The 60,948-nt window shown below is 41.5% G+C and overlaps 5 protein-coding genes and 1 pseudogene across 7 annotated transcripts in view; 1 reads left to right on the top strand and 5 right to left on the bottom strand.

Moving 5' to 3' along the window:
- Nucleotides 1-5,971: 5,971 nt before the first annotated feature.
- LOC104443785 (elicitor-responsive protein 3) lies at nucleotides 5,972-8,593 on the bottom strand. Its single transcript, XM_010057310.3, has 5 exons — nucleotides 8,419-8,593; nucleotides 7,500-7,565; nucleotides 7,142-7,268; nucleotides 6,562-6,676; nucleotides 5,972-6,316 (listed from the first exon to the last, which is right to left on the bottom strand). The coding sequence occupies exons 1-5, from the start codon at nucleotides 8,483-8,485 to the stop codon at nucleotides 6,248-6,250; spliced, it is 444 nt and encodes a 147-aa protein (XP_010055612.1). The 5' UTR covers nucleotides 8,486-8,593; the 3' UTR covers nucleotides 5,972-6,247.
- A 4,473-nt stretch (nucleotides 8,594-13,066) lies between these two features.
- LOC104443783 (protein P21) lies at nucleotides 13,067-13,983 on the bottom strand. Its single transcript, XM_010057309.3, has one exon. The coding sequence runs from the start codon at nucleotides 13,932-13,934 to the stop codon at nucleotides 13,227-13,229; it is 708 nt and encodes a 235-aa protein (XP_010055611.2). The 5' UTR covers nucleotides 13,935-13,983; the 3' UTR covers nucleotides 13,067-13,226.
- Nucleotides 13,984-19,869: 5,886 nt separating this feature from the next.
- Nucleotides 19,870-20,557, bottom strand: LOC104443782 (annotated as a pseudogene).
- A 3,124-nt stretch (nucleotides 20,558-23,681) lies between these two features.
- Nucleotides 23,682-24,618, bottom strand: LOC104443781 (protein P21). Its single transcript, XM_010057307.3, has one exon. It carries the CDS (start codon nucleotides 24,530-24,532, stop codon nucleotides 23,852-23,854), a length of 681 nt encoding a protein of 226 aa, XP_010055609.2. The 5' UTR covers nucleotides 24,533-24,618; the 3' UTR covers nucleotides 23,682-23,851.
- A 5,705-nt stretch (nucleotides 24,619-30,323) lies between these two features.
- Nucleotides 30,324-36,479, top strand: LOC104443780 (heat stress transcription factor B-2b). The gene is made up of 3 exons (XM_039313255.1): nucleotides 30,324-30,345; nucleotides 34,650-34,927; nucleotides 35,034-36,479. Exons 1-3 carry the CDS (start codon nucleotides 30,324-30,326, stop codon nucleotides 35,814-35,816), a joined length of 1,083 nt encoding a protein of 360 aa, XP_039169189.1. The 3' UTR covers nucleotides 35,817-36,479.
- A 16,537-nt stretch (nucleotides 36,480-53,016) lies between these two features.
- Nucleotides 53,017-60,948, bottom strand: part of LOC104443778 (protein unc-13 homolog) — a 19,990-nt gene continuing 12,058 nt past the window's right edge. For 2 of the 3 annotated variants that reach the window (XM_010057303.3, XM_010057305.3), the window contains 7 exons: nucleotides 57,908-58,045; nucleotides 57,007-57,113; nucleotides 56,765-56,842; nucleotides 56,584-56,679; nucleotides 54,956-55,051; nucleotides 54,692-54,872; nucleotides 53,017-53,798 (listed from right to left, as the gene is read on the bottom strand). In XM_010057303.3, coding sequence (XP_010055605.2) covers nucleotides 53,629-53,798; nucleotides 54,692-54,872; nucleotides 54,956-55,051; nucleotides 56,584-56,679; nucleotides 56,765-56,842; nucleotides 57,007-57,113; nucleotides 57,908-58,045 — 866 coding nt within the window. In that variant the 3' untranslated portion in view covers nucleotides 53,017-53,628. The remainder of the gene's footprint in view (nucleotides 53,799-54,691; nucleotides 54,873-54,955; nucleotides 55,052-56,583; nucleotides 56,680-56,764; nucleotides 56,843-57,006; nucleotides 57,114-57,907; nucleotides 58,046-60,948) is intronic. The other variant, XM_010057304.3, reaches the window with a different exon arrangement.

Here is a 60,948-nt window from a genome sequence, read left to right as displayed (position 1 = left end):
TTTGGTTTAGGACATCAAGAGTCTCATCAATCTCTTCAAATTAGACAAGTGTCAATAACTTGCTCCACAAATGCCAATGGAAGCACTACTCGCCTACCATTTAAGTGGCCAAACAGTTCTAAATCTTAGTTTGCAAGTCAAAAGTCATGGTTGGTCTCAAGAAACCTTGATTAGTTTGCAAAAGACGGGTCTAAACTTAAATATATTGCCGGTTTTGGGCTTCCTCCTTGCACCCATTGAAACTACGGTGATGGGCTCATCCAATGGACGACCACCGTTTTGTTGTCACCTTTAATCTGAAAATTTCAATAGTGCAAGATAGGTTCTAACCCCTTTGAAACCTTTTTGAAAATCAAAACATAAACGCACTTTCCAAATTATCTCACTTAAAAAAAAAAAAACAAACAAACAAACAAACAAAACAAAACAAACAAACAAACAGGAGAAAAGACAGCGACACGGATCATGTGAAGAGCACTAATGAATGTGTTCTTTCGCTTTCGTTACAGCTTGCCATCGTTCGGACCAAATTTGGGTCGGGGAAGAAGTACAATGGAGGGGGAATGGTCAGCAGCGTAGAAATGCCATGGGCCAAGGGGTCACAATACAGCGGAGGCCAAATCAAGATCTAGAGTGGCCCTGATTTCATTCAAGCTGGGTGGGTGGTAAGCAACTTAAATCAAGTCAGCAGCACACGTCATTTCATCCTTTGATTAATCGTTCAGCGTTAGCCTTTGTCCTACGTTCCTCTTGACCATAGTGATATCCGATGTAATCTTGAGATGCATTCGTACTAATTTCCTATGTGAAACTGTAATACGAGGAGATGTTGCTATGGTTCAGCTTTTTTCAGTTGCTTTTAGGTCAACAGACTAATCTCCCCTTCCGTATCTAACTTTTGGGTCATGAACATTCACTCATTCCACAGGTGAATCCATCCTTGTACTCCCATTACCAGACACATCTCTTCGTTTTCACCAAGGTGAGTCTTCGTATGCTTGCGATGCTCTCTTCATCTTTCAACAAAATGGCAAATGATCTAATCGTTTAGCCTGTGGACGTAGACGGCCCAGTCGTCTTGCTTCAATGCGCAGTGTCCGGGATTTGTTCTTGTGCGCTCGGACCACCCGATGGACGCGGTTCTACATAACATCTCTAAAACTCCAGGACCAGTGTACACGTATAATTACTTCATTTATCGAGTAAGATTTAGACGTATGGAAACCCTATTCCTGTTATGTTTTGCCTTCAATTTCACGTCAGATTCCATATTGTGATGCGTTATTGTAGTCTGCCCCATCATTCTTTAATATGTGTGCATATGTATGTGTACAGGATCCGACTAGTGGACTGTGGTGGCTAGAGCTTGGTGAAGACTACACGGCAGTAGGGTTTTGGCCGCGAGTAATATTCTCCGGCGGCGGCTTGTGCGACCTGGCCACTTACGTTGAATGGGGAGGCCAAGTGTACAGCCCGCCGGACATCCCCAGCCCGCCCATGGGACGCAGCACCATGCCGCTGCCCAACATCCTGTACGACGCCTCTTGTCAGGACATGACCACCATCAACGAGAACCACGACACGGAGGCCGCCGGAGGCACCGGAGTGTATGCCGACCAGGAAAAGTACTATCAGGTCAAGGACATGGGCCATAAGAAGGCCCCGCTCCACCGTGCCATGACGTACGGCGGGCCTGGCGGGGCCACCGGCTGGGCCCAACGGGGCCCAATCACCCAAGACTTCTCTCTCTCTTTTGACCATCAATGGCTCGAAATGTCATGCAACTTCTCCATCGTGCTGGGTCATGTCAAATACTAAATAAACAGTCCTTATTCAAACCATGGCCGTCTTTGCGAATAAAAATTAATAACCCTTTGGACTCCACAGCAGCAAGAACATGCGACGAAGCAACGAGCGGCGCAGGGATCACGTGCTGCGCCACCTGTCGCCGCCGCCTCGCGCGTCTTCGCGCGTCTTCCGATGGAATCCCGAGCCTTCGCCTCCCCTAACTTCATTGCAGAAAAGTACAGACCGATCACGCGCAAGGGGCGTCCAATCCCATCTTTAATGCGAAGTCAACGGACGATAACGCTTGAACAACCGCGTCTCGGCTTTTGAAATAAGCCGGTAGTTTAGCAGCGGAAGGACGACAATGGCCTTTGACTTCTCGAAACGCCTCGGCGCGCGGGGGTGCTTTTCGTCAACGCGCGCGGAACAAGTTGCGGGCTTTTGGCTGCTTCCACACCACTGACTCGCATCTGCCCGATCTCGTTTTAAAGGGCTTGAACTTGGAGATGCTTTGCCCGTTATAGCACTGACCCAGAACTTCCTTCTTTCGGTTCGTTGTCTGTCCACATCCTTTCTTCTGTCTTCTTTCATAGATCAATCACTTCAGAAAAGAAGATCATGAGAACACATAGCAGGAAGCTGCCATTTCTCTTCTTGATGACGCTACTGTTCGTTTCTCGGCTCTCGAGTTGCCGAAACATCCACGGATTCGCAGGTGATCTTCGTCGAGAAGAGCATCTCAAGCAACGCTCCACAAGGCCGGATTTTCGCTCCCAGTTGGAGCACTCGCTGCGGTTGCATCTCTTGGCTAAAGGCACTGTTGGATCGAGTGGGGACCGTGATGCCAACCCAGTCTTCGGCGCCTCCATGAGAACCACGCCCGGCGGGCCAAACCCTCTGCATAATTGATCGGCGAGCGTCTTGATCTTCTGACGCCAAGAGCTGGTCTTTTGTGATGCAAAGTTTTGCAGTTCATAGTGATCTTCTGCTCTTTCTTGTAATTTGGTGAAGGGTGTATAGTAGACACTGTTCTATAGAAGATATGTTTATTGAAATTTGAAGAGAAATCATATTTTACATTTTGAGCTGAATTTCGATATCTTTTCGAACTATTAGCGAGATTTCTCATTGGAATTCCAGCTAAATTTCGACTGTACAGAATTGTCAACGAAGAGGTTTTGTTTACATAAGGTTGAAGAATATACTGGTAGAAATTGTTCGTTCTTGATCCATCCAATTACACAGAAAGGGAAACACCACTACACCCTCCTCCGGTCACCGGTCGGCACTCATGACTCCGGAGAAACTCCGGCGGAGCAGATGGCATAATTGGGAAGATCAACATCCATGGTGATACAAAACAAACCCAAGAGGAAACGTTAGTTGGGAAGTACAAATCCAAGTCCTGGACCAATCAGAAAATTCTGCATCATACAAAAAGAAAGAACAAGGGGTTTGAAAAGTGGATGGGGTCTGGACCAAGCGAAGTGGGAGGTTCCCGACAGAAAATGCAAAAAATCAAACATTAAATTATGTTTTGCCACCGACTAGCACTGTTCAGGCAGACACGTCCAGCAATTTATTTAAGGAAGTCAAAACAAAGAATCTCCATAGTCACCCTATAATTAAACCAACTGATTGCTGCGTCATTATCGAATAAGCCAGAGAGATAGACAAGGGAATTGCATCATCTTGGTTCCTATCGAACCTTACTGCCTAATATTCTGATTGAATGTTGTCTTCTTGCTCTTTGATCTGATCTCTCGAGGGGTCGAATGATGCCATTTGGAAGGACCTGATGTTCCGTGACGACAAGGAGGGAAAATGTGAAAAGGGGTTTTGAAGGATTGCTCAGTGGAGCAATTCCATTTCGCTTTTGTATTTAATTAACCAGGTTTCAGAAATTTATGTAAAGATTATTATATAGATTCAAGGTACTGTGGGCAGGTCAGCCTGACATGTGCTGCATGAGTCATTGATGGCTTTTCTATTGAGAACGGGTGAGATTGTGACTCTGTGTCATTCTACTTCAAGAAGAGACAGAGCACTATCTTGCAAGTAGCATGAGGAAATGAAGAGATTAGCGTGGACTTGAATTCGCCAGAAAATAGCTTGAGGTGAATATGAAGCTGTCGTGATCTATGTAGAGGTGTGAAAAAATCAGGCTCGACCCGAAAACACGATCCGGAACAGCTTTGCGGGGCCATATTTCACGGTTCGGTTCCGGTCAGTTGTCTGCGTTTTATATGAATAGAGCAATTAGACAGAGAGGAATCAGCAGAAAGATTTTTGGTACATTTGCAGATTTTAGATCCATTTTGGAGAGTTTCCAACTATTCGATCACGTGGCGCCTCCCATTGCTTTATCAAACGAAGTTTTCAAGTGGAAAAGGACAATGATACACGAGCACGAGGATTCACTGGCTTGTTTGCTTATACATGTGCACGTCGACACTGTTATTCGTGGCTATAAGAAGCTGACCTGATCGACCATGGTCGAGTAGGTTCGCGAATCTTGGGTTTCTGTCCACAACGATCCTGTTGATGGCACCTTCCATTGCTAATAGGCCATGAGAAATGATCTTTGTTCTTTGGAATCGGTATGGAATCAGGATGGGCAAAAAGAACCATCCGGATTGTACGGTTCTCAGGGACACCAGTCGGTCCTTGGTTCTATAAAATTGGACTTCGTGAATTTCAATCCAGTTTCCAGTTCTATGCGTGGAACCATCCACCCAAACTATCTAAACTGGACCAATTTTTCTTTAATTTTTTTTATTACTTAAAATCTGTATTAAAAAGCCTTAATTTATCTCCCACTTCAAATTTCACACATGCATCCCAAACAAGTATTAGTCGCACAACTCCCATTTCACTCATGCATGTGATTAAGATGATAAGAGCAAATCAAAACACGACAGTAGTTGCTCACTCTAACCAAATTTTACTACAAATTGGAAAAATCTCTGTGAAACTTGCAATATTATACATAACTCATTGATTGTAGAAACACATTGATTATCAAAAACATATTCAATTTTGTCTTGAATATTAATGATTTAAAAAAAAAAACTGAGCATGCCACCGGTTTCGTTGGCGCACTTGGGAAGCTGACCGGGTTGGTTGGGTCCAGTTCAATTACAGAGGCACTAACCTAGTTTGCAATTCCTGAACAAGAACTAGATCCTTAATACAGATGGAGATAAGCCATGTCAATGCATCATTAAGTTCTAGCAGTCTTTATCATTCCTTGATGTGAGGGTTATGGCGATCCACATGATATAGATCAGATTTTCACTCATTCTACTATCTCTCAAATTGGATTTGCACGATCGAGGTCAAGTTCAACGTCGAAATCAATCATCACCATGAGGTTCGCAACTGTCACCATATTAAATTCGCGATATCCAAGTTGATACCATTCTTTTCCTCCAAACATCATCTATTCCGGTACACATTATTTTCTGCTTTATGTTCGCATATTCTCTTTGTTCAGTTATTGCACACTACTGGACATAATCTTCACAGGCCTTGTGGCTGATATTGTTTGTCAATACTACTTGGGGGTATGAAGGGGTCGGGCCAGGCCGAGTTCTCATGATACTTGACCAAACCCAAGACCCTACGGAGGCGCGATTGACCTTGACTCAACATGGGCCAGGTCAGACTTGAATATCATAAAATGATTTCACCAAAGGGGCAAAATCAGAAATTTATTCAAAGCTACTATACATTAGGGTGTCAAAAAAACCCGCACCGATCTAGCCCACCTTTACCATACCCTACCCCAACCCTATTAATACCAACATCTAAAAATGCCTACCCAAAGATGACTATGGCCCAGCCCCCAAATACCCTAAATTTTAGGATAGGTCGGGCCGCCGCGAGCTTTGACTTTTATGACACCCTCAAATACTACAACTCATTATTTCGCGCTTCTATTGTTCATCGCCTTTTTATCTATTTCAAGACTTATAATGCAAATGATCCTAATTTGTCGCAATGTCATTGCATCGCCAACGCAATGTCAGAACAAGCTTTGTGTTCAAGGTTACCTGCCAGCTTCTTGAAAATTTACTACATCGCAAGGGTGAGATTCCTACCATTTTAATCGCCGTTTAGTCACTTGTCTTTCTCATTCTTTCTCTCCCTCAAACCTCATCACCATAAGCAAGACATCAGATACTCAAACACGGGGCGCGAGTACAATGCAGAAAAGGAATGGTGAACCAGAAACACAGATTCGAAAATGCAAGCGCGATAGTTCAAGGCGCTTCAACAGATATCAGACAACAAAAGATCCCAATCCGTAACATCGAAATTCAAAACACATCCGCTCAACCTCCGTTATGATCCACAAAATGCAAAGAATATAGATGAGAACTACACCTCTTCTTTGCCTTTCAGGATGCATCAAATGGAAGTAATTTCAAAGCAACTGGAAGGGCCCGGTCGTTGCTCATTCAAATGAAGACTGTTTCCATCCGCCGTAGCTTTCCTCTGGCTGAAAGTCTCGCTCATTGCGTTCCTGTGATGAAGGGCCAAGAATCAATAGATGTAAAATCAGCTAACCAAATTCAATCTTCTTTCCCATGAATCGAGAGGTTAGCACCATCTCAATCGTCAAGTAGGATCAAAGACAGGACTCCGATCAGCATCAAAGTCCACCAAAGTTTTGATAGGCACTCCTCGTCGTTATAGCCATCTCTTGAACCATTCTCGGGCTTCCTTCAAAATAATAATGGACAGAGCAGACGAATGCAAGAGAATTACCTCAGGAGTAAAGGTGAGACTGACTCTAATCTCTCCACGGTATTCTTCATCCTTGACCACATTGTATGCCGCAGGAGGGAGACTACCTTCCGTGAAGACTGGCTCCAAAGGAATCCTGCAAGAACCCAAAAATCCAAATATGAAAGTCACTTCATCATTCTTGCATTGTGGAAAAAAAGATTGTTGCATCACTTTGAATGCGTTGGGGCTTCAAGTTCTATTATCAAACTTGCTATTTCTCCTCCTAAGATCTTGATTCTTATGTCTCTTGGATGGTTAGTCATCCGCTGATTCTGACCTATTGGAAAAGCCAATTGACATCTGAATGAGTGTGATGCTTGTGTAAGTAACAGCGGAAATTCTGCTAGAAACTTGCGGAAACATCAGTAACAGTTCCACATAACTGCTTTTTGCAGTCAATTGGCAATGTCTTATTTCTTTGGTTAGCTATAGGCAGAACTTCTACACATTCAGCTGAAGCAAAGAGATGTAGCAGATGAAAATCAACATCGCTGGGACTGATCAGGGAAAGAAACAAGAAATCGGGACAAATATGTGCTGGATGATTCAAAATACTCACGTTGCTTCGCCTACAAAATCATCTGAAGAAAAGTTGTCACTGTCCATTAATTTCAATCTGAGCTCTGAAACTCCATCAGACACCGTGAACAGGAAAGTCTCGTTCCACTCTGGCTCGGCCCCTTGTCCTGCATCATTTATTTCAAAGATGCTTTTAAAATATATGTTTTAGGATGCATATCTATCGGGCACCAACCAGGACGTTGCCCATTGAAATGTCCAATGCAATTGCATATTAGGCCCTAAAGCTCGACAAGGTATTAGTTGCCAACGCATTTGCAGATCATATGCCATTTAGTTCATCTACAATCAGTAATCAAACTCAAGCGAACACAATGATGAATCTAAATGGTGCCAACCTTGTGCAACACTGCTTTTCTTCTCCTGAGTGCGGCATATAAGGATGACATAGGGGTCCATGTTACCTACACATTTAAGTATCAAAAGAAATTAAAACCCAAAATACATTTCGTTAGAACAGCAAAATCTGTGCAGGACATAAAGTAAATTTGCAATATTTTTCCTAAAAAATGAAAACATTGACTAAACGAAGCACCCTTGAACAGGGCATTCAATAGCCAGTCATCAAAGCTCAAGCAAAATGAAAGAAAACGGAGCTAATTTTCTCGGTCTGTAAATTGATGCACTACACCTCAGTTTCTCAAACTTCCTCAAAGTTTTGGATTCACGCATTTTATCAGTACATGCAGATAGATCTTGCGGGTAACTGCATTTTCACAATTCAAGCCAAATACAATGCAGCATGTATCTTCCTCTCACAATAAATTCAAATTGATATAGAGGAATCGAGAGGTATCCCAATGGAATTTCGCGGCCTTAATAGCATGATGCGATGATGGTAATGACGACAACCAGTCACGGATCACTGGATCAGAGAGCAGATGATAACCAAGACAAACGTCACACGGATCTACCGAACGAAACAGAACGATCACAGCCCAACTCAACGACAAAATGATCAAAAATCATCTCGAAATCACTGCATCCACAACGATCTCACGAAACACTCCTCGTCAGCGGTCCTCGGAATCAAATCCGCGGCCACCTTTTCCATTCCATAGCGGGTAAAACATGCTCCGCGTATACATCGTTCGTTCTAAAGATCCAAAACCCATCCCGATCCAGATTTCGGAAACGACCAAAACCCGACGATCACGACATACCCATCTGACGAAAACGCGCGAAAAAGAAAGAATCTGCTCCGAAGATGCATCCGACAATCATGAAAAGGAAGACGAAAAAGCGCCAGGAACGTACTGAGAAAATCCGAGTTCTCGAGGCCCTTGGCGGCGACGAGGAGAACTTCGAGCTTTCCCTGAGGCATGTCTTCGTTTCCGGACGGGACGGACGGGCGGAGGGGCGGAGCGAATTCGATCGCTTCTCGAGATTCTGGGATCTTTCGGACAACGAGGACGACGAAAGCAGCCAACGTGGGACGCAGGAGTTGACCGGCTGTCGTCTTTATACGGGAGCTGCCACGGGCAGAACCGGTCCGGATACGAACCGGATCGGGACAGGTGGCAAGTGGCAAGTGGCCGGCCGTCCAGCCGGGAAACGAGGAGGAGACCGCGGTTGACTTTTTGTTAGTCGTTAGTCGCTTGCGGCGCCAATGAGAGGTGGGCCACGTGGGAGGGCATGGGCCCGTACTTTTGCCACGCTGGCAAGCACGTTCGTTCGTTCGTTCGTTCAGGGAGCGCCAGAGATAGAATGAGATTGTTGGGTTCACGTGGAACCCCACGAGATCCAACGGTCTAGATGCATCGGATTAATTGTATCCAATGTGGATTGAATTTTTAATAATAATGATAAGACGGTTTTATTGACTATTATTGAATATGATATATTTCTTTAAAAGTTAGATCTATCTCTGTACTTCCTATACTAATTCATGAAATTGATCTTAATATACCTAATATTACTCGTTTTGTTTCAATTTTTGAGCGCATAGGTTTTGACTTCCCATTATAAGCTTTCAAATCGGTGAATGTAAAGGAAATATTTTCAATTTAGCAATTTCATATTACCAAGAAAAAATTAATCACTCTGGAACATTTTAAACAAGCTCGTGTTGTGATTGATGACCTGACTTTGATTTATCACATACTTGGATTTTTTTGGTATAACTTTTACATAGCAGCATTAGTCATGAAAAGGCTACAGATTTTGTAAGGTGCTTTGCATATACTTCACGGCTGCAATAGCGTACTTTACCTTTTAAGAAGTCGACCCACCCAATTTTTGGTATTGTGATTTTAAAACACATATCGCCACAAATACAACTAATGACCCCTCACAACACAATCAATTCACAGTCTAACAACAATTCTGTCATGGTTATACCAAATTGGCTATAAGAATCAAGCTTCACGTCCTCATCCAATATGCGATGACAAGGTGTTTAGAATATCTCGAGAGATTCGCCGATTGAGAGATTATCTTGATTAGATTACAAGAAAATAATGACGGCATAATATAAATTCCGATAACTTTTTAAAATTGTGTTCACTATATACTTGGCAATTCACGTTTCTTCTGTAGGTAGGTCTGACTGACATTTATATCCTTTAATCATCTTTGAGGTAGAATTGGAGGGAGTGAATTGGTATTTCAAGAAATCAAAAAGTAATTTTGAGAACCAACCCCCCAAAAAAAAAACATTGCTTTTATGCGCAAAGTGAACTACTGGCAGAAATTTTCCGACCAAAAAAAAAAAAAAAACCTTGCGGCAGAAATTAAAAAGTTCTAGGAAAAAGAAATTTGAATGGTATTTACAGAGATACAGTTTGGATGGGTCTACTCCTCTCTTTCAAATTTAAAAACCCAAATCCACTAATTATGCTAAGAGTACAAATATGACCTTGTCACACATTTAGAACCTGCTGCTTTGACTACTATAACAATCTTGAGATAGATTGATAGTCGTTTCAATACCTTGTACAAAACAAAAATAGACGCTCTTCCCAAATTTTTGAACACATTTGTAAGTACTCATAAATAGTCACCGCATACTTTTTGTCTTTTATCCTGACAAATGTCTTAATTTTTAATATAATAACTTCTCTTGTGCCTTTATTAATGGGTCTGTGCTTTTTCTTATCTGAAAAGAAAAAACAAAAAATAGAGTCGACAAGCTCACAAAAAAGACGGACTCAAAAACCTCTCAACAATGCTCCAATTATCTTGCTTTTGCCTTTCTCGATTATATCACTTCTGGCCGAATTTTTCTCCAATTAATAAAGCTCCAAATTCGAACAACACTTGTATCATGATGCCATTACGTCCATCTAATTCTCTATAAAAACAATGCCGACAAAAACCCTTGAAAAACATGTGCAGAACCTTCCATCAATCAGGGGTGTCTATCCGGTTTTCTAGTGAGACACGTTATCTTCTATTGATGTCAGATTTTGGCAACATCATCTCGCCAATCTCTTGAGTGAACAGAGATTTCCGGCATAAATAACAGTGGAACATCGTAATTTAATATAGTTGTGTCAACGGTTCGGTTCGATTTGATTTTTTTGAAAAATCGAACCAAATCGAACCGTTAAGAAAAACTTTTGAATTGAACTGAATACAAACTGAATTGAAATTTCGGTTCGATTTTTTGGTTTTTGGTTTTCAATTTTTTGCATTTATTTTTTTTTCGATTTTTTTCTATTGTATATATTTTTCATTTCTAAGAAATAAGCTCTTATCGGTTTGTTGATTCGGTTTGGTTCAGTTAACTGATAAAAACCGAACCGATAACAAAAATTTTGATTTTTATTGAGAATCGAACCGAATGAAAACCAAACCGAAAAAAAAAAACCGAATTTTTCGGTTCGATTTGGTTCGGTTTTTGATACCCCTACTTTAATGTTATGAGCGGGTCTCCAATTTAGAAATTCCAACAGTTGTCAAATCCATTTATGGAAAAATATTCAACGATCAAGTTAGACTGTTTTGCAAAACCAAGTGGTTAGACACCCTTTATTCCGCAGAATTTCCAGACTTGGTGAAACTTAACTCAAAGCGTTGGTGGAATTGGGACTGGGCCTTTGCACGGTTTAAATATGACCACCTGCACACTCGAATAATTTTAGTAGATATCTGGATCAAGTTTTGTTATCATCAAAATTCAAAACCATTTAGGGATATAATCCAACATGGGCTTGGATCGTCCTAGTCGAGAAAGATAAGAACAGTTCAAGCCACCGGGCATAGACAAGTCCGAACCTTGTCTAGGTCTTTCATAATTGAAAATCACTGGATAATTTCGTGAGAGACGATTGAACTTCGGGTGTAACCCAAGAACAGAACAGGTTGCTCAATCTTCCTCATCCTTATGCGCCGGAACAAAAATCTCTGCCGTAAAAAGTGGCTGGAACCGAAACGATCAGGAGGGATCGGTTTAAAATTATTCGGATCGAAAGATGATCCTGATCCGAACGTTGTTGCTTCTGGTCAAGACAGGTCTTCTGAAGAAACTTGATCGGTTCCAACCTGCCGGCACACCTCCACCCAAAGTCAGGTCCTCTAAAGAAACTCTATAGGCTAGTCTCGCATCTCTCTAACTGAGTTTCATAACACTTGCAGATACGAAACCTAGAATATCTCCAATGTTTTCAAGAGTAAAGATGCGCAATCAAGACAGAGTAGAGAGTACAAACTTCAGTGAAGCGGGTTGCTCATTGCTCGCTGAAAGTGTCTATGGTTTTGGTTCTCTTACTGTTCTTCCGCACAACAGCTCACGTGTCTAGACATACGAATGACTTGGGAAAGTTGCTACATTTGTATGAAGATCCTGAACGCCTGAAATTTTCTTTGTTTAGATTAGTTTGGAACTGACTTTGGATGGGCAGAAAGTCATGCACCGTCCAAAACTGAGATTTTCTTTATTTAGATTCGCTTGGAACCGACTTTGGATGTGTAGAAAGTCATGCACTGTCCAAAATTGAAATTTTCTTTATTTAGATTAGCTTGGAACCGACTTTGGATGGGCAGAAAGGCATGCACTGTCCAAAATTATTTTTGAAAGACCGAACGGCGGATTGGGTGGACTAGATAAGAGGCTTTATCCTTTCTAGCATTTGGTGGCAGATCTTGGACCAGATAAATTTGAGAAAATTGTTCAAAAAAATCTAAACCTATTGCATTTTTTCTAATACAAGTCATAAATCTTTCAATTTTGCCAATCAAATACCAAACATTTTTACTTTTTGCTAATTGAGTCTATTTGGCTATATATTGCTAACATGGATGCCGGCCATTCTACATGGCACACTAGCACTTCCTTTTCCTACGTGGCATGATGGTTCAATCATGGCAACTTCTCCCTCTCTCGCTGCATAATTCTTTTTTGTATCAATTTCTTTTCAATTCGAGACATCTCTCGGGCAAACAATTTCAAATCATTTTTTAGATTTGAAACCAAGCGACCACCACGGTGTTCTCCATCCTCAAGCGACTGCCCTGCTACTTTGAGGCGGCACCCCCTTGTCAACCACCATAATATGGTGGTCGCCATGGAGAGGGGAGCACCACGGTGGTAGGTAGCATGGCAATGGTGGTGACCAAAATCCCTAGATGGGTTTCTAGGCAATTTATTTGAACTTTTTTTTATTTTTTATTTTTTTTCCTTTCCTAACTTAAATTTACCAAACATATGACGGGATAGCATGTGACCATATCTCGGCCAAAGGAAGGACGAGGAATTTTGTCTCATAATACCCTATTTTATCCTAATACTTGTTCTGGTGGCCATACAATTGCCTGAGTGACTAAGTGCTTAGTATGAATGCAGTTAATCTCATGTTCCAATCCCGATGCCTTCTACTCAAAAATAACATTAGAGGTTATGCCCGCCACTGTGTTATAATAGAAAGATCTAGCATGAAAGAGAAGTACTTACATGCAATGAGAAAATACATGCATTTTATTTACGTATATATCCCCTGCACATTATCTACCGTGCTCATCAAGAGAAGGCTTCATTATGCATCTATTACAAGGTACATGACTGGTTTTATTTGTCGTGGAGTTTCGCTCATCGTGGAAGGATGAACTGCTCATCAGTCATGTCTTCAAGGACAGAAGACAACCTTATAATTTGTCCCTCCAGGGCAGGTGAAAACACTGGTAGCATCATCCTTGGGGTAACTGTAAGCATCCGGACACCTATCCTTGAAGTACCTGGAATAATCAGTCGGCCCGCAACTACCGGAATTGCAACAATGCTCCTCCGTCTTGAAGATCGGGCAAGGCCCGTTGCACCCACCCGGGACCTTCAGGGCGGCCGGGCACTGCCCTATGATGTCGGCCGTGCACTTGATCACCCGGTTGCACCCACCGGAGGTCGAGCTGAACTCCATCGGGACATTGAAGCCGTCAATCAGCGACATGTCGATGAAGTCCATGTTCATGTACTGGTTCAGGCCGAACTCGGCCAGCGTGTTGGGGGACACACCATAGGCCTGGCACTGGAGGAGCCCACCACAGTCGCCAGTCTCGCATCTCCCCTTCCCGGCCCCGTCGAAGTGGCAGTTGGTGCGGGCCCAGATCCGCGCTCCCTGCGTGCCAGCGGGGACGTCAAGGGGCCACGTCTGGCTGTGGTCGAGCTGCCTCCCGCCGCCCGGGACGGCAGCGGCCCACACGGTGTAGGGGCAGTTGTTGGTGATGTCGAACCTAGCTGCCCGAGCGAGAGTCGAGCAGCTGATCAGCAGGAAGAAGAAAGAGGGGACGGACAGATTCGTGAAGAACCTCATCTTTTGTGATTTTGGGGAATTGAACATGTAGGGCAAGGCCTACTGTGCAAGCTTTGGTGCTTCAGCTCATCGCCAAAGGCCTCCATATAAATAGAGGAATCCAATGGTAAAGCGATGACTGACGTGTTCTGCCGGTCTTTTGAGGACGCGGACTCGTAACAGCGTAGGGGTTGCAGGAGTCTTCGCTCGTCAGTCCTTGGAAAATTGGGGAACGATATGGCCCATTTACCAGTCAAGCAAAACATTAAAACGGCACGAGGATAAATTGCGTCATAAATGTTATTGTGTACACGTCACTGATGAATCATCCGGCCATGTAAAAAGTTCAGATTCTATTGATGATGGTCTCCATCTCGCGTTCGTGACCATCGATTCTTTCTCGTGCGAAAAGCTCGAGGGCTTTGAGCAACAGCGGGTGTCAACCTCCTAACATGGATCGTGATATCCTGCATCATTTGCACACTCGACTCAGTCCAATATGATGTCGAGTCTAACATAACACTAGAATCATTCTTGCCAATGAATGTCAGCATGTAATTTGAGATGTATCGCTTCCTTCATCAGCGGAGAAGCCATAGACTTTTTGAGTGGTCATAACAATTTCCCTAAAAGTCTAATGATTGAATTGGTCAAAGAAGCCGTGCTTGTAAAAGCCAGGGACCTCAAGACGAGCTTGTTTTATTAGTTTAAAGCTGAAATTTTGTGGCATTCGCGTGGACTTGATTTTTCCAAGGTTGCGGTCTGCAGTATTTTTCCTTTCTTTTTTATTTTTATTTTTTATTTTAAAGGAGAATGTTAAAACACTTCTCTTAGGGTGCTAGTCAATTAAGACTCGTGTTTTGAAAATGGATGTTTCCATTTGACATCCATCATGTGTCTTTCGGAAATTTTAAAAATGATAACATTCTTGCTAGAGTGTAGTTCATACTCCCCATTAACAAGAAGGGTTGAGAGTCTTGCTCTGCAGAGGTTTAGAGGGCAACGCCCTCAGCAGCCAACGGGGTTTTATAGTTGAAACCTATGTTTTACTGGTAATTTGGGTGAGAGCCTATGAATAACTTATACTACCTATTATAATCTCTCTCTTGTAATTGAGATTTTAATAGAGAGATGGGATGTGCTAATTTTGGTGGAATTCTCTGTTCGCTGTAACTTTAGTTTAAGAATGAATCAGAATGAATCTTATGTCTTGATTTCTCTTTCTCACCTTTACTCTCTATTTTGTTGCTTTTGTGTGCCCAGTACTAATAATTCTTAGGATCGAATTACATATAATGAAGTTTTTCAACAACTAATACTCGCGCATGCGCAAATCTGTCATGTGTCTACGGGCATTCCACCGACGGGGCGACGTGCCTAAGCCCCTAGTGTTACTCCATGCGGGAGACACTCGGAAGGGTGTCTGCGATTTACAGCATGCCGACAAGAAGGTTGGCCGAAGAAAATCTCCTCCTGCTACAGCGAGAGGGAGGGGGATAAGGTCCTTCCATTGGATATTTGGTTGCATATTCGGATTCCAGACCCGTATTTCACGGGGAGGAGAGAAATTCCATGGCTTGAACGAGTAGTGGTGCTTAGATGCGCGAATCGTTCTCGGTCCCTTCTTCTTTGATGTCGGTCCTACGCCCCAAGCAAAGCACTTCATAACTTGCTCTGGTAGGATCGGCTCATTAACATGTCGGTCCTACGCTTTCTGTCGACATTGTCCATCCTTGTCATATCAAGACATGGAAAAAAAATGTTACTGAATCGAGTCGAAGACTTCACATATCAAGACATGGAATAAAATGTTACTGAATCAAGTCGAAGACTTCATTTACATCAACCTCGGAGAAATCCCGAGATGGTTATGGCTTTGCTTAAGATCCAATTTTAATTTGATTGAATTAGAGCACAGTTCAACTCACCCGTTTAATCTTTATCGAGCTTTACGTCAAGACATATATTCAAATACGGTGTGGATTAGTGAATTGTGTGAATCTTTTAAGTAGTCTTCACACAATGTTAAGAACAACTTAAAGATAGGTTAAAGGCGAGTTGAGTATCATTCAAAGAATTACACTAGCCTTTTGTGTCACCTAGAGAAAGGGTGTTGGATCATACATAAGCAAATTCACGGAGACTTTCCTTGTTTTATCTCATGAATAGAGAGTGATGATGCCCAAATAGCTCCAAACACTTATTCAATTGCTACATTGATGATTATAACTAATAACTACGTCTTCATTGTGTCAGTACACATTATTTTATTTGTTGTACAAACTTAAAAGTAGCAAGGGCAAGACATAATCTCATAATTAGTCTCATATGGGCATATAAACATATTGGTCCAATAATCCTTAGGATAACTATAATCGTCCAGGCACCTATCTTCAAAAACTGTCAAGGAATTAGTAGAACCACAGCTTCGAAGGTTGCAACAATATGGGTCGGCCTTAAACATGGTGCGCGGGTTGTTGAACCCGCTCGGAGCTGGGCTTGGCACTGGCCATCGATGTTGGCGAGAGCAAAAATCACTCACTACCCATATATATTAAAATGATCTATTTCCAAAAGCTAAATTCGTGTACGGGCATAACACTCTACACTCCGACAGGGGCGTAGTTTAGATGTATGTGCTCTGAAATAACCATAACAAATTCAAAAAAGAAGCAATTTGCTTAAGATTTGTGCCCTTCAATTTCTCCTTTCCTTCTTCCGGGACCAGCGAAGATTGCAGCACCTTCTTGACTTTTCCCCTCGTCCGAAGTACTCGACCACATGCGATGCTGGAGCTTCTTCATTCCCAGACGCGTGTGAATCAACTAAGCATGTGAAAAGAGTGGAGAAAAACGATCGTGTCACGATCGAAACCTTTGACTTGGACAAAGTAGGCAGCATCATTCCACGAGAGAGACGATAAACTTTCCACAAAGACTGCTTTCTACAAGTCTATATGGAGACTCCATCCCACAGAAAACAACGATTTCTCTTCAATAATAAAACGAGTCGGCTGCGCCTAACCGTGGCGTCTTGCTTTAGACATCGGTGGATTCTTCCTATGAAAGTCCTAACCCATTGTCGCTTGTCAAATTGCAAAGCTAAAACGACAAAGACCCTAGGATCTGTGTATCTTCATTATAAACTAAGTTATATTAGAAAGTTGTCTTTATCAGCATCGGTTCTTAATTCAAAGGAAACTTCTGACGATAACAAACTTATGAATTTCACTCTGAAATTCTAAATGACATCAATCTCCCGGGTTGAAGTTTCTATCCACTCCAGCCCCTTGAAGAGTTGCAGTCGCTGGTACTTTCCAGCTCTGTTTGTTTTCGATGAAACCATCTTTCCATCATGAAATGTCACATGCCTTTGTTTAAGTCATCGTAAGAATGGTGGCCGTGGCCGGATGGGAAGAAAGTCAAAGCAAAGAAGATGAACAATAACAAGAAGGGATAAAACCGAAAAGCTAAAGAATTGGTGACGGTAGTTTCGGAAGGAAAAAAATATTTTAGTCTTGATTTTAACATTCCGCAAATGCATCTTTGAAAGGTAGGGTGAAGGTAGCTTTGGGCTTTCAACATTCCCAAAGCTATTATTTGGCCAAAAAGCTATTTCAAAATTACTCTAATATTTCTCTAAAGAGACTTAGAGGTTGAAAACCCTTAAGAAAGCTGAACCAAACATTAGGGGTGTGCATGGTCCGGGCGGGCGGTTCCCGACCTAGAACCAGGAACTGCCCGCTAAGGACCGGTTCCGAAAAATTGGAACCGGGATCCACCGGGAAGCTGGACCGTCGATCCGGTCCGGTTCCCGGGTGGATCCATGAAACCGATCTTGACGAGAAACAATTTTGGTTTTCAACATAGAACGACTACGTGACATCAAAGCAAGCCAAAGAAAGAAAAACCACATTTAAGTACGTGGAGATGCGGACGGTGGGAGAAGTAAACGCAGCAAAATGGTGATAGGATTAGGAGCCGAAGACGAAGGGAGTGAGTGAGATCTAGGGTTTCTTTTAGTAATTTTTTTTTTTTAATATTAAAAAGGTTCCGGTCCGGTCCGAGTGGGCAGGCGGGTGGATCCGCCCATGGAACCGAGAACCGGACCGGTACCCACCGGTTCCCATAAGTGGAACCGGGAACTGGACCGGTTCCCTCAAGAACCGCCGGTTTTGGGCGGTTCCGGTCCGGTTCCGGGCGGTTCCGGGTATTTTGCACACCCTACCAAACATACCCTCAGCCTCTGCACAGTTTAAACATCAACCCCTGCAGATTAGAATAATTTTATTAGATATATGGATTAAGTATTATTATCATTTAAATCATTTAGATATATATTCCAACATGGGCATGGATCGTGCTAGTAAAGAAAGAAAAGAAAAGTCCAAGTCTTCAGGCATAGACAAGTCTAAACTAAGCGTCTAGCCTACGAATCCCTGTCGAGGTCTTTCCATGATTGTAAATCACTGGACCATTTCGTGAGACGGTTAAACTTTGGGTGCAACCCAAGAACGGAACAGGTTGCTCCATCTTCCTCGTCCTTATTCGACGAAACGAAATTCGGGGCGGTAAAAAGTATCTAGAACCGAAGCGATTAGAAGGTATCTGTTTATAATTATTCGGATCAAAAGATGATTTGAACGAAATTGCTTCAGATCAAGACAGGTCCTCTAAAGAAACTGTATCGGTTCCGACCCACCAGCACACCTCTACCTAAAGTTACGATCCTAATTCGTTGCGTGGGTTAAGAACTAGAGATCCCGGGCCTGTCCTGGATTCTTCAACCATGGCTAGTCTCGCACCTATCTAACAGAGTTTCATGGCACTCGCTGAGGTGAAACCCAGAATCTCTCCAATGTTTTCAAGAGTAAAGAGGCGCACAATAGGAGACAGAGTAGAGAGTAAAAACTTCAATAAACCGGCGTGCTCATAGCTCGCTGAAAGTTTCTATGGTTATGGTCCCCTTCCTGTTCTTCCGCGCCATAGTTCACGAGTCTAGACATTCGAATGACTTGGGAAAGTTGCTAGATTTGGTTGTATGAAGATCCTAATGGCCAGGGCTTTTCTTTCTTTAGATTAGCTCGGGAAAAACTTTGGATGGGCAGAAAGACATGCGCTGCCCAAATTATTTATGAAGACCGAACGACGGTTCAGTGGCCTAGATAACAGGCGTTATCCAATCTAGCATTTGGTGACAAATCTCAAATCAGATAAATTCAGGAAATTTGGATAAAAAGTCTTAAATTAATTACAATTATGCCAATTCAAATTATAAACATTTCAATTTTGTCGATTAAGTTCTAAATATTTCAATTTTACTGATTGAGTTCATCTAGCTAAATTGGACCAGAAATCACTAATGTGAACTACATGACACGGTCGTGCTTCCTTTTCCTACATGACATAATGGTCCAAATCATGGCGCCTTCTCTTTCTCTCTCCCTTGTTGTATTTTCTTTACCAATTTCTTCTCAATTTTAAACATCTCTCGTGCACACAATTTCAATTCATTTTTTAGATTTGAAACCACGTAACCATGTAATAACATGTGTTGATGTCTCCACCACTGTATTTGATTACTTTCCAAACAAATGATGGCCATAAAGAAGTCCGAGGGATTTTATCTCGTTTTACCCTATCCTATCCCAATACTTGTCTTGGCGGTTAAATATTGCCTGATCGGTTACTTAACAAGAGCTCGGTAGATCCCATGTTCAAATCACGATGCCTTCTTATTCAAAATAAAATTTGCAGTCATGGTCGCCGTTCTGTTAGCACAGAATGGTCAAACACTGAACAGAAGTACTTTTAGACACTGGCATGCGAAATTACCTGCATTTATTTACGCATATGTTCTCCCCTGCACATTATGTACCGCGCTCAAGGAGAGAAGGCTTCATTATGCACCTATAACAAGGCATATAACGGGTTTTATTTATCTTGGAACTTCGCTCATCGTGGAAGGATGAACTGCTTACTAGTCATGTCTTCAAGGACAAAAAGGCAACCTTATAATTTGTCCCTCCGGGACAAGTGAAAAAGCTGGTCGGATCATCCTTCGCGTAACTGTAAGCATTTGGACACCTGTCTTTGAAGTACCTGGAGTAATCAGTGGGCCCGCAACTTCCGGAATTGCAACAAAACTCGTCCCTGTTGAGGACCGGGCACGCCTCGTTGCACCCGCCCGGGACCTTCAGTGCGGCCGGGCACTGCCCTATGATGTTGGCCGTGCACTTGATCACCCGGTTGCACCCGCCATAGGTCGAGCTGAACTTCATCGGGACATTGAAGCCATCGATCAGCGACATGTCGATGAAGTCCAGGTTCATGTACTGGTTCAGGGCGAACTCGGCCAGCGTGTTTGGGGTTTTCCGTAGGCCTGGCACTGGAGGAGCCCGCCAGAGTCACCCGTCTTGCAGCTCACCCTCCCGGCCCATCGAAGCGGCAGTTGGTGCTGGCCCAGATCCACGCAGCCGTCGTGCCGGCGGGGACATTGAGGGGCCACGTCTGGCCGCAGCTGGGTTGCCTCCCGCCGCCTGGGACGGCGGCTGCCCACACGGTGTAGGGACAGTTGTTGGTGATGTCGAACCTAGCTGCCCGAGCGAGAGTCAAGCAGCTAATCAGCAGTAAGAAGAAAGAAGGGATGGACAGATTCGCGAAGGACCTCATCTTTTGTGATACTGGGGACATGAACACGTAGAGCAAGGCCTGCTGTGCAAGCTTGGTGCTTCAGCTCATTACCTAAGGCTTCCATATAACGTTCGTGGGGATCGCAAGGGTCTTCTCGCGTCAGATATTCCCATTGGAAAATTGGGGAACGATATGGCCCATTGAAACGCGGTGCCAGTCAGCAAAACGTCAGTGACGCGAGGATAAATCGCGTCATAAAATTAATTGTTATTGTCTACGTCTCACTCGTGAATTTTCCGGCCACATAAAAGTTCAGCTTCTACGGACGACGATCTCGATATAGCGTCCGTGACCATCGACCATTGCTCGTGGAAAAAAATCGACCACTTCGAGCAAAAGTGATATCCTAATCATTTATGCACTCGACTTGGTCCAATACGATATCGAGTCTGACATAATGCTAGAATCATTATGTCCGATGATATTCATTCATTAGGGCTATTCATGTTGAGATTGGCATGTTTTGGGAAATTTTCAAAACCATGATAGTCTTGTTGGGGTGTGGTTTATGCTTTCTTTCAAAAGAAATACACGAGTCCTGCTATCTAGTGAGGACAAGGGTCTGAAAGCCACCCGGGCGAGGGTTTAGAGGGCAACACCCTCACCTGCCAAAGGGATTTTATAGTTTGAGTATGTATTTTGTTAGTAATTTAGGCTTGGTTCTATAAATAGCTATTACCGCCTCTATATAAATTCTTTGTTGTATAAGTGAGGTTGTAACATGAATCATGATAAATCTTATATCTCAATTTCTCTTTCTCGCATTTACTCTTTATTTTGTTGTGTCTATGCACTTCCAATCGCTTATGTCAGAGCTGGTTCCTCTGTCAGAATCCTAATAATTCTTAGGATCGAATTACATATAATGAAGCTTTTCGACCGACTAACGAATGCACGAAGTTCTGTCATGTGACTACGGACATTCCACCGACGGGGCGATGTGCCAACAAGAAGGGCAGCCGAAGAAAATTCCCTCCTGCTACGGTGAGAGGGAGGAAGATATGGTCCTTCCATGGGATATTAGGTTGGATAGTCTGATTCTAGACCCGTATTTTGCGAGGTGGAGAGAAATTCCATGGCTTGAACGAGGGGTGGTGCTTGGATGCGTGAACTGTTCTCGGTCCCTTCCTCTTTACTGTTGATCCTGCACTAACTAATCAAATAGGACGGATGACTTTATGTCGACAATGTCCATCCATGTCACATCAAGACATGGAAAAAATATGTTAACTGAGTCAAGACGAAGACTTCATTTAGGTCAGCATCGGAGAGAATCTTGAGATGGATGTGGTTTCAATTTAAGATCCATTTTATTTTGATTGAATTAGGATACAGTCCAACTCGCTCCTCTAATCTTTATCGAGCGTTACATTAGAACATATATTAAGTTCAACACAGCTCAAATTAGTGAATTATGTAAATATTTTTAGTCATCTTTACACGGTGTCAAGAGTGAGTTAAACTAAGGTTAAAAATAAATTAAACAGCATTTAAAGAATTACACTAGCTTTTTGTCACATAGAGAAAGGGTGTTGGATCATACATAAGTCAGACTCATGAATATTTTCCATGTTTTATTTCATGAATACAGAGGGACGATGCTTGAATAGCTCCGAACACTTATTTAATTGCTATAGTGGCTAGATGATCATAACTCTACCATAATCATGTCGGTACAAATTATTCTATCTGTGATATGAACTTAAAATGAGCTCTTCAAGGGCAAGACAGGACCCCCATAATTAGTCCCATCTGAGCATATAAATGTGCCAATCCAATCATCCTTAGGATAACCATAAGCATCTGGGCACCTATCGGTGACGTGAAACCTAGAATCTCTCCAATATTTTCAAGAGTAAAGAGGCACACGATAGAGACAGAGTAGAGAGTACGAACTTCGATAAACCAGCGTGGCTCATTGCTTGCCGGAAGTGTCTATGGTTGTGGTCCTCTTACGGTTCCTCCGCATAATAGTTCTCATGTCTAGACATTTGAATGACTTGGGAAAGTTGCTAGATTTGGTTGTACGAAGAACCTAAGTACTAGGAGTTTTCTCTCTTTAGATTAGCTTGGAACCGACTTTGGATAGATTTTGCTAACATAACAATCTTTAAGTTATTATAAAGATAATATCTTGTTGTAAGTCACAAATTCTTGAATAAGTGATTCTCATAACAATTTATGATTATTTTTTCTTTGGTTTTTTTATGATCCAAAACAAACTGTTATTCTCACAATAGATTTAAGACTATCAAACAATCATTTCTCACTTTGGATGGGCACAAAGACAAGCACTCCCCATGCGTTCGATGGCCTAGATAAGAGGCATTATCCTATTCAATTTATCACCTAATAGATTAAAGATTATCACTCAATCATGTCTCAATTTTGATTAAAAATCCTTAACGTGGACGCCAATCATCCTACGTAGCATGGCCAACGCTTCCTTACCCTATGTGGTACGATGGTTAGCTCATGGTGCCTTCTCTTTCTCCTTCGCTACATGATTTTTTCGTATCAATCCCTTTTCATTTGAGATGTCTCTCACACACACAATTTTGAATCATTTCTTAGATTTAAAACCATGCGACACCACGGTGGTCTCCATCCTCAAGCGACCGCCCTACTACTTTAAGGCTGCACCCCCCTTGTCAACCACCATAATGGTGGTCGCCGTGGAGAGGGGAGCACCACGGTGGTAGGTAGCATGGCAATGGTGGTGACTAAAATTCCAAGATGTAGGTTTCTAGGCAATTTATTTTGAGTTTTTTTTTTTTTTTTTGTTCTTTGCTAACTTAGATTTACCAAACATATCACAGAATGGCATGTGACCATAATTCCGTCACTATGTTTGATTGTTTTCCAAACAAATGACGGGCATAAGGAAACCCGAGGGATGTTTTCTCATTTTACCCTATCCTATCCTAATACTTGTCTTGGCGGTAGACGTTGCCTGAGTGGTTGAAAGCTTAACATGAGCTTGGTAGATCTCGCGTTCCAACCACGATGCCTTCTTACTCAAAACAACATTAGGGGTCATGCTCACCGCTCTGTTAGCATAGAATGATCTAACATAAAAGAGAAGTACTTTCGAAAACTGGCATGAGAAATTACATGCATTTTATTTACGTATATATTCTCCCCTGCACATTTTTCTACCGTGCTCATCGAGAGAAGGCTTCATTATGCATCTATTACAAGGTATATGACGGGTCTTATTTGTCTCGGAGTTTCGCTCATCGTGGAATGATGAACTGCCCACCAGTCATGTCTTCAAGGACAGAAGACAACCTTATAATTTGTCCCTCCCGGGCAGGTGAAAACACTGGTAGCATCATCCTTCGGGTAACTATAAGCATCTGGACACCTATCTTTGAAGTACCTGGAATAATCAGTCGGCCCGCAACTTCCGGAATTGCAACAATACTCGTCGGTCTTGAAAATTGGGCACGGCCCATTGCACCCGCCCGTGACCTTCAGTGCAGCCGGGCACTGCCCTATGATGTCGGCCGTGCACTTGATCACCCGGTTGCACTCGCCAGAGGTCGAGCTGAACTCCATCGGGACGTTGAACCCCTCAATGAGCGACATGTCGATGAAGTCCTGGTTCATGTACTGGTTCAGGGAGAACTCGGCCAGCGTGTTGGGGGACACACCATAGGCCTGGCACTGGAGGAGCCCACCGCAGTCGCCAGTCTCACAGCTCCCCTGGCCGGCCCCATCAAAGCGGCAGTTGGTGCGGGCCCAGATCCGCGCTTCCGTCGTGCTGGCGGCGACATCGAGGGGCCATGTCTGGCCTTGGTCGAGCTGCCTCCCGCCACCTGGGACAGCAGCGGCCCACACGGTGTAGGGGCAATTGTTGGTGACGTCAAACCTAGCCGCCCGAGCAAGAGTCGAGCAGCTAATCAGCAGGAAGAAGAAAGAGGGGATGGACAGTTTCGTGAAGGCCCTCATCTTTTGTGATACTGGGGAAACGAACGGGCAGCAGGGCCTATTGTTCAAGCTTGGTGCTTCAGCTCATTACCAAAGGCTTCCTTAAATAGAGGAATCGAAATGGTATAGCGATGACTAAAGTGCCGTGCCGGTCTTTTTGAGGACTTGGACTTGTTTTAACGTAGGAGTTGCAAAGCCTCTTGCGTCAGAGATTCCCTTGGAAAATTTGGGAACGATATTGCCCATTTACCAGTCAAGCAGGGCATTAAAAATGACACGGGAACGATATTGCCCATTTACCAGTCAAGCAGGGCATTAAAAATGACACGAGGATAAATAGCGACATAATTTTTATTGTCTATCACATCACTGATGACACGGGAACGATATTGCCCATTTACCAGTCAAGCAGGGTATTAAAAATGACACGAGGATAAATAGCGACATAATTTTTATTGTCTATCACATCACTGATGAATCATCCGGCCACGTAAAAGTTCAGCTTCTACGGATGATGATCTTGATCTCGCGTCCGTGACCATCCACCCTTTCTCGTGCAAAGAGCTCAAGGGCTTCGAGCAAAAGCGGGTGTAAGCCTCCAAACATTGATCGTGATATCCTATGTCATCTACACACTCGATATGTCCAATACAATGTCAAGTTTGACATAACATTAGAATCATTTTGTCTGATGATATCCGTTGATTAGGGCTATTCGCGTTGAAGTTGGCATGATTGAATGTAAGCATGCGATTTGAGATGTATAGCTTTCTTCATCGGCAGAGAAGCTATCGACTGTTTGACTGGTCTCGGCGCCTCTAGAAGTTCAAAGATAGAATTTGGTCAAAGAAGCCGTGCTCATAAAAACCAGGGACCTGAAGACGAGCTTGCTTCATTAGTTTAAAGCTGGAATTTCGCGGCATTCCAGTAGACTTGGTTTTTCCAAGGTTGCGGTCCACGGTATTTTTCCTTTTTTTCTTTAAAAGGATAATGTTAAAACACTTCTCTTAGGGCGCTATTTAATTGAGATTCATTACGTGTGTTTTTTTAAAATGGAATAGCTTCCATTCAATATTTGTCGCATCTTTCAGAAATCTTGAAAATGTTAACATTCTTGTTGGACTGTAGTTCATACTCTCATCAACAAGAAGGTTCGAGTCCTACTCTTTGGCCAATGGGCAGGGATTTAGAGGGCAGCACCTTCGGCCACCAGAGGGGTTTCATAATTCGAGCTTGTATTGCATTGGTAATTTGCACTTGGGTCCATGAATAGTTTATGCTGCCTATATAATCTCTTTTTCTTGTAAGGAGGTTGTAATAGAGAGATGGGAGCTACAAATTATAGCGGAATTCTCTCTTAGATATAACTCTAATTTAAGGGTAAATCATAATAAATTTTATATCTCGATTTCTCTTTCTCGCCTTCACTTTCTATTTTGTTGTTTCTATAGGCCAAATACTAACAATTCTTAGGATCAAATTACGAAAAATGAACTTTTTCAACAACTAATACTCGCAAATGCACAAAACCTGCAATGTGTCTATGAACATTCCAGCGAGGGGGTGACATGCATAAGCCCTAGGGTTACTCCTGGTGGGAGACACTCGGAATCGCCGACAATGAGGGTGGCCAAAGAAGAAAATCTCCTCCTGATACGGTGAAAGGGAAGAAGATAAAGGCTGCATTTGATTCAACATTTGCAATGGGCTTTGAGTCCAATGCAAATACCGAAAACCCAAAGCTACTTGGGGAAATGCAATTGTGTTTGGTAAAAAAAAATTGCAAATGGACTTGGAGTTGAATGTGTGTTTGGTAAAGAAAACTTTTGCAATGGGCTTTGATGGATATATATATATATATATATTGAAAATTGAACTAAACCCTTCGGCCGGACCAGTGAAGGGCTACGGCCGCCGACACGCCAGAGGTCGCTCGAGTCGACTGCCGCCAGCGCCAGATCTAGCTCGCCGACGGCCGTAGCCCTTCCCCGGACCGGCGAAGGGTTGCCTCCTTTTTCAATTAAAAAAAAAAAAAAACAAAGGCAAAATCGAAAATATGAAAAATTAGTAAAAGGGTAGTTTTGGAAGAGAAAAAATAATTTCAGCATTCGGCGGAATATTGAAAGCTCAAAGCTAGTCCCTACTAACTTTGGGCATTCAAGTATTTTGAAGGCAAGTTGAAAGCTGAAAGCTAGCAAAAAAAATTGAACCAAACAATCCAGTATTTCCTTGAGAAGATTTCAGCCTGAAAGCCCCTTAGAAATGCTAAACCAAACGTAGCCAAAGTCCTTCCATGGGATATTAGGTTGGATATTCAGATTCTAAAAGCCCCTTAGAAATGCTGAACCAAACGTAGCCAAAGTCCTTCCATGGGATATTAGGTTGGATATTCGGATTCTAGACCCGTATTTCTCGGAAAGGAGAGAAATTCCACCGGTTGAACAAGTGGTGATGCTTCGATGTGCGAATCGTTCTCGGTCCCTTCCTCTTTGATGTTGATCCTACGCTAACTAATAAAATAGGACGAATGACTTTCTGTCAACATTCTCCATCCTCGTCATATCAAGACACGCGAAAAACGTTAGCTGAATCGAGATGAAGACTTCATTTAGGTCAACCTCAGAGAGAATCCTAAGATGGATATTGTTCCGCTTAAGATCCAATGTAATTTGATTGAATTAGTACACGGTTCAACTCGCCCATCTAATCTTTTTTGAGCCATGGCATATATTAAGTTCAATATGGCACAAATTAGTGAATCGCATGAATTTTTTTAGTAGTCTTCACACGACAGTAAGAACGATTTAAAAATAGGTTAAAGATGAATTGGGTTCGTTCAACGAATTACACTAGCTTCTTTTGTTACCTAGAGAAAGGGTATCGGATCATACACAAGCCAAATTCATGAATACTTTCCAGTTTTATTTCATGAATAGAAAGCGATTGTGCTTAAATATCTACAAACACTTATTCAATTGCTACATTGATGTTTATAATTATGCCGTCATCATGTCAATACACATTATTTTTTTAGTAATACGAACTTAAAAGGAGCTTTTGAAGGGCAAGACATGATCCCATAATAAATCTCATCTGGGCATATAAACGTGCCAGTCCGATCATCCCTAGGATAACTATAATCATAGAGGCACTTATCTTCAAAAAATGTCGAGCAATTAATAGGACCACGGCTTCTAGAGGTGCAACAATATGGGTCGGCCTTAAACAGAGTTCATGGGTTATTGCATTTTCCTGAAGTTAAGCCAGGCACTGGCCATCAATGTTGGCGAGAGCAAAATCACTATTTAGCTGTATATATTAAAATGATCTATTTCCAAAAAATAAATTCGTGGATGTCCAGAACACTCTACGTTTCGATGGGGGCATAGTTTAGATGCCTGCGCTCCGAAAAAATCATAACAAATCGGGAAGAAAAAAGTAGCAATTTGCTTGAGATTTGAGCCCTTCAATTTCTCCTTTCCCTTCTTCCGAGACAGACGAAGATTGCAGTACCTTCTCGACTTTTCCCCTCGTTAGAAGTACTCGACCACATGCGATGCTGGAGTTTCTTCATTCCTTGATGTGTGTGAATCCACTAGCATGTGACAAGAGTGTGGAGAAAAAAGTATCCTGTCCCGATCGAAACCTTTGACTTGGACAAAGTAGCCATTATCATGCCACGAGAGAGACGAAAAAATTTCCACAAAGGCTGCTTTCTACAGGTCTGTATGGAGACTCCATGCGACGGAAAGCGGCGATTTCTCTTCAATAATAAGACAAGTCGACTGCGCCTAAACGTGGCGTCTCGCTTCAGACGCCGGTGGATTCTTCCTATGAAAAGTCTAAACCCATCGTCGCTTGTCAAATTGCAAAACTAAAACGACACAATACTCTAGGATTTGTGTATCTTCATCATAAAATAGTTATCATAGTCGCATTTGCATAGTTCCCTTTGAAGAGAAGTTCTCAATTTCCTTGCCTATTTATAATATTTCATGTCCAGAGTCGTAATAGAAACTTGTCTCCTTTAATAAAAATCGAATAATGACTTTTGATGAAAATATTTTGTCACTGAATCAATTAGCACATAGGGCACATTTGGAGCATTAATATTTTTGTTATATTAAAGTAATGAGAGTTATTTATTCCGTTTAATATCCTTATGATAATTTAATGAATCATGTTAAAAATCAGCTGTAATTTATTGAGACTATTGTATTTCTCCAATCAAGTGCATTTATCTATATAGTGTAATTTTTCTATCGAATCAAATTACTCTGAAAATATAAATTATGATTTACTTAGCTACAATATATTTAGTAATAGAAAAATATATTGTCGGACTGCTCACGTCAACTATGGAAGATGAATGATGACTTTATCTTAGTGGAAGACTCAACAATCCAGTTTGAAGGCTAGTTTAACTTACACCTGGCAGACCATCGACATGTCTTGGTGGGGCACTTGGAGAACAGAGCCGCATTTGCTTTCACTCTACTTTTAATAAAGTTAAATGAAGACCTGATTTGTCGACTGCCCTTCCGACTTCCTCGCTTGCATGGCGTCTCCAGCTCTTGACATCGCTGATTTATCTTCAGCTCACCATGAGCGAAAAAGAGTCGGAAAAAAAGTAGTTCACGCGCTGACCATAAGGTGATCAACGTGGTGTGACCGAACAGTTATCTTGTCTGCATGGTATGCTTTGTCATCCTACTCAATGCTTAAACTTAAGAATCGCTTACTTTCGATTAGAGTGGTACGGCTTAGGTCGCATAACTTCACGTAAATACTTGCTCCAAAATGGAAGTTGATCACGTTTTGACGGCGATGTTAGCCTACCCTCTCTGAAGAATATTGAAAGGTGTACGAAAGAAGCCTAGCGGCCCACTTAAGACTATCACAAACAATCGAGTCGAGCCCATGAAGAAACTTGAAGTACCCTACTACCCAAATTACGAAGGAGTCGAGTTTCATTTTCCCTTTCCCTTTTCTTGGGTTTTAAGTATACAGTTAGTCCTCCAACTTTTGTTTCTTCCATAGTTTGACCCTCCAACTTTTAAAATCAATCCATTTTGGTCACCTCAGCATGAGTTTATGTAACGACCTAGTCCAACAAGAGCGGGGAGTGATCATTGGAGCTTAAGGGCCGGGATAAGGAGCGGTTTCTAGCAAGCGAAAGGGATAAAAGTGAATTGGATTGCACACTAAACAAAGAGAGGACATGCCTGAGAGATATAGACACATAAATATATATATGTAAAAATTGAAATTAACTTACGGATGTGTCTTTTGACACAATGTTAAGTTTTGTTTTGAAACTTCAAAATTAAGCATGCTCAAGTTAAAGCACTTCCAGTGTGACGATCCGATCCAACGAAGGTGGAGAGTGGTCAACGAGGTCAAAAGGCTTGAACAAAGAGCGGTTCCTAGCTGGTTTCTAAGATGGTTAAGAGGGTAGAAATAAATTGAATTACGAATTGAACAGGGAGGGAGAGTAATTCTGAGATATTTGTGTGTGCGAGAGAGAGAACCAGAATTAACTCCATGAATATACCTTTTGACGTAATAGCAATGCTTAGTTTTGAAAGGTGAAAGCACTCTCAAGTGGGCAACCTCTTGGAAAAGTGCTCACTTGTACGTCAAAAGACAAAATAATGAAACTCGGTATGGGATGGGCCAAGCGAACAATACCTCAACTAAGTCAAACCCAAGCATCATAATATGGTATCAAAGCAAGACCCCCTTCAATAGATATTTACTTCAGGAACAAATCAGGTAGGAGTTAGTGGGCCTATAGCAACCTAGTCTAACAATGGCAATGAATGGTTGCCAAGGTTGGTCAGTTTTCGGCAAGCTTCTAATTTAGTGAAGAGAATAGGAATGAATTGAATTATAACCGAACAGAGAAGAGAGCTATTATGAGATATAACAATAACACAATGCATTGGAAAATAAATGTTAGGGGGCCAATCTTACAAGTGTGGACCTTATATGTACCGCCTATATAGGCCATAGCCAAGATTTTGCCATTTAATGGCCTTTATGTTTGGTGAAGATCTCTTCTCTTTTTCTTTTTTTTTTCTTTTTTTTATTTTTCTTTTATTTTTTCATTTTGCTAATCTATTGGGGGGAACATTTATATTACCAATAAGAAGAAAAACCCAGAAATCACGTATTCCTTAGTCGTATGTGCATTTCACTTTCTACCCTTTCTTATATTTTGTTATTCAACAGGTCTAAGTCAAAACTTTTTGGTTGCCCCACTCCTCTCCCGTGGGTAGAATGGTAGAGTTTTTTTTTTTTTTTTTTTGAGCAAAGAATGGTAGAGTTCAAATGGTCAAATTGTCCTCGGCCTCACGTTCTTTTTTTTTCCCCAGTATTAGATAATTCAATAATTGATATATATTATCACAAAATTTTCATGGTAATGCACATTTGCCCCCGAACTTTCAATTATTACACAAAACCCTAAGATTTTCATTTTGATATGACCATCAAACCTCTGACTATTTTGCCGCTTGCACCTGCCTAATGCGTAAGAATACGTAATAATTTTTATGGAAATGTTGGCAAGAAGATAACAATAATAACTTCTTCTTCTTCTTCTTCTTCTTCTTCTTCTTCTTCTTCTTCTTCTTCTTCTCTATTTGCGGGGAAAAGAATGATATGACTAAAAATTTATAAATAAATAAAAAGACCATAGATTTGTCTTTGAAAAATCACGTGATAAGCATATGCAAACAGAAAAATAAACAAAGGGTTGGCGGATGTACTATAATGAAGGTTTAGGGGGAATTTTGTGTCACTATTGACATTTTATGGTAAACATATCTAACCATTGAAATTCAGGGGGGTTTTATGAACTTTCCAAAATTTATTTATATTTACACCTACCTTCTTGGAAAGAGGATGTTAGAGTTCATCCTTAAAGAAATTTTTTTATAAAAATCATTGTGTCCACATGCTCTTCTTTCAAAACCAACAAAAACAACACTTCTAGAAAAGTACCTGTAATAATAAAAGTCATCATTCGTGAAGTAGTTATATGTTTTGAGAGGTGGCAAGGAATGGCCAGATCGTTTTCTACATTAGGTTAAAATCTGCATTTATTGAGAATTGTCATAACGGAATTCAGCAAGTAGGAAAAGAACATAAACTGTTTTATAAAAGACAAATAATAAAAATGATTTCTGAGCATCCTAAGTGTTTTCCTTTTAAACTTTTAATTTTTTTATGGCGCATGAAATATTGATTTTACCTTATAGTACATTTAAAATCATATCGAACTTTTTTCATTATCATTCATAGTTACGGCAAACTTTTTACATGAGAAATTTGAATATGATCTATTCGGCTCCAAGATTGGTGTAACCGATTAGAAGTCGAGACAACTTGAGCTTAGGAAAGTAGATATTGTGTGTTCAAACTTCACCAACCACGTGCAAATCCCTATCCTCCAGGCCAAGGGCTAGGATCGCCTTCAAAGTGTTTTCCCGGGTCTCTAGATAATTGGGCAACTATGTTAGTAGGGAAAAATACCAAACAAAAAAAAATTAAACATATTATACCAATATCAATTCAATCACAAACCTTTTAATTATAAATATTTTTCACGTTTTGTCAATAGTCCATTTGGCTAATTTAAACCAGATGTCATTGGCGTTGATGTTGATTATCTTATATAATATGATTGGTATTGATATGGACATTCTTTTTTTTTTTTCTTTTAACATTTTTTTAATGATCTATGCCGACGAAGGTCACCTTCGCCCAAGCTAGGAAAAAAATTAAAATCAAAATTAAAATGCTATGCATTTTTTTAACAACTTAAGTTTTTGAGCATTTTGTGGTAATTTCACGAAATTTCACCAAAATAACCATTAAAAAATGTCCACATTAGTGCTAGACATATCACGTACGATGATTAGTAGTCACGTTAATAATTTTTAAATTGAATCGATTGAATGGATTTAATCGATGAAATGAAAAATATATAAAATTAAATTAACCAAATCGAAAAGTTGTGATTCGGTATGAGTACTTTTCGTGGGGCACTTTTTCTGGGTGCTCGTACCTGCGCACCGTGAGACGGCAGAATCGTTGAAAACCCGAAAAACGAACCTAACATCATGTCCGACCCCCGGAGTGGCCGAAGAGACTGAAGACGCGTTCTTACCTCCAGACAAAGGGACGCGCTCTCTCTCTCTCTCTCTCTCTCCTCGTCCGAGGAGGAGGCGATCGATGGAAAAGGGAGTTTTCGCGAACTCGCGATCCGCTCAAAAAATCCTTATCCGCACGGAGCTGGATTTCTCTGCCCCTTCCACTGCTCGCCCGACACGTATCGCTCGAACGACTCACACGCACTCGAACTCGAACTCCAAACCCCCACCCCCCAAAAAAAAAACTCTCGCCCCTTTTTCTTTTTTCTTTTTTTATATAAAAATTATAAAGAGAAAAAGATGAAAAGAGAATAATCCATCAGCAGCGCTGCCGAAGACATCTTTTCGTTGTTGCGGTACCGAGAAATACGTTTCCAGGAATTTTATTTTTGTCAAATTGAGATTTATTCCCCCTCCCCCTCCCTTTTTCCACGGGATTAATTCCCTAAAAAATCCAAATTTTAGGCCTAGTTCTAAATCTATACTGAATTTTCTCTATCTCGGAAGAAATCTCAAAGTTTAAGTGCAGTCTCAAATTTATCTCAAACTCTTCTTTTGTCTTATAAAAATCATAAATATTAAATCAAGTCTCAAATTTGTCATGAATTTTATTTTATCTGAAAAAAGATCATCAATTATCTATTCTCAGATTTATCCAATGATCTAGTCACATTGATAAGAAATACGTATCGACAAAACTGCTCTAGGATATAAAAGTTGGGATGGGACAAAAGGATAACAGGATAAAAATGAATAATTTTCTTTTCAAAAAGAAATTGGGAAGGATTTGGGATTATACCTAAAATATGAGGTTTTCCCTAGGATAAAAGAAAAGTTCATGCCAGATTCGAGGTTAAATCTAAAGCTTGAAAGACAAAAAAAAAGTTTAAGGTAGATCTATGATTGCATCTAAACTTTAGAGATTTTTTTTAAGAATAAAGAAATTCGGGGTAAAATTGGGTTCGGAACTAGAGTCGAGGGATTTTTAGGGAATTAGCCCCTATCCCGTGACCAGAAAAAGGAAGAGAATCGGAACAGAAATGGGGGGCGGAAAATATAATAAATTATTGCGAGGTGGTGGAGAGGCGTGCGTGTGTAGCTTCTTCTTCTTTTCCCACTCTCCTTTCCAGAAGTTTCTCTCATCTCTCTAGTCTCGCACCTTCCTCTCTTGTCTCTCCTTCCCATTTTGTCCCCCCACCCCCGGCGGGCCCCACTCCCTTTTGGTCCCCTTTTTCCAGAAATCCCCAATTTTCATTTTCTTTTTCTTTTAAAATAATTATCCCCTCCTCTCCCCCTTTCACTTCCTTCTCGAACCCTCCCTCCCTTTCTCTCTCTACCCCATCATCATTTTCTCTCCCCCACTTCCGCACGAAACTTCTAGAAAAAAAAAAAAAAAAAAAAAACCTAACTCCTCTCTCTCTCTCTCCCTCTCCCCTTCCCCCCTTCTCTCTGCCTTCGTTCCGGCGAGATTTCCTCCGATCGGCGTCGCGGCGTGGGTGGTCGGTCGACGGTGGCTTCCCGTGCCGTCGGCTTGCTGCCTCCGGCGTGATTTCTCCTTGCCTGTGCGGTGGTTGGTGAGAGAGAGAGAGAACTCGTCGGAGGTCTCGGCGGCTCGCTGCTTTCCCGGTACACCCTCTTCTCTCTCTTTGGCGCATCGTTTCTCATCGCCTGCTTAGCCGAGAGGATCAGGAACCGAGAAAATTCCCGCCTGACCGACGAACGCCCAGAAGATAGAGGAATAGTTTTATTTATTTTTATTTTATTTTTTTCGCTTTTCGGGGTTTTCTTTTTCTTTTTCTTTTTCCGTAATCGATCGGTGGGAGGAAGCTTCGGCTCTTCCATGGAGGAAGCTTCGTGTGCGTGTGTTGATTTTATGGTTCAGCGTGCGATCCAACGTCGTCCGAGCGTGCTGACTCGAATGGGAACCTGTCTGGTTGGGAGTCTCTCCAGGTGTGGTGTCCATAGGCTTCGGATCTGAGAGGGGGCGCGGCCGCGGCGGGGGCTGGGAGGGACCGATGCCGGGGAGCAGACCGGGGATTCGCCGGTGGCCGGAGACTCGCAGCGGTCGCTTCCGACGCCGTTCCTCACCAAGACGTACCAGCTCGTGGACGATCCGGGGGTGGACGATTTGATCTCGTGGAACGAGGACGGGACGACGTTCATCGTGTGGCGGCCAGCGGAATTCGCCAGGGATTTGCTCCCCAAGTATTTCAAGCACAACAATTTCTCCAGCTTCGTTCGCCAGCTAAACACTTACGTAAGTCTGCGATTGCGGTTCTCGAAATGCGATTTCCCTCGGTTTAGGATTCGATTACGGTGGAAATCTTCTTCCGTGTTGATGATGACAACCGATTGGCTTCTAGGGATTCAGAAAGGTGGTGCCGGATCGGTGGGAGTTCGCCAATGATTGCTTCCGGAAAGGCGAGAAGGCCCTCCTCCGCGACATACAACGCAGGAAGATCTCCCCGACGGCCGCGGCCGCCGGGGCCGCGGCGGTGACGGTCGCCGCCGTGGGGGTGGCGGGGCTGACCGTGTCTCCGGCGAACTCCGGCGACGAGCAAGTGATCTCGTCGAGCTCCCCGCCGGTGGCCCTCGCGACCGCCGCGGTCGCCGCCGCCTCGCCGTCCGTGGTGCACCGGTCGCCGAGCTGCACGACCGCGCCGGAGCTCCTGGAGGAGAACGAGCGGCTGAAGAAGGAGAACATGCAGATGAGCCAGGAGCTGTCTCAGCTGAGGGGGCTGTGCAACAACATACTGTCGCTGATGGCGAACTACGTCTCCCGCCAGTCCGACTCCTCCTCCGCCGCCCCGGAGGGGCAGGCCCTGGAGCTGATGCCGGCGAGGCAGGCGGAGGCGGCGGAGGACTGCGCCGGCCCGCCGTCGGCGGCGGCGCTGGAGGAGGACGACGACGAGGAGGCCGCGACGGTCGCTCCGCGGTTGTTCGGGGTCTCCATCGGGGGGAAACGGCAGAGGATCGAGGAGAACAGCAGCAACGGCGGAGACGAAGAGATGCGGGAGGCGGATCGGGCGGCGCCGGTGCCACCCGACGAGCGTGAGCCCGGGGGGGAGGTGAAATCAGAGCCGTTGGATGGGAGCAGAGATCATCACGGGGGAGAAGACCCGTCGTGGCTCGAGCTCGGAAAATGACAAAACCTCCTCGGCTGCGACGGACGTGACGGCGGAGACGAGGGGGCGTCGCTGCTTTGGGGTGAGCGGGTCACGCGCGTGGCGCGTGGGGGTGGCGCGTGGAGGGGGGGCCATTATGGGGAAAAGGAGAGCGAAAAAACTCGAAACTGAACCCCAGCGAATTTTGCAAGAAAGTCAAAATCAAAATCCGCGGGCGAGCGAGAATGTTGTAAAGGTAACTAATAATGCTCGCATCGCCGAGGAAGACAAGAGGCGGGGGAAGCTGCACGTGCGAGCGAGCGATTTTGTCCCCAAATTAGAATTCGGAAGTTGTGATGTTTAACGCTTTTCGGGAGAAAATTAGAGGATGAATCGAAGCTGGGCACGAAACGGTGTCTTTGGTCGGGCGGTATCTATTGATGTTTGACTTTTTCTTTTTTCTTTTTTGACTTGATGTAAGCCGTTGCGCACCTGATTTGACTAGAAATTTAGCTGTAACTGGAAGCGGAAGCGGGTTGCCATCGAATCTGGCCGGCTGGATAAGAATCTAAGGGATTCAATCCTTTGACCACTCGTGCTATACTATAATTACGGGTGGTGGTTTTTTCTTTTAGGTGTGTCTGGTATTGGCTGAAATGGCAAGCTTGTGTCTTTGCTTTTTTATCTGTGATGTCGGGGGAAATAGTGGGTCGGCTCTCTTGGATTCGAAGTTGAAAATTATCCATGTTCTGGTCATCATGGGATGTGCTTCGTTGAGGAAAAACCAATTTCAGGTATAGTGGAGAAAAAAATAATCTTATGATCCCAGGGAATTCGCCCCCGTGGCTGCCTTGGGCTGGGTGTGGCGGGGCATCTTGCGTGCCGCAATGTTTAGCGAAGAATGAATGTGTCCCCGTTTTGTTATATAGTTTAGCAACAAATGACTGATAAAAAGACTTGTAAATGTCTAAATTTAACATCGACCACTCACTTCATGAATATAACAAAATATTATCTTATTCATCCTTCCAATTTAGTAGCAGTACATAAACGATCCATTTCTTATCCAAAGGACATAGATTCTGGGTATGCAAATTTCTCACTCAATCTTGGACTATGTTGTCGTGTTACAGATACAAGATGGGTTGAGCATGCGTTTGATTGGACTTTTGGGGAAAATCTTTGAAAAAATACAAAAGACTTTAAGTTAAAGGAGTTTTTTAAAATGCAAATTGTGTTTGTTCAATCGTAATCTAAAAGTCCTACCTTTGAGTAAAATTATATTTGGAAAAATTATACTTATACAAAGCACTTCAGTTACTTAAAAAAATAAATAAATAAATAAAAAGTTGGTCCTAATAGACAAAGTCACCGTTGGCAATCCAAATTTGTCGTTTGTGGATTACTGATGATCGTCATCTGTCCTCAGGGACCACCGGTGAAGGTCATGCAATTTGCACAACCCCTCATAGAGGCCGCTTAACTTCGACGAAGGCCAGCTAGGTTGCGTGACCCATGCAACCAGTCAAGAGTCAATCAAGAGCCAACTGGGTCGCTCTCGCTTGTCCCTGGTGAGGGCCAATTGGGTCGTGCAAACCCAGGCCCTCGCCAACGCGACGCTTGCAAAGGTCGCTTGACCCCGACGAAGGCCAGCTGGGTCACTTGACACTAAGCAACCCCTCGTTGAGGTTGCAAGATTGTTGAGGGCCATCTGCCATTTGGATTAGTGACCTCAGTCAATCTCGTGAGAGTCGTGCAACCCAAATGACACTCTTGTAGGTCGCACAACCCACCAACAACGGTCACCTAGGTTGCCAACGGCGTCACTGGCCTCTCTTTAGCCTGTGGCCAAACCCTCACAACCACAGCAACCACGCCAGCCAGCCCCAAGGAAAAGAAGATGAACAATCGCAAACAAGAGCAAAATTGGAAAATCAAAAAATGAGGGAGAATAAGATTGAAAGAAAATTTTGTCTCAAGGTGGGTTTAAAAAATAACACCAAATACTCAATATTTGGCCCCAAAGCCTTTTTCCAAAAGCAGCATGAGTCCGCCGGTCAAGTACATTAAATTCAGTCTCGACGGCGCAAGTAAGACAGCCATTCGTCTCTCTGTCCTTTGGCCTGCACTGAAGAAGAAGATGTTTTTTTTCCTTAAAGTAAACAGTTCAGATTATATGGGTCAAAAAGGACCATGACAAGTCCATGATTAGAACTAAAGGAAATCAATAATGGAATCCTCAAGCACCGTTCTTGCTATTTCACCAATATCTTCTTTGCGACCATACATAGTACCCTGTCATTTGTGTGAGCTATTTGCAGTTTGATAAATGACAGCCCGTAAAGAATGGCCAAATCATGACTCATTCCACTTCTAAAATGAGTAACACCGATGTCAGTTTACTTACTAAATCTAAGTCGTCAAGCACGTGCTAGCCCTCACGAGGAAGAGGGTACATGGCATGGTGCACTAGGAAGAAAACAGCAAATGCACGGTCGAGACGAGAGCTGGCTAAAGTCGGAGGCCAATTGCCAAGAAGGGCGGGCGGCAGCGGCGGTTGCCCCGGCGATTTTCCCCGGACAACCGTTCTCTTGCGGGGGAAAAACCACCTCGTCTGGTTGGGGGCCCACGCCGAGTTGAATTGAGCCTGTCTTGCGCGGGGCAACGGTGCCTCACGGGCCGCCTCGCTGTTTGGGGAAACCTTGCGGCAATGTTTGGAATGTATCCCTGTTTTGTCATATGGTTTAGCAACAAATGACCCCAAAAAAAAAGACTTGCAAATGTCTAAATTTAACGTCAATCACTCACAACATAAAATTGACAAAATTATCTGATCCGTTCTTCCAATATAGCAGTAGCACAGAAACGATCCATTCTTTATCCATGGGACATAGATCGCAGGTAAGAAAATTCTCTCGTACAATCTTGCACCATACTGTCGTGTAGGGAATACGAAATGGATTGAGTCCACCGGTCGAGTACATTGGTGTGTATGAAAACTGCTTAGCGAAGGAGCTTTGGGCTCCAGCGTTCCTTGAGCAAATGTATATACATTTGGCAAATTTTCATGGAGATTTGAGAATATGCAAGTGTATTTCCAAAGTATTTAGCCTAGAACAGATCCAGAGGTGTTTTGACCTTTGATTGTTTATGCAATACAAATACAATTTTTTCTTCCAATTATACCCTCACTTAACTTTCATAATTACATAAATATCCCCACCTCGTAGAACCAAACTAGCGAGGGTTTAGGCCATTGACAAGGCCAGATCTAGCTATCGGCAAGCCAATCTGGAAATGGCCAGCCATACTGATGTCATGCGACCTTAGGTGACACCGCCTGGATCGTGGGAACCCAAGTGACAATCATCTAGGGCCATGACATCCAAGCAATAACAACCTCATACGAGGCTGGTTGGTGGCTAAGTTCTGCTGACATATAGTTTTGGTTTTTAAATTTAAAAAAGGCAAAAGTTATTTATAAAGTGTAATTTTTTCCAAACGGTATTTAAGTCAAAGTTGTTTGCTAATGTATTTAAGTTTTTTTTTTTTTAAAATGCCTTTAACTTAAAATCATTTATATTTTCTCAAAAATTTCTCCCAAAGGCGAACCAAACACACTCTAAATTCATCACGAATCTCAGTCTCAACACCACAAGTAAGACCACCGTTCGTCTCTGTCTGTCCTTCGGTCTGCACTGAAGAAGATATTTTTTTGTCCTTTCAAGAAAACAGTCCATGACAAGTCCATCTTTAGCACCAAAGGAAATCGGCAATGCACTCCTCAAGCACCGTTCTTGCTATTTTACCAATATCTTCTTTGCCACCATACATAGTCCACTGTAATTCTATGTGAAGTATTTGCAATAACAGTCTGTGAACAATGGTCAAACAATCAATTTAACCCTCCCCATGACTCATTCCACTTCTAAAATGGGTAACACCGGCATCAATTTGCTCACTACATCTAAGTCGTCAAGTGTGTCCTGGGCCTCGCCAGGAAGAGGGTACACAGCACGGTGCAAGTGCAAGAGAACGGCAAAAACACGCCCGAGACGAGAGCGGGCTAAAGTCGGAGGCCCATTGCCAAGGCGGGCGGTGGCGGAGGCCGTTGCCCCAGCAATCTTCCCCGGCCAACCGCTTTCTTGTGACGGAAAAACCGCCTCGTCGGATCGGGGGCCCAGCCCGAGTTGAGTTGAGCCTGCTTCGTGCATGTAAACCCTTGTCTTTGGGCTGAATCGGACTTGTGGGTTGGGGCTATGAAAGAGGGAAAAGGAGACGGTGGAGTTGCTGCTGGACTTAAGCTTGAGAGTTTCGGGCTTGGTGGGAAGTTGAGGTTTGAACTAATTTCCGGCTGGCCCATAACTCTGAGCTGCCGAGTTGAATTGAGCCTACCTCTTTTCTCAAAGGAGAGAGAGAGAGAGAGAGGAATCGATACAGCTATATTCACCTCCCGCTGGATTTTTATATTTTTGGGCTCTATTCATTTTATGAAAAAAAAAAATTTATAAAAAAAAATTTCGAGTTTTCCAGTATTCTATCATGGAAAATAAACAAGTTGAGGAAAGCATTTTCAACCAACTGAAAAAAACACTATAAGAAAATGGAGACAATGATTTCTGCTTTATCCTCTTTCTTTCACCTTTAGATCAAGCACTTTCTTTCACCAAACATCTTTTCCTTTTATTTTTATCTTTTCGATTTTTAATTTTAATTTCTTTTCCGTTTTAAATGGATTTGTTTAATTTTTTTTCTTTTCCTTCTTCTTCGACTAACCGCTGGCCACAACCGAGCTCAAACTTGTGATGAGACTCGCACTCGCTGGTCAACCACTAACTGAAGAAGGAGGAAAAGAACAAAATAAAAAAGAAAAAGAATGAAAAATTCAAATTTTCTTTTCTAAATAAAAATTATTATTGAAAGGAGTGTATGGAGGAAAATCAAATTAAATTTTCCATAACGACCATTAGCCGAACATCGAAAAATATCAATTTTTCTAGGAAAACGACTTTTAAAATGCTATATTTTCCGCGAAATGAGCGGAGTTCTGTCGAGAATATTTAATTGAAAATGATCCATCGATTTCGAGAAGATCTATAAAGCGCTTCTGTCGATTCTTGACAATGATGCGCGAACCATTGGTTTTTTTCTTCCTCCAAGCAACGTTTTCTTCCTGCGCAAACAACGGCAAAGTTCATTGCACTCAATGTATTCCACTCGCATTTACCCAGTTGAAAATGAATCTCAACAACTCCCCTTTTCCACAGCAAAGGCACGATAGTTTCGTGCTGTTGCTTATCTAATTCCCATGGAAAACGCAGGCATCACATGGGAAAGACGTTAACGTTTCCTTTTGTCTTTACTTAACCCGAGTCAGATTCGATTGAGTGCACACGTTCCACTGGATCAACTGAACCAGGTGCCAGGAATGAGGTATACTCAAATCACGCGCTTCGCCATCATTAAACAAAGAACTAACATTAAAAAAAAAAATTAAATTAATATTCATATTCGTATGATATATTTACTCCAAATTAATATTTTGACCGTCAAAAACTCCAAACTAGCATATTTGTAATAACTTTATTTCTAACTAATTTTTTATCACAAAAAAATACCTAAACTTGTACATTTATGACAAATTTATCATCCGCTAGTTTACGTTAAATTGAATTGATACAACAAAAAATCATAAACCGATACATATGTGATAAATGGATGATAAAACCCCAAATCGATATATTTATTAACTGTCACGTGTCATCCAATTCAGCAATTTGATGATAAAATTTAATGAAAATCAACAAAGGGCAAATTTATTATAGATGTACCAGTTTGAAGTTTTGAGTAATTAAAAAATAAATTCAAGATAAATTTGTCATAGTTGTATCAATTTGGATTTCTCATGATAATAACCCTTAAATGAACATTATAGTCTTTCCATGGTAAAGACCGTTCAAGCTCAAGAGAAAAATATTCATATTTTGCCAAAATTGGATTGTAGACGAATTACCCTTCATCGAAATTTGTTATTTGACAGTTACATACGGCAGTTATAACCTTGGAGTTCAAATAAACAAACAACTTCCTGGTGGCGGTTACACATGACGGTTGCTAAATTTGAAAGAACAAATAACCTCTTTTAGAAGTTACATCACGAACAATTATCCAAAAGAAGTTTGTAAGAAAGTGAGAAGGAGATAGTCGAGAGAAGAGAACGGGAGAATTTTCCCTTGTATTCTGTATTGATCAATGTACAATGTTTACATTGTTTATAATACAAAGTCTGTATATGAAAAGCAAGTGAATATTTTACAATATTTGTATCCGATTAGATCGATACTAATTGGATGTAGATCCAATATTAAATGAATATAATTGATCTTCGGATGATATTGTAGAATCTTCACGCGTATCTTCCAACACTCCCCTCAAGCTGGTGGCTTGTAGATATCCAAGACGCCTAGCTTGTTTAGGAGATACGTGTGCTGACTTTGACACAAGGGTTTGGTGAACACGTCCGCCGGTTGCTCTTACATTCGGATCCCAAGTGTCTCAATTATCCCTTGCTGGATCTTTTCTCGCGTGAAATGGCAGTCTACTTCTATATGCTTCGTTCTTTCATGAACTATTGGGTTCGAGGCAAGTTTGAGGGCCGCATCGTTGTCACAAAATAATTTGGTTGGTCCTTCAATTCGTACCCCAAGATCTCGAAGCAATCCGCGCAGCCATACTATCTCACATACGGTCTTCGCCATGGCTCGATACTACGCCTGGCATGATGATAATGAAACAGTTGGTTGTTTCTTTGTCTTCCATGAAAGTAAAGAATCCCTAACTTGATACTTAACCCTGTTATGGATCTCCTGCTCATTGGACATGTCGCATAATCAGCATCGCAATATGCCGTCATTTTCATATCACATTTCTTGGAGAGAAGAATTCCAAGTCCTGGACATTTCTTCAGATACTTTACCACTTTGAGTGCTGCACTCATATGAGACTGCTTTGGATTGTGCATAAACTGGCTAAGAGTTTGCACAGCATAACTGATGTCTGGCCTGGTCATAGTCAAGTAGATGAGCTTTCCAACAAGTTTCTGATAGCTCATTGAATCTTTCAGTATAGGATCAGATTCTTGAGAGATTCCAGCATCATATTCTGCTGTAGTCAATTTAATATTCTGCTCTATCGGAATCACTTCGCCGGCTTACATCCCGAGTCCTTCCGATATGATTTCTAAGGCAAATTTTCTGGCCGAGACATATTCCTTGATACGAGCGAGCAATTTCTATTCCAAGAAAATACTTTGGCGACCCTAGATCTTTTATATGGAAAGTAGAGTGCAAGTATTTCTTGAAACTTTTAACAGCCTTCTCATCATTTCCCATAATCAAGATATCATCTACATATATCATCAAGTATATAGATGACGTACCTTTGGTCCATGTGAAAACAGCATAATCAAATTTGGACTGTTGAAAACCAGCAGCTATCAGGGACTCAGAGAATTTGGCATACCATTGTCTGGATGCTTGCTTGAGCCCATATAAGGATTTGCGGAGACGACATACTTTATTCTCCCCCTGTCTCCGTAAACCCTGTGGTATGTCCATATAAATCTCTTCAGCTAAATCTCCATGCAAGAATGCATTATGGACATCCATCGATGTAATGGCTACCCCGGTAAGCGCTACGAAAGAAATGAACGGACTGTAACAACTTTGGCTACGGGCGAGAAGGTTTCGTGGTAATCAAAACCTTCCTTCTGTGTGAAACCCTTTGCTACTAGCCGGGCTTTGTACCTTTCAACCGAACCATCAGATCGATATTTGATCTTGTAGACCCATTTGCATCCAATGGGTTTGCGATGTGGAGGTAGACTAACAAAATCCCATGTCGATTGTCCACCAAAGTGCTGTAATTCTTCTTTCATCGCCTTTTGCCATCGCGGGTCAGTACTCGCCTCTTCATAGTTTGAAGGTTCTTGTTCTTCAGAAATGCGAGCAATACAACATCTATGCTTCTCGGATAACCGATCGAAGGAAACATAAGAGGAAATTGGAAAAAGAATACCTGGATTTCTCACTCCACATATGTAATCCTTGGTCCAAGTTGGAGGACGTGTTGTTCGTCCGGACCGTCTTGGCTGAATGTCCTCAGAAGAAGACGGATTTGCTGGAATATCCATAGGCGGGGTCTCCAATGTAATCCTCTCATTTGGTTCTTGATCCGCGTTTTTACGCTAAAGGTGTCATTGGCGGAATGGACGCAGGAGCGTGAGGACTTGTATGAGCGAGGAGGGAAGTAGAACATATCCGGGAGCATTGATGGATTCTTCAACATTTTGAGTCCGAGAATAGTCATGTTCTGTCGATTCCTTTATAGAGAAAGGAAAAAATCTTCTTGGAAAGAAACATCTCTACTAACAAAGAATTCTCCGTGGAGGGATCATATATTCGGTATCCCTTACGTAGGGTAGCATACCCCATAAATATGCAGCGGCGAGCTCGTGGACCCATCTTATCCTTAGGTCCTACTATAGACGCATAGCATAGACATCCAAAAATCCTTAAATGATTAAGATATGGCTTCTTCCCAAAAAGAATTTCAAAAGGGCTTTTACCATTAAGAACCTTGGTGGGCATACGGTTGATCAAATATGTTGCAAAGTCAATACACATTCCCCCAAAATTATCGGAATGAAACCCTGAAATTTTAAAGCCCTGGCTACTTCCAGCAAATGCCGATGCTTCCTTTCCACTATTCCATTTTGTTGAGGTGTGTATATGCAAGAACTCTCATGCAATATCCCGTGAGATGATAATAATGAAGAGCATTCATGATTGAAAAACTCTTTCCCATTGTCTGTCCTAATTTTTTGAATAATTTTCCCAAATTGGGTTTTCGACGAGAGAGAGGAAGGTTTTTAAGTACAAAATGACTTGACTCTTAGATTGCATGAGGAAAATCCATGTAGCCCTTGAATGATCATCCACAATGGTAAGAAAGAAACGAGAGCCATCATGATTCAGCGTATGATACGGTCCCCAAACATCCATATGAATTAAAGAGAAAATGTCAGTTGCACGACTTTTGCTCAATGGGAAAGGATTGCGAGATTGCTTTGCAAGTGGGCAAATATGACATGGAGAATAGGGAAATGAGGAACTATGACCCAACGGAATGGAAAATGAAATTTTTATCATTGGTAGTCAGATTACACAATGATTGTTTATTGCAATGAAAAAATCCAGATTCTTGGATGAACCTCTCGAGAAAAATAGTCCATCGATTGATTACCCCATCCCATCGGTTTCCCACGTCGAAAGGGCCCGAAATTGACAACTATCAGCATTGAATGAAACTTGACATGAGTTTTCTTGACAGCTCTAGACACGATATAAGATTGAACCGGAATAGGGAATATATAGCACATTGGTGAGAATGATTTCAGAACTAAGATTAACGGTCCGGTTGTAGTAACATGAGCAAAAGTATTCCCATTTGGCAATTGTACTACAATGGGATTAGCTTGATTCTTTGATAGTAGTAAACAATGTTTTCTCACATGCAATATGATCTTTGGCTCCAGAATCAACAATCCAAGTATTTCTCGATATATTGTTTATTCGATAATGAGAAATACCTGTAAAGCTGCCCCCCTTTTTTTGAACATCCAATCTGTGCAATGTCTGCATCAACTGCTCATATTCAGCTTGAGTGATTGGATGATTTGTACCCTTTGTCCGTAAGTTGATATCTTTCTTTGCTGATATTTCTTTGCCCTTTTTTTCATCGGGTTTGCCATGCAGACTTCCAGCAATTCTCTATGGTGTGATGAGGTCGTCGCAGTAGTCACAATATAATTTGGCCTTATTTTTGAATTCGGCCCATAGGAATTAGGCCCATAAGAGCTCTGCCCAAAGAATTAGGCCCGCGAGAATTAGGCCCATACGGATTTGGCCCATGGCTTCGCGAAAACTCCCACCGTTGGATCCTTTAATGAGCAACCCATCTCCACCGTCCGGATCTCCATGTGTTCGCCCCTTTCCAGCCGTCCGATCGTTGCGTGCGATCGTGACCGTCCGCGGCAAAACCTTTAAAAGGCTTAGCTTCCGCGAACGCTAGGGTTTCATCGCGTTTCCTTTCTAGGGTTCGCGAGGTTCTCTCCGTTCGTGCGGCGAGAGCTAGGGTTTCCGCCCCTTTTCCTTCGGTCGAAGCAAGCCTTTGGCTTTCTTCTGCACTGACAAGCTAAAATATTCGGCCGATTGAGGGTCTTTGGTTCCATTGCGAGTATCGTGACCTGAAATGGAGGTAAGAATCATTAAGGATGAGGAGAAATCGAGTCGCTTTCTCCACGTCCTTTATCGCCTTATCTTGTTGTATGGTTGTTTCGGGTCCGATTAGTTTCTCCTCATTTTTGCTTCTAGCTCGTTCGAGCCCCGACGGCTTGTTGAAGCACGTTGTCACGTACGTGTTTCCTTGCTTCGGTTCGTAAGAGCTTGATGTAGCGAGAAGATTCTCGCCCGATCCAGTTTCCCGTACATTTCTCTTATATTATCCCAAAAAATTTTCGAATCTTCTGTTGGGGGCAACCCAGCTGCTATCTCTGGGCTGATGCAGTTGCCTATCCACGTCCTGACCAATTGATTGCACTTTTTCCATTGTCGCCCTAATTTTTCATCAGTTGGAACCGGGACGGTTCCGTCGATAAATCCCTCTTTGTCTTTTGTTATGAGGGCTCGACGGAATGCGCGTGCCCAATTCGAGTAATTTTCGGATCCTGTAAGGGGATGACTGATAATCTGCAACTCTGGTCCGTCGGCGTTGGATACATATAGCGCGTCGCCGGGTTCTGGACGACCCATGGCGGCCGCGAATGGAAAAGGTATAAACCCTGTTGGGAATCCTGAATTTGTAGACTGTCCCCGCACTTTCAATTTTTCTGATCCGCCCGTCTCGCTCGGGGCCGATGGTTGCGCTCGCCCGGTGTTGGCTGGTAGGCCTCCGTCGATCCGCACACTCGGTAGCCTGGCTGTGATGTACACAGGTTTAATCCACGGATCCATGGGTATGGCATCCATTGATAAGGATACCCGAGAAAGGTAACCTGGATTGAACTGAGCGGATTTTGTTGCCATTGTGTGTGCTGAATTGGTGTTTGACCTTGGATAACTGCTTTCGCGATCAACAATGGATGAGTCTGATCCGGACGAAACAAGTGGTGTCGACTGATCTCCAAAAGGTGAGATGATTTCTTGTGGGTTGGTCATGGTGAAATTCTGTTTTGTAAGGTTGATTCCCTTTTTTTTGCAGATTCCGAATTCCTCCTGAAGACTTCTGTTCTGCAAGAGTCGCAGCAACAAAGACGAAAAGAAAAAGAAGGTAATTCGAATAATGATGCGGAAGCTAGGTCGGGGGTCGAGACGCTCGATACCATGTAAGAAAGTGAGAAGGAGATAGTCGAGAGAAGAGAACGGGAGAATTTTCCCTTGTATTCTCAGTATTGATCAATGTACAATGTTTACATTGTTTATAATACAAAGTCTGTATATGAAAAGCAAGTGAATATTTTACAATATTTGTATCCGATTAGATCGATACTAATTGGATGTAGATCCAATATTAAATGAATATAATTGATCTTCGGATGATATTGTAGAATCTTCACGCGTATCTTCCAACAAAGTTACGAAAATCCTAAATTAACGGATACATATATAACCATTAACAATTATCTTCATGTCGAGCTTGCTATCGATATCAATGGCTTTTCTCGGCTGTCATCAATAACCTAAGTAGCACTGACATTGACACGCGATACGCGACACGACACAATACGATATACCGATACGTCATTTCTTAAAAAACAAAGAATTCCAACACGATGGGACACGTTAAATATTAATTCAAATTCATAAATAAATAAATAAATAAAATAGTCTAGAATGAATTTACACTAAAAACATTAATAAACTATTTATTAATATTATTCATTGTTTTAATTTGACAAATTCAACTCTATTACAATAATTCATAAATCTTGAAAAAAAACAAGCAATCCACATTCTAGACTCAAATGTTAGATATGTCGGAAGAAGAAAAAAAAAACTTGAAGGATGAATTGTGTATCACAGAAAATGAGAGTCAAAAGAGAAGAGAAGATTAAGTTTTTCTTCCTTCTTCATTTATTATTTTTATTATTGTGTTTTATTTTTTCATATATATACATTTTGACATCTTATTTATTGAAAAATTTTAAAATGGATTTCGATATCGGAATCACGTGTTGAAAACTTATATGTCGAAATTTCGATTCGAGTGTCCGGAAAGTTGATCGGATGTCGGATTTTCCAACACGTATTGATTAAATGTCGAAGAGTATATGAGAGTGTCCGACACGATACGAAAGCTCTTGGAAAGTGTCAGTACTTTATAGTCAAATATATTATCGATGACATCAACTTATCGATAATTCCATAATGACCGAACTCTATTTTCATTGACTAAGTCTATCCTTTGTCAGTTTTTGGTGCAAAACGATCGGTTGATACTCTTCCTCCCCCCGTACTCTACACGAAGCTTGCAGTAATAATTTCCTGCTGCGACTAGTACAAATTTGACTCGCACAGGTGTACAAAGATCAGACGTGACGAACGCTCTCAAAGCTTCTTCTGATAAATTTCTTGCCAATCAGAGCCGGCAAAGGCGCTCCAGTAAAAAGGGGAGATCGACATGATCGTTCTCATTGCCGTTGAGCTTCGTCCAACGCAGATTAAATATAAACACGAAAACAGGTGTCCGTCGTTGTAGTAAGCCGTCTTGTTTCCGGCACCTCCTCGATATTGCCGACTCGTCTCTTTCACGGCAATTCATCATCTCGATCTTGTCAAGATCAGCTGCGCCGCTGTTGACTTGACCAGGGCATTCCCATTAATCCAGAAGAAACTACAAAACTGTCTTTCTCTCTCTGTTTGAATTGGCATTCGGGCAAAAACAAGACGAAGCTACAGTAATCCTAGCATCGGGAATCGAAGCACGATATTTAATTGAACGCCTGGAAGTACTAAAAAGGCATGTATTTTTTATAGCAAAAAGACAATGTCAGGCGTCTGCTTTTGCGGTTTCACTTGACATCTTTCGCAATTTGCTCTTCTTCTTCTTCTTCTTTTCTTTAACACGTAATCACATGCGTAATATTGAGTATGAGTGACATTTTCAGACCATTAAAAAGTCCAAATTAAACATTAAACTAATAGGTGAAGCTGAGTGTAAAAGCTGCGCCTACTACCATATTAAAAAGTTCCAACTGAAATAATTAAATTAACGGATAGAGTGAGATGACATTTATATAAATAGCATATATACTTCATAATTAGGTGATATTATATATTTGTTAAATCCCAATGCTTTAGATGCCCTTTCAAAAGGAACCTAGTAGTATTTCCAACACAGTATTTCCCTTTTTCTCTAATAATTTAAGGGAAAAAAGGAAAACGAGATTTAATTTAAGGTATGTTTACCTAGGAGGAGAAATTTTCCGTGAATTGACTTTCTAGAGTTTAACCTATTTGATTTGTTGAAAATAATTAATCGACAAAAATCATGTATGGTTAAAGAAATATGCATATTTAAAATTAGAAATTTTTTTTTTTGAAAATGATTACTCAAAAAATATTTTCTTTTATTATAAAATAAGCTGGTGTAATTTGAAACCCTCAAAATATTTTTAAAAATTAAAAAAAAAAAAAAAACGATTTTTTCAGTAGAGAAAGCAAGTTGATGATTGGATAGTACCGGGTACCTTCTCGTGGACTTAGAAGTCGTCGAGGCAGACAATTTCGAGGCCCCATCCTTGTCGGCATCCATTACATGGTGCTTTCAAAAGATGAAGGCCCCGAAGGGAAATTATTTTATTGATCTTATCAGGAAAATAAAAACTTCTAATGATTTCATATGCAAGTGGTCGTACATTTCACGTTTAAGGTGTTTCCTGTTGAGTAAAAATCAAATTACGAGAAAGCGAAAGTTGTTGTCAAAATAAAATAAGAAAGATCATATGTAAAAGTCACTATGATGAATGGGGACCGTTTACCGTTTTGCTTAAAGATGTTTACATTCCTCTATGGGATTCGACTGGAATCGCTCTTTTTTAGTCCCATCTTCGATATAATACATAAAGCGCCAAGTTGATACACTATTCATAAAATGAGTAAATATTAAATGATACATTTATTTAATAATTTAAACTTTATAATTGTTGGTAATGGTTTTGCTAAATCTCAAAATGGTATTAGAATAAAAGATTTTAAATTCAAATCTTTCAAGTCCTATTTCTTTCTTCGCAAATAATCCAAACTAAGCATAAAGGGAAGTAATAAAATAATTAAATATTAGATCACGCATTCATATAACAATTTAATAGTGGTCTCATTAAATTTCATAATTATCGAAAGCCAAGTCGAAGTATTTAAAAAGACTGGCCTAATTATGAGGGAGAGTAATATAACATTTAAACATTAAACCACACGTTTCTTTAATAGCTTAAGATTTTAAAACAGATTATAGTGATCCCGCTAAATCTCACAATTATAATCTAAAGTCCATCTAGATCACCAATATTGGATCATAGCTACCAAAATATGAGATTCAACATATGCCCTAGATGCAAAATAATCACCCATTGCTATGGTTATTTCGTGAAAAATTATTAATTTGGAAATTTACCTAAATTAATCGCTTATATCGTTTACAAAAGTAAAAGAACGAAAAAATTCCTTCATCGTCAATAAAAATATTTTGACATTAATTTTTTTTCAGTAATGAGAAAGGAGGTTACCATGTACCTTTGACCAACTCTTTAAGCATCTCTTTCCTCGATACTCCCATTCTTCAATATATACTCCCTCGTTCACTCCAGACTCACAGAAGGATTGCAAGAACTCTCGTGCTTTCTTATGTCGACCAACAATCCCGAGCCTTCAAACATGGACATCACTGTCATATCAGCTGACGGACTGAAGAAGCCCTCCTGTACCATCTTCGCAAGACCGCCGAGACCCTTCATTTCTCTCACAGCGATAACTTCTTCGGCTCCATCTGTCGTGCGAAACAATGGCGACAAGGAAGATCGAGTAGGACTCAACTGGGGTGACGAGTTTCGTGTGCATGTCAGCTCAAGTTTCTTCACTGACCTGAATGCTTCCATTCATCTCCAACTCTATAGAAAGAGCTTCACTCAAGGTTGGACCCAGCTGGGGTGGTGTCGGGTTCCGGCGGCCGATGTCATGTCGCCAGCAGTGGACTCAGTGAAGTACCTGAGTTACCGGCTACTGGCTCGGGATGGAACTAGAAGCGACGGCATTATTAATCTTGCGGTGAAAGTGGGATTGTCTTTAGCTATACATAAGAGATGGCCGGGCGATGATGGTAGAACCGTCACGTCTCAAACGGGAGGGTCTTTGGGTACACATGAGAAATGGCCGAGCCATGATAGTAAAGCCATCATGGCTCAAACCGGAGGGTCTTCAGATACACATGAGAGATGGTCAAGTAGTAATAGTAGAGCTGAGACGTCTCGAACTGTGATCGGCGTACCGGTGAAGTATTTCCAGTCTCCTACGATGTGAAATCATAGGGCCAAGAAGTGTCGGGACTGTGTGGAAAAGAGAGAATTTCCAACTTCAAGTTTTTGTACTAGAGTAAGCTTTACACCATCAAATTACCGAACTGTTTTTTAGCAGAATCCCACACACCTTCATTGTGCAGTAATTGTTTAATTTTTCTACGGACCAAATCATGAGTATCGATCATTATCATGCAGCAGCATATCTCATCAGCATTTCCTCGAACCAGCATCTTTTCTCTCATCGTACATATAAGTTAATTGAAACTTTGCAGGAAGCCATTGCGAGGGTTCCAGAGTTTCACTTTTGAGGGGAATTCCAGGAATCACCTTGAGTGGACCAGGCTGACTCAGTCATAGTGCAGTGTCGCTTTCCGCACTTACGTAATTTCTGGTCCCTAGCGTGGAAAGACGCTGCCCCTGCGAAGGTGCTTCACGAGTCATCTAACAAGTTCAGGAAAAATACTTAAAACACGGCGCCGCAAATAGCTGTCGGGATGGCCGCAAATTGTTTTGTCGACATAGGATGGTCCAAACCGCACAAAACTCGTATAGAGAGGTAATGCCTAGCCGTTGGCCCAGTTGAAACATTGGTCCAGCGTAAGGTTTACAATCGGATTGGTGAGAACAAAGTCAATCCTGACTTATAAGTCAAGCAGGATGCAAAGTCTGTGGATTCACACCATGTGATGCTAAAGCATGATACTAAATTAATGATGCGCCAGCGGTCCATATTTCTATGTCTAAATCTAAACGAGGAATCATAAATGCTGTCTTAGATTTATGATGGTGATACCCTATTCTGATTCTTACAGCTAACCGAATGAGTATGCTCGTTTCGCAGAATAACTCAATTGTTAAATCTAAAATTCCGTGAATTTCGAAAGTCAGTGACCAGATTAGAATCGATGAAAGAAACAGAGCAGGTTTTAGGACCAGAAGAAATGCGAATATCTCTCGTGTATGCACGTTCGAACCTTCATCGACACATTCAAACCAAAATTTTCTCGACTATGGTGTGTCCATTGTCAACTATGAAACTCGCGTAGTGCTGTTAACACAGTTAATCATGAATCGATCAAGCAAAATTCTCCTACTAACTGGTTCCTATTGATTTAACACCAACGTGCTGACACCGCAACAACTCTATCCCAAATTGCTGCCGTAATTGTCGACCGTCTAGTTATGAAATGAAGATACTTTCCTTTAGCAATCTCTGCAACAAAAGAACTTACACCCAACTCCAGCCACCAGACCGATGCAAAATCACAACAGAAAAGGATGATAAACAAGGGACATGTCTTAGTCTGAAGATCATATCGTTACATGTTAAAATATATAAATATTAACCATACCTTCATCTAACAGCTTTAATTTTTAAACTAGTTAACACTAATCTCATAAATTCTCATATAGTATCAGAAAAGGAGAAATTGAGTTCAAATCTGACAAACCCCTAATTGTCTCTCCAATTACATATTTCCACGCTTTAATCTTAAGCCAAAAACTAGCCTAAACGTGAGGGGGAGTGTTAGATCTAACAGCTTAAGTTTTTAGAATGGTTGACGATGATTCCACAAAATTTCACATTACACATTCCACGATTCCAATGTGTACAGACTGGGATAATTAGGTAACTCTTTATTAGATGCATAAGAGCAAGCCAGAGGAATCACACTCAAACAAAATGGAACGATACCTTCCACTCAAACTACATTACTGTTCGATCAAAAAAAAAAAAAACTACATTACTGTATGAACTCATAATTCTTTGTGCACAAATATTGCACTTTGAACAATGTCATGCAACATTATGCAAAAAAATAACTCTACAACAGGGTACTCGCTCATGAGCCAAAAAAAAAAGAGTAATGTATAAGTTACCACTAACTCCAACCAAACAATCGATTGTGCGCCTCAATGTGAAAAACAAAGAGGTTCTGCCGAAATCCACACCAAGGAACCTGCCAAAGACAATAGCTAACAGCAATGTCCCCATGCGGCATGTTTTAAGTTGGGATGTTGCTTACTTAATTTTCTTAAATGATTTAAGCTTCTTTGGCCATTCTCAGTCCAATGGAAGGTAATGCTCCAACTCCCACTATCGCTTACCAGGAAATCCATCAAAGAAATTGACTAAGCGCCTCATAAATCCATCTCAAAGAGGTTCTGTTAGAATCCACACCAATGCGCCAGCCAAACCGAGATGTCAACTGAGAGCAAATGTTACCACGCAGCATGTCTAAGTTCTGATGTAGCTTCTTGAATTTTCTTCCTGAATGAAGTTAAACTTCTCTGGCCCTTCTCGGTCCAATGGAAAGAGCTGCTTCGCTCGAGTATATCTGACATAAATGTCGATCCCACAGCAGAATCTTTTGATGAAGTGTCGTCATATTCTGTAGGTATATAAAACCCAAAGCCAATTCACTGGTTAGAGTTGCTGGCAAGTGACAACAGCACTTAGAGTGAGGCAAAGGTCTGGAAATTGATTTTCTCAATATATGGTTCTATAAAATGAGCAGTGGTTCCATTACTTGATATTGAGAACTAATCCAAGGAAAGAATTCAGAATGATAATGGCACCTAAAGTACACCATAATAAAAGGGCAAAATCAGGCATAGGAAAAAATGTTTCTGGATCAATCTCAAGAGAACCAGCCAAGAACAAAACTTAGATCGACACCCATGAACACATCCTCTCTAATTATATCGATTAATGTGCAACAAATACTGCTGTCCTGCCCTCATCACTTTGTTGTCAAATTTTGCATGCTCATGAGAATTGATATTCGGTATTGTTAGAAAGTCCAACCCAAAAGCTTAAGCTAATAGATGAAGAATACGACATGAATATAAAGAGCATTTAAGACCCATTGTCAATCTATGTGGCATAACACTTCAACACCCCCAGTAACGTGCAAGTCGGATTATGAGCGGCAAATGAAATTTTGATTACGCACATTCACATGGAATTTTTTACCATGCACATTCATGAAAGGGATAGACTAGCTCTAATACCATGTTAGAAAGTCCAACCTAAAAGCTTAAGCTAATAGGTGAAGAAAACAACATGAATATAAAGAGCATTTAGGACCCATTGTCAATTGATGTAGGATAGCACTTCAACAGGTACTAATTTCTTTGTTTTTGTCAATATGGTCCTTGCAGTAGTTTGTATCATTTAATTTTAGACAACTCAGAGAATCAGCACTCCTCACAAAGATACTCATTGAAACATGAGATACAGCGGGAGAAAAGGGAAAAGAAGAAACCAAAATGAGAATTACACCTGAAGACATAGGAAGCTGGTACTGCCGTTTCAAGAACTTGGAGGCCTCTCTGTCCTTTTTATGACACAATACTCGTATCAAAATGTACGCATCATCAGGGATGCTGCCATGTCTACGTGCATGTAATCCTGATGAGATCTGTTGACTTGCATTTAGCAGCATTTGGATGACACTGTCAGTCTGTCAAAGAAAAATTGGTCAAGCAGCTGCTTATATAGATTCATATGACTGCACAATTTTCAATTATCCACCACCATGCGAACCTTAAGGGAGAATAATTGTAGTATCTGTGCAGCAAATTTAGCCTCTTTCTCCACCAGAGAACGGGGAAGCCCCTCTCCATCAGCAATAAAAAATTCCTGTTCAAAATATAGCACAACTAAAAGCATGTAACAGCTGCATAGTATAGAGAAAGCAATGGCACATTCTTGGTCAGTCTTTAGAAGAAGCAAACATCAGAAGGAAGATCTGGTACTACAATCATCTGTTGCAACTTACAAGCCACTCTCAAGTTCATCACAGATAAATGGATTCCCTTTACATATGTGGTCCAGAATCCTGGAAGGGATTCTAATTGGTCAATAAAAATAACAGTCCTCCAGCACATTTTCATAGGGTGTCCTACACATCTAAATCACAGCCAATATGTAACTATTTCAAAATGAATTTAGAGAGCATTAATAAGCTAACGTGTCCTGCATCCATGATCTCTCAGGCATCACTGAACTTACCACCACTCAGTGATTTTGATGATAGAACATTGAATCAACGGTACCAATCAGCTAATCGGCTTCTTCAACACTAAATCCCTATCCAGTTCTTTTGGGCCCCGAGAAAAAAGGCATCCAGTTAGTTCCCTCAAAATAAAGGGCAAGAAACTAGAATCAACCAAATTGGATCTGGTTACGCTGATCAAACCAGGTCAAGAACCAGTCCAACCATGTGACGGAGGTCAAAATAGAATATGTGAAAAAAATAAAATAAAAGGTGAAGACCCATTTCCATTTGCTTTAACAGTGTTGAATAAAAGGCCTAAAGTGAGGTTAAAGTGGCCTGAACACAGGACTCTTTTGATACTGGGTGCTTTACACACCTGGCACAACTGAGCCACAAAATGCTTTATGTCTTCCTCTAGGTTCCCCTATAAGGCGAATTTGACAGCTGGTTGCGCCAATGGAACTGATGAGCAATTCATGCCCCAGTTCAGTGTGAAAAAACCCATTGACTCAAAGGCGACAAAACAGAAGTGTCATCAGGTCACAACCAACACATCCAGAGAAACTCCAATTCTTAAGTTATGCTTGGAAGAAAACAATACCGCACTATTAAACTGCAATTTGCAAATATAAAGACCTTGAATCAATTCCTATAGAACCAGTACATAAACTTGTAAATATAAATGCTAATATGACCTAGATGATGCTTATATAGGGTATGAGAAACGACTATATTATCTAAACACCTTTCAAGTCTTCAAGGTGAGTTCCCATTCATGATTCTTCTCAAAACAGAGACATGTTATTTTATCTCGAGGACAAGTATGCAAAACAAAGCCGATCTCTTATTAAGCTTCAATCTCTTAACTGAATCAAGAGATTGCTTTGACCAAACTCACTTGAACTCCTAAAAGGGAAAGTTTCATCCCTCCATTCTGAAGGATAAACAGGACTTTAACCAAAAGGAAAAAGACATGCTAGTGCAAGCACTTCAACAAAAATTTGTGTCCTTGAGCCAACAGCATCCTATGTAGAGAGATAGTCAAAACTCAGCATCATCACCTTTTTGCAAGAGCTTTACCGTAATACTATTTCTTTCAGACACAAAAAAGAGAAGAAAACAAATTCAGAGAGAGGAAACAAGCAATGAGAAGGAAAAGGATATATTCACAAACCTTCAACATAGCAAAATCATCCTCCATCAAAGAAACATCTGTCTCAGAAAATGCACGAGATGGGCCGCCATCAAGCAACACCCAGACAAAGGCATCCTGAAAGATTAAGATAAAGAATTCAGGTTGCACTGTCATGGAAGATTTGCCTTAGCATCATTAGAAACTAAGAACAGTAACATACCACGGATGCTCGATAGACACTTAAAACCACAAGGTCTCTAAGAGATTCATCAAGTAAGCCACATATACGGTTAAGTTCCTGCATTGATACCAATTCATTTGAAACTCTGAACACTGATGTACATATATATGAGCATACTAAAAGATATGTCAACAGCCATGCACTTCCAAATCCGTGTGTGCGCACAGAGAGAGAGAGAGAGAGAGAGAGAGAGAGAGAGAGAGAGAGAGAGAGAATCTTACAGTATCAAAATGAAAGAGAAACTTGTCCAGTCGAGCACTTTCAACGTTACCACAATATAGACATGAAAGCACTTTGTCTCTTAGATCCCAAAACACCATTCTCAATCCTAGGAGAAAATTCAAGTGATGAATTCAACAAGTATGGTACTATTTTGTATCCAAATGCCAAAAGCTATTTGACAGCAAATATGAGAGCTTTAGACAGACATTGCACATGATGCTTGAGAACAGACATTCTCATTTTATGTGTAGAGTCAAATTCTGGAGATGAAGAGGGCATATGATCCAATAATAAAAGAAAGCTATATCAAGGAATAGCATTGCTTCTCACAATAATATTGTTGTATGACTTGCAAATATGCTCAAAACTTTGCGGGTCGTAATGCTTACAACCCCCACCCCCCAAACCCCTTTTTTCCCCTCTCTCCATTCAAACAAAAGAAACCAAAAAGGAAAGGAACAACATCTCCAGACAACTGTGGGAGTGCCAACTCCTTTTTCAGTCTACTTTGCATAGTTCTCCATATTGCAATAACATGCACACTTCCTCATGTGACTACAATTATCTTTAGAGAAACACACTCATGTGAAATTCCAGTTGGCATTAATCTACAAGATCAATATACTAAATTGTCTGTTTGTGTACTTTTTTTCAACATACTATTAGATGATCCCTTTTGTTGAGGTAAGCGAAAGTATAGGGGATTTAATGACTAACCACTAATAGAGCAACGGTTAGAAAAATAACATCATAATATTTTCCAACCCTTCATTTACTAGCCATCAATTGGCTACATTATATGTTTATTATGTATATTAAAAACACCAGCTATGCTGGTTTCTTTCAAAAAGTGATCAGTGCCTGAAGAACTACAAGCATGGTACTCAAATGTCAACTCACCAATTAAGTCGCAAATCGTGCCTATTGCATTTGTTGAAGTATCCCTGATGCTGTTGAATGTGGTACTAAAGAGTTCATCAACTGCTTCATCATATGTTAAGGAGTCAGAAACTGTATTTTGCGAAGGTTCCTCCACTGCTGCATAAGCATTCAGCAAAAAATTAGTCCACGTGATCACCCAAGCAACTGAATTTCAGGACCGTCTTAAAACAAGCAACAATCAGCATAGGCACATAACTAAAAAAAGATCAGCAATCAAAAGCACACTAAGATTGAAAATTCCCTGACTTGATCCTGAATGATAAACCCGATATATAGCCCACTTCTTTATTCCTTTAATTTATAACAGATGAGCCTTCATACAAAATGGAAACTACTCCATTGTGTGCTCACAGGTTCAATCCTAGAGAAAGTGTATGTCTTACTCTCCCAAGACCTAGCAATACAGGAGGACCATGCACCATGACAACTTTATGGTGGAAACTCATATTTCAGGTGAAGATAAATGGTTCAATTGGTCACTACTAGAATTAAATTTTGTGAAAGCACTAGCAACCCATCTAAGAACTGAAGTTTGTTGATCAGAAACTATTACTTTCACCCTCCCCTTACATTACATCTAGGCAATACAACTACCCAACCACAGGAAACCCATGAGTTTTGGAGAAAAACGTCCTCCCCGCAACACTTGATGAGGGCTCCACCTATGTAAAACAAGACCTGCCATTCTAGCACCAAACCAATTCTAAAATTTGAGAAGAAAAAGACCAAAATATCCAAAAGATAGACATCATAGAAGAAGCGTGATCAAATGTTTGCAAGATTCATTTGTACTTCCATAGACAGATGCATGATAGTAAGCGGACTTACTGCAATATACTAAATATTATATTGGCATTGTGCAAGATCTTTAGAAGAATGGAACCCAAACCAAAAGAATCCTCTGTTAGGACAATGAAAGACCATTTAGCAGGCATACTACAAGAAACATTCTGCTAAAATTTTGCCATGTATGCTGTTCTAGTTATCGGTTAAGAGGAATGGCAAGAATGTCATTGGTCATACCAGATCACCAACCAAAGAAACTGATTGAAACTACTGGAGAATTCTTGCATTAAATCTCAGTATGCCAAAAAGGGCCTTAGAATTATTTTGCCATGCCTGAGAGCCCACAAAGCCATGGGAACTCAGAAGAACAGCAAATCACAAGGATATTTATGCACATGCTTAATTATGATAAAAAGAAAAAAGGTGTTGTCAGGTTGTTTATTCATTATTATATTGTGTTAGCAAGTTGGGGTTATTTACGTAATTGTACAAGGCTTAACCCCAAGCCTATAAATACTTCTTTAGATCTCAATAATAATTGTTCTCTCTTTTACCAACGACATGGGATCACAAAGCTGTGGTGGTTTGGGTGAGATTCGTGTATGTTCGTGGTGTTTTTCTATTTTGTTGTTGTGGTTCTCGACTAGTTGACGAGGTTTCAAGTAGTCAACTAAACACTTATAGTCAACTAACAGTGAGTCTGAAAAACAAAAGGTTCTTTGAATCTTGCCCCCGAATGCTTTGAGTGGTATCATGGTAGCTTGTGGTGATTTATTCTCGGATTGTGAATATGCCTACAAATTCAACTAACCAAGAAGAATGGAAGGTCACTGATGCCACGTCACGTACTCTTTTATGGGCAAGTATGGATGAATCTGTCTACCATCTTTTCATGGATTGTGTGACGGCCCGTGAGGTGTGTACAAAATGTGCTTTACTCTATTCCGGACACTATAATGAGTCAAGTTTGCGATATGTGGGAGGCTTTATTTGAAGCCAAAATTGGTGATGCGGGGTTGGCAGAGTATTATGCTCATTTTTCGTCTTTGCAGCAGTGTCTCAAATCCTATTTCCCATTGGCCAGCACGGTTACTCAAATGCAGCAACAAGTAGCCAAAATGGTGGTAGTAACCTTCCTATGAATTCTTAGTTCAAATCATAGTGCTTTTCAGCAGTAGATCTCTTCTCTTGGCTCTCTACCTTCCATAGAAGAAGTGTACTCTTGGACTGCTTGTTACACTCCTAGTCCCCAAACTTCGATCATATCAGACAGTAGTGCTATGGTGGCTCATGGTGGTCAAGGAGCTCGTGGTCATGGTAATAGTCACAGAAGTTAAAACTTTGGTAGTTCTAACCCGTGGTGTACAGGGCCGCCCTCGTGGTGGTGGTAATAGTGGTACTAGAGGAGCTCGTGGGGCTCACTTTTGTACTCATTGCTAGCTTATTGGACATACTGTTGATTATTGCTATGATCTCCATCCTGAGCTGCGAGGTTATATGCTTCTGTTGATACTAAGCCCAAGTCTTCCACATTTGGACCTTCTTAAGGAAAACGTATGGTAAATTTAATCAGTGCAAAATATGATGAGTTAATTAGGGCATAGCACCTTGGTGCTCCTTCAGGTCCTATTGCTACTTTGGCATAGACAAAACACAATGATCCTATGTCTCTTGTCCACTACAGCTACTCCTCATCCTTGGGTTATTGATTCGGGTGCCACTCATCATCTGACTGGTGGTCCACATCTTCTTACCTCCACCTCATCTGTTCCGTCCACTTCAGTCACCTAGGCAAATGGTTCTCAGTCCAAGGTGACCAGCTCAAGTTGTGTATCGTTGAATTCCTCCATGGCCTTAACTTTTGTTTACCATATTCCACACTTCTCTTATAATCTATTATTTGTCAGGTTTATCACTCATGACCTTGACTGCGATATTATCTTTTCTTCCTCTTCATGAGTTTTTTTGGATCGGGATACTGGATGCCGAATAGGTGGTGGGTGTGAGGCTGGTGGATTGTACCCCCTGGACCCTGAGATTATTGTTGCTGCCGCTACCGTTCAGAAGAAGGCTGTGAATGACTCTTATCGATTACATTTTCGCCTCAATCACCCTCAGCAGACGTACTCCAATTTTTTTCCCTTTATGTCTAGTTCTAGTCTTCAATTTGATTGTGAAACATGTTAGTTGAGTAAGCACCACCATGTGTCTTT

This window comes from Eucalyptus grandis, chromosome 5 (genome assembly GCF_016545825.1).
Source record: "Eucalyptus grandis isolate ANBG69807.140 chromosome 5, ASM1654582v1, whole genome shotgun sequence".
NCBI lineage: Eukaryota > Viridiplantae > Streptophyta > Magnoliopsida > Myrtales > Myrtaceae > Eucalyptus > Eucalyptus grandis.
Note: the sequence above shows the minus strand (reverse complement) of the source record. Positions and strands in the feature narration are given on the sequence as shown.

Coding starts and splice junctions, on each gene's coding strand:
- LOC104443785 (XM_010057310.3), bottom strand. CDS start 8,485: ATGCCTCAGGGAAAGCTCGAAGTTCTCCTCGTCGCCGCCAAGGGCCTC. Junction 7,566..8,418: donor CGAGAACTCGGATTTTCTCA/GTACGTTCCTGG, acceptor TTAAATGTGTAG/GTAACATGGACCCCTATGTC. Junction 6,317..6,561: donor GTCTCACCTTTACTCCTGAG/GTAATTCTCTTG, acceptor CCTTCATCACAG/GAACGCAATGAGCGAGACTT.
- LOC104443783 (XM_010057309.3), bottom strand. CDS start 13,934: ATGTTCAATTCCCCAAAATCACAAAAGATGAGGTTCTTCACGAATCTG.
- LOC104443781 (XM_010057307.3), bottom strand. CDS start 24,532: ATGAGGGCCTTCACGAAACTGTCCATCCCCTCTTTCTTCTTCCTGCTG.
- LOC104443780 (XM_039313255.1), top strand. CDS start 30,324: ATGGCAATGAATGGTTGCCAAG. Junction 30,346..34,649: donor GGCAATGAATGGTTGCCAAG/GTTGGTCAGTTT, acceptor TTCGGATCTGAG/AGGGGGCGCGGCCGCGGCGG. Junction 34,928..35,033: donor TTCGCCAGCTAAACACTTAC/GTAAGTCTGCGA, acceptor ATTGGCTTCTAG/GGATTCAGAAAGGTGGTGCC.